The following is a 71,443-nucleotide window of genomic DNA, read 5'->3' as shown; positions in this document are numbered from 1 at the left end:
GAATATCCATATCAAACGGAGTCCAAACGGAATAAAAACTGACGGAGATTTTTTGGAATATATATGATTTTTGGGAAGAAGAATCCACGCGAGACGATGCTCGAGGGGCCCACGAGGTAGGGGGGCGCCCTGGGGAGGCAGGCGCGCCCCTGACCCTCGTGGCCACCCTGTAAGGCGGTTGATTCCCTTCTTTCGCCGCAAGAAAGCTAATTTCCGGATAGAGATCGTGTCAAAATTTCAGCCCAATCGGAGTTACGGATCTCCGGGAATATAAGAAACGGTGAAAGGGAAGAATCTGAGAATGCAGAAACAGAGAGAGACAGAGAGACAGATCCAATCTCTGAGGGGCTCTCGCCCCTCCCGTGCCATGGAGGCCATGGACCAGAGGGGAAACCCTTCTCCCATCTAGGGAGGAGGTCAAGGAAGAAGAAGAAGGAGGGGAGCTCTCTCCGCCTCGCTTCCGGTGGCACCGGAGTGCCACCGGGGGCCATCATCATCACCGCGATCTACACCAACACCTCCGCCATCTTCACCAACATCTCCATCACCTTCCCCCCTCTATCTACAGCGGTCCACTCTCCCGCAACCCGTTGTACCCTCTACTTGAACATTGTGCTTTATGCTTCATATTATTATCCAATGATGTGTTGCCATCCTATGTTGTCTGAGTAGATTTTCGTTGTCCTATCGGTGGTTGATGAATTGCTATGATTGATTTAATTTGCTTGTGGTTATGTTGCTGTCCTTTGGTGCCCATCATATGATTGCGCGCGTGGATCACACCATAGGGTTAGTTGTATGTTGATAGGACTATGTATTGGAGGGCAAGAGTGACAGAAGCTTCAACCTAGCATAGAAATTGATGCATACGGGATTGAAGGGGGCCAATATATCTTAATGCTATGGTTGGGTTTTACCTTAATGAACATTAGTAGTTGCGGATGCTTGCTAATAGTTCCAATCATAAGTGCATAGAATTCCAAGTTAGGGATGACATGCTAGCAGTGGCCTCTCCCACATAATACTTGCTATCAGTCTAGTAAAGTAGTCAATTGCTTAGGGGCAATTTCGCAACTCCTACCACCACTTTTTCACACTCGCTATATTTACTTTATTGTTTCTTTATCTAAACAGCCCCTACTTTTTATTTACATACTCTTTATTATCTTGCAAACCTATCCAACAACACCTACAAAGTACTTCTAGTTTCATACTTGTTCTAGGTAAAGTGAACGTCAAGCGTGCGTAGAGTTGTATCGGTGGTCGATAGAACTTAAGGGAATATGTGTTCTACCTTTAGCTCCTCGTTGGGTTCGACACTCTTACTTATCAAAAACTGTTGCGATCCCCTATACTTGTGGGTTATCAACCCCCCATGAATTTTGGCTGCGTCATCACTTCCCAGGAGACCCAAGCCGTTTTCCCCTCGCCATTTTTGATCCCCACCAAAATTTCCTCAAGATACCATTGATGTGTTGGCACAGGCCTCGTGGAAGCTTAAAACAGGCCATGGAATATGTTGGGATTGCTCGCGCCACGGACTTGATGAGCACCTCCTTCCCTCCAACCGAAAGTGCCTTCTCCATCCAGCCTTGTACTTGCTTCCAGATCCTGTCCTTCAAATATTTGAAAGACCCCTCCTTAGCTCTTCCCACATCGGCAGGGAGTCCAAGGTACTTTTCAGAAAGCTTCTCATTTTGAACTTGGAGAAGTTGTTTGATCTCTTGCCTCGAGGATTCAGAGCAGCCCTTGCTAAAGAAAATGGAGGATTTCTCCTTGTTGATGCGCTGCCCTGATGCCGCACAGTACTTTTGAAGAAGGGTATCCACTCTAATTGCCATATCCGGGGTAGCATTGAAAAATAGAAGACTGTCATCTGCAAAAGGCAAGTGATTTACCTGTGGTGCACCTGCCGCCACCGTGATACCATTCACACTCTCGTCAGGTCTTGTGGATTTCAAAAGACAGGAGAGCCCCTCAGCAGCCAAAAGAAATAGATATGGGGATATAGGGCAACCCTGTCTGAGACCGTGGGAGGGCCTGAACTCCTCCTGTTTGTCACTGTTGAAGATGACCGAAAAAGACACAGATGTGACGCACCTCATAACTGTCTGTGTGAAACGTGGGCTGATTCCTGGTTTGAGCATAACTCTCTCCAAGTAGTGCCACTCAAGCCTATCATAAGCCTTCATCATGTCCAGTTTTAAGGCACACTACCTATTGCCCTTCAGCTTCCTTGTTTTCATATAGTGTAGACATTCGTAGGCTGAAATGAAGTTGTATGTAATAAGACGTCCTGGTACAAATGTTGACTGTTCTTCGGAGATGACCTGGGGGAGAATAAGCTCGAGCCGATTTGCCAATGCCTTGGATGCAATCTTATAGATCACGTTGCAAAGGCTTATCGGTCAAAATTGTGCTAAATTTTTTCGGCTAGCAATCTTGGGAATTAAAACAATGAATGTTTTGTTAATCTCCTCCGGGGAATCCTCTCCGTTAAGAACTCGGAGCACCATAGCAGTAACCTCATCACCACACAACTCCCAGTGTCGTTGGAAAAAGTGTGCAAGGAAACCATCCGGCCCTGGAGCCTTGGTCGGGAATATCTGAAACAAAGCAGTTTTTACCTCGGTGTTGGTATACTGTGCATTTAGTGAGGCGTTCATGGAAGCATCCACTCTCGAGGGTATATGCGAAAGAACTTCCTCAATGCCCACCGTCGTTTCTGAGGCATACAGGTTGGTGTAAAAGGATGTGGCCATGTCCGCCATCTCTTGCTCGTCCGTGCAAGTAGAACCATCCGGCCGTTGCAGCTCGGCAATGCAGTTCTTTGCCTTTCGCACGCTCGCCTTGCGGTGAAAAAACTTGGTGTTGCTGTCTCCCTCCGCTAGCCACTGGATTCGAGCCCTTTGACGCCACATGATCTCCTCCCTTGGACAAAGTTCTATCATGCAGGTTTCCACCCACTCCTCTTCAGCCGACGGTCCGGTGCGGTTGGGTAGCGAACGCAACTCTTCAAGATTCTTGCGTAGACGGCGGAGTTCAGCCCGGACTGCTCCAAAAGTGGACTGTCCCCAGCGTTGCAGCCTTCCAGCTATCGACGCCAGCTTATCTGATAATTATATGACTGTGTGTGCTCTTCATGTGGAATTCCAGGCCTCAATAAGCATGTCGCCGAAACGTGTGTCCCGCTCCCACATACACTCATAGCGGAATTGTTTCTGTTTTGCACGCACACATGTAGCATTCAGGTCAGTCTGCAAGAAGATCGGGCAGTGATCCGACTTTGCTGCGGTAAGATGCTCAACTGAGGCAAATGGGAAAAGGTTAGACCAGCAAGGTGATGCCAAAACTCTGTCCAGCCGAACGCGGCAATAATGTCCTCCGGCTACCTTCTTCTCCCAAGTCCAGTCCAAACCGCGGTAACCCAAATCCGCTAGACCGCACACGTCCACTGCTTCCCGAAAAGCTTCGATCTGAGAGCTGTCACGCTCATTGGGGCCGAGTTGCTCTTCGGGCCGCAAAATCTCGTTAAAATCGACTATGCACATCCACGGGAGGGTGCTCTCCCCTCTCAAGCGCTTCATAGTATTCCATGCCTTGTAGCGCAAGCTCCTAGTCACTTCCCCGTAAAAGCATGTCATCCTCCATTACTCCTTCCCCGGTTCCGTGACCCAGGTGTCAACATGATACTCGGAATAATTTTTTATTTCAACATTCAAAGAGTTCTTGCAAAAGATACAAAGGCCGCCACTGCGGCCACTACTCCCTACTCCAAAACTGAAATCAAAACCTAAAGACGTCCGAAGACCTTCCACACGACTCTTTTGCAATTGAGTTTCAACTAAACATAAAATAGATGGCGAGCTAATCTCCACGAGATCGCGGAGCTCACGAACTGTCGCGTGGTCGCCTATCCCGCGGCAGTTCCAGCTTAATATTTTCATTGGGCCTGGCAGCGCCCCGCGTCGGAGCCCGCCAATGATGCCATCTTGTTGGCGTTGTGCTTCTTTGGTGAAGTTGTTGTTTTTGCCTTTTTTGCTTCTCTGGGAGATACATACTGTGGGGGTAGTGGAGGGACGATTGCCAAAGCTTGGCTCTTATCACCCAATGCTGTCATGCCCACCTCGGATTCCTGTGACTGCTCGTCTCGGCCATGTATATCATTGTTTTGGCCGAAATCCAGATTCTTGCGAGCCCCCAAAGGGTCCTCTTGCTTCTCTCCCTCAGTATAGCTCGGTTTCAGAGGACTGGTAACATCATCTTCCTCTCCCACTTCTGCGGCCGAGTCTAGACCCGCCTCCTGTGATGAGCGTTTGCGCGCCGGAGATGGTTGGCACGGTGGTACATCACCCCGTCCTGATCTGCCTCTGCCCCGGCCTCCAAACCTGCCTCCACGAGGAGCTCGGCCACCTTGCTGCTCCTGAGGTATCTCCCTGCGCTGCGCTAGCATCCAACCTCCCCATTGCTTGTCTTTTGCCTCCCATACTCCATCACCACACTCCTCGTGGTTGTGACCCATGAGACCACAAACTTGGCAGAAATATGGTATCTTCTCGTACTTAACAGGTAGGAGTTTCCTGCCCTCACCTGTCACATTCAGCGGAGTCACCCTCGTCAGGGGTTTGTTGACCAAAATCCTAGCACGGACTCGTACGCAATCACCCTCGTAAAAGAGCCTCGATGAGAGTTGTGTTTCCTTAACTCAGCTAATACGTCGAGCTAGTTGATCAACCACCTCGATCTTGCGGTACAGTTCCGGTATATTGTGGATCTGCGCCCAGACGTACAAACCATCGAAGACGAAATATGCTGGCTCTTGCTTACCATCATAATCCTCAATGAGCATACCCATCCCCCGGAATAACCAGGGTCCTCCATGGACAACTTTCTTCCAATCTCCTAAGAAGAACATCTGGAAGATATAAAGATTTTCACCCGCTTCTCTATACTTTGGCACTTGTGCTAATCCCCAGACGGATTTCATGGTCTCGAACATCGATGATGAACTAAACTGTCGGGTCGTGTTAACCTTCCTGATCGCCAACCAACGCGCATCTGCTGCGTACTTCTTGGATTCCTCCTCCCCAACAATCACATCATCCAGCTCGTCGTCTTTGAGATCCAAGTGCTGCAGCATCTCCTCCAGCTTCTTCCCCGACCAACCCGCGGAAGACGATCCTGCTTCAGCCGCCATCTAGGGTTAACCCTCGAAACAGCACGCTGAATCAAAAAACCAGGCCAAAACAGCTAGCCAATCTCTCCCTCCGTTAGCCAGCACCAGGGCGGGCTCGCGCGGAGGATCAAATCGGTGGTAGATCGGTGGATCCGAGTAAAAAACTCTAGGCGATGATGGGAGTCGCCGCCAGAGGCGAAAAAACCCTAAACTCGAGGGTACAATACATATACTAGTAAACTACATATAGATATAGATGCAGTGGTGGAGCTTGGGTTGAATTCATGGGAGGGAAAGTCAGGGCCGGCCCTAGCATCTTAGAGGCCCTTATGCGAGCTTCATATAATGGCCCCTTATAATAGACTCAATTTTTCTTTCATTAAAGGACGTAGCACCGTTTTTAGATCAATTAATTGATTTACATGTTAGCTTCTTTTACTTTTCTCACAACCAGATGATAATTGCATTTTTGAAACATTCTTACAAAAAAAGGAGAGAGCCTGAGTTCTTGAATCTTGGTTTTGGAGTAAATTAGAAGAAATTCTATGATCCATCTATCCAATAATCAAAATTCATGCAATGACACAACCTGCAGAATTTACATGACTGCAATTTGAGCAAAAAAAAAAGAGGAATTGAGCAGGTTAAACATCAGCAATGGTTCATCTCATGAATTTGGATTATTATGTCAACTGATCATAACAGAAATAAGTAGACAAAGATCAAGGAATTATGATCTAAAAATTACGTGAATCAGCAATGGGTTTGTTGCTTCGCTTCAACAGTGCCTAGACTTCACGTCTACACTGCATCGCTTGCCCTAACACACTAACCATAGCTAACTGACGATGGACAGCCATGCTGCTCTCGCGTTCTTCCCAGGGGCCCAGGACCAGAGTGTGTCCCCGGCTGGCCTCCATCCGTCGGGTTTCTTGGGGTTGTTTATAGGACGCGAGGAACCAAAGAAATTCATTGATTAGCTTTGGGAATTGGGGCCTGGCCTCTTAGGAACTTGGGACAATTAATTGGGAAAGAAGATGGAGAACGGGAGATGAACGAGGGCGTGATTCAAGGAGCCAGCGAAGGATAAAGGGCTTGTTTGGTTCCAATAAGTCACCTGACTTATAAGTCAGGTGACTTAAAACCAGTGACTTATAAGTCACGCCCGTTTGATTGTCACCTGATTTATAAGTTACCTGACCACACCTTTCCACCTTGTTTTTTTATGTAAAGGTGGTGGGACCCACGTAAAAGGGGTGACTTATAAGTTTTAAGTTGGGGTGGAGCAACTTATGACTTATAAGTTGGGGTGACTTATAAGTTGGGTCTGTTTGGCAAAATAAGTCACTTTTTACAAGTTTTGACTTATAAGTTGGTGACTTATTTGGAACCAAATAGGACCAAAGATTTGTTGTTTGTGCGTGACTTGGTTCCTTCTTTATGGGTCAGGCCTGCTTCTCTTGTTTACTAGTAGTCTATTTTTTTAGAGATACATGGGCCCCTACTGAGGCTGGGCCATAGGCCCTCGCACTCATCGCCATGGCCCAGGGCCGGCCCTGGGGCAAATGGGCTGAGGGCACAGAAGACTGCTTTGGGCTGATTTTTACTGAAAATATGAGGTCAATACTAGAGGGTATATACTACTTTTCTTATGTGTAGGAGGCGGTGGCCCAGTTTGCACTCCGCTAAGCTCCACCACTGTATAGATGTATATAGACGAGTGTATATTCATTCATATTTCTCGGTATGTAGTCTATATTAGAATATGTAAAAGGATTTATATTTAGAAACATAGAAAGTACGTCCATAAAGGGAGGCCGCTTGAAATTAAATTGGGCCAAAACCAAACCGGCCTGTCTACTGAAATGAGTTTGAATTCTATTTTTTGCTGTTTGGCAGCAGATACCAGTTAGAATTAAGGGTGTGTTCGGCTGTCCTCTAACTTCTAACCCCATAAACCCCACAGATTAAATTGACATGAAACCTAGAGTTGAGAGCAGAAACCTAGAGCGAGCTCGGCCCAGCTAAATTCTCAAAGTTCAGCCCGAAAAGCTAAATTCTCGAAGTTAAATTTTTGCTGGGCTCCGAGAAGCTAAATTCTCGAAGTTGAGCCCGAGAGCAGAGCAAAAACCTAGAGCAAGCTCGTCCCAGCTCCACCGATTGGAAAATGTAGAGTTTGCCTAATTTACATCAACTTGCCACCGCTAAACATACCGACTCGTTGCTCCCTTCAAAAAGAAAAACCTTTCCCTCATTGCATGAGCAATCCCCTCGAATCGGTACACTCCTCTCTCCTCTCGAATCGGTATCACACCTCTGTTCTCCCGAGTGCCAACCTTAGCCGCCTCCGCGGGCTTCGTCGCCACACACGCCACCAGTCCATCGTCGGCCGCCACTCCTACCCGACTGCAGAAACAGCTGATCCAATCCCATCCCCGCAAAATCACATCGACACAACCCCCAAGACGAGGACCGACCCCACAAGAAACTACACACCCAATTTTTTGAACCCCTACTCACAACATGCACTTTGTAAGCATACACACATTATGCACGTCATGTGTTGGAAACAACATGTATCACGACACAACATTTATGACTCAAAACATATCGAACACAATAAGAGTCACGCAAGAGGCGCCCCCTCGCGATGTCCACATTGGCAGCAGGTTTACTATTCGTTTTTGCCAATGAGAGCGCAGCTTCGTGTCCACATCAGCGCTTGTTTGGCCAATGCAAGCGCCGGTTCGTGTGGGTCCATCGCATCGCTCTCGCCACCTCCTCATCCGTCTCAGTCTCCTCGACCCTCGAGCCCCCACCCCTTCTCCTTTTCTCCCCAAAACTTCGCAACACCTGCAACCTGTCTGTTCTCTTCTTTCCATGATCTGGTCCTTCCCATTCTTGGCAGGAGGCAGAGCAGCTGCCAGCGGCCGTGAAGGTTGGGAGGAGGAGGAGGGGAAGCGGCTGCGAGCACGCCACCGGCCCTGGACAGTTGGGAACATTGAATGGAAAACAAAAAAAATTCTATGCACACGCAATGATCTATCCATGGAGATGCAAAGCAACGAGGGGGAGAGTGTGTCTACGTACCCTCGTAGACCGTAAGCAGAAGCGTTTCACAATGCGGTTGAGGTAGAAGAACTTTCTTCGCGCTCCAACCGATCTAGTAGTGAATGCACGACACCTCCGTGTTCTGCACATGTTCAGCTCGGTGATGTCCTCCGCCTTCTTGATCCAGCAAGACGGTGAGGTAGTAGATGAGTTCCGGCAGAACGAAGTTGTGTTAATGGTGATGTGATCTCTGCAGGGCTTCGCCTAAGGACTACGAAAATATGACCAACGGAGTAAACGGTGGACGGGGACACCGCACAAGGCTAAGACAATGTTGTATTCTTGTGTGGCGCCCCCTACCCATGTATATATAGGTGCGAGGGGAGGAGGCAGCCCCTAGGGTGCCCCAAGAGACCTGGCGGCAGTCCTAGGGCTGCTGCCTTGCCCTGCGCCCCTTTCCTTGTAAGAAGAAGGGGGGAGGAAAGAGGGGGTGGGGGAGGGAAGGAAGGGGATTCCTACTCCGCACTTACCTTTTCCTCCCCTCTTTCCTTCTCCTCCTCATAGGGCCGGCCACTATAGGGGCACATCAGCCCCTTGTGGGCTGGTGTGTTTCCTCTCTTGGCCCATAAGGCCCATATCTTTGTCGGGGTTGCCCGAAACTCCTTTCCGGTGACCCGATAAGTTCCCGGTACCCTTCGAAACACTTTCGGTGTCCGAATACCATCGTCCTATATATATATATATATATCAACCTTTACCTCTCGATCATTTAGAGACTCCTCGTCATGTCTGTGATATCATCTAGGGACTCCGAACAACATTTGGTCAAGCGGAACCTGGATGCCCATATTGGCTCCTACATATTCTATGAAGATCTTTATCGGTCAAACCGTTATGACAACATACGTAATTCCCTTTGTCCATCGGTATGTTACTTTCCCGAGATTTGATCATCAGTATCTTCATACCTATTTCAATCTCATTACAGGCAAGTCTCTTTACTCGTTCCGTAATACATCATCTTGTGACCAACTCCTTAGTCGTTTGCTTGCAAGCTTATGATGTGTATTACCGAGAGGGCCCAGAGATACCTCTCCGATACTCGGAGTGAAAAATCCTAATCTTGATCTATGCCAACTCAACAAACACCTTCGGGGATACCTGTAGAGCATCTTTATAATCATCCAGTTACGTTGTAACATTTGATAGGACACAAGGCATTCCTCCGGTATCCAGGAGTTGCATAATCTCATAGTCGAAGGAATATGTATTTGACATGAAGAAAGCAATACAAATAAAACTGAACGATCATTATGCTAAGCTAACGGATGGGTCATGTCCATCACATCATTCTCCTAATGGTGATACCGTTATGAAATGACAACTCATGTCAATGGTTAGGAAACCTTAACCATCTTTGATCAACGAGCTATTCTAGTTGAGGCTCACTAGGGACATGGTGTTTCTTTATGTATTCACACATGTATTAAGGTTTCCGATCAATACAATTCTAGCATGAATAATAAACCTTTATCATTAATATAACAACTTTATTATTGCCTCTAGAGCATATTTCCTTCAGTCTCCCACTTGCACTAGAGTCAATAATCTAGTTCACATCGCCATGTGATTAACACCAATAGTTCACATCGCCATGTGATTAACACCCATAGTTCACATCACCATGTGACCAACACCCAAAGGGTTTACTAGAGTCAATAATCTAGTTCACATCGCCATGTGATTAACACCCAAATATTACTAAGGTGTGATCATGTTTTGCTTGTGAGAGAGATTTAGTCAACGGGTCTGCCATATTCAGATCCGTATGTATTTTGCAATTTTCTATGTCTGCAATGCTCTGCACGGAGATACTTTAGCTAATTGCTCCCACTTTCAATATGTATCCAGATTGAGACTCAGAGTCATCCGGATCAGTGTCAATGCTTGCATCGACGTAATCCTTTATGACGAACTCTTTGTCACCTCCATAATCGAGAAACATTTCCTTAGTTCTCTTTAGGTACCTAAGGATAATTTTGAACGTTGTCCAGTGATCTACTCCTGGATCACTATTGTACCCCCTTGCCAAACTTATGGCAAGGTATCCCCACTGCTGCCCCACAGCTATCCAGAGCCGGTCGAGCTCGACCAACTTCTCCAGGGTGCTCCTGGTGATCCACTGATCGCGCCGGTGCAGTTGGAGCCCCTGGGAACGCCTTGCCTCGCCGGAATCGTCTCCTCCGATGAGCCTCCTCCGCCGACGCCTTTGGAGACGACCACCGCGACCAACTCTGACCACCTCTAGCCATGTTCCGGGTACATACGGGTTTGCCAGAGTCTTGCGCGTCCGTCCCCCACCTCCACGGCGGCAGCCGACCTCTGCTCGCTGGAGAATCGCCAGAGAACCACCACCCCTCCTTTGTTTCCTCTTCCCCCTCTAAAACCTTACCGCAGGGGCCCACTGTCAGCCTCTCAGCCACGGTCGAAGCGGTATGAGTGGTGGCACCCCACGAAAATATGCTTTCGATGTCACCCCCCTGGTCTTTTTCTTTTTATTTAATGTTAAGTTAGTTTGACCAGGAACTTTGACCAGCCATAATTTCTAAACCATAAGTCCAAATGAATTGATTCTTTTTGCATTATGTTTGTGTTGAAATATTCTAGCGGCACCTATTCCATCTCTATGCTATAGCATGTTTTATAATTGAAGCACCATTCTTCTATACAAGGCATGCAAGGGGAAGACGACTATGTTAGAATCTGAAGGGTTACAAACCAGGTATTTGCAAAAGATCCAAACGCCAGGAGATAATAAACCAACTCTAGTTTTTATAGATACTGCTCCAGCACACAGAAACCCAACTCCTACTGATAATAAGCAGATTCCAGTGGCCAAAGAACTAGTTCGCTCCAGTCCAGCAAAAATATGTCAACTCCATTCTAAGAAGCGTGTGCGTATCCTTGCATCATGAAATTTTATAGCATGCTGATCATATTTTCTATATGTTTCTTGGCCATCTCTCTTTTAGAAAATAAGCTTAACAGATAGAAGAATTTCTGCACTGGTATCGTTTGTGAGGAAAGATTCTTGCGGGAATTCTCTGTGCTCCAATGCAGATGTAAGTACCTGTTGTATATCACTATATTTTTACATCAGCATGTATTTTGTTAATCGGCGTGAATCCAACCTTTATCTGATCTAAATTTAGTTTTAGCAAAATGTATGATTAAAGGCCACAATGTTGATTTTTGTAAGGAAAACTGTCTGGTAGTTTTGCATCCTGAGCTGCATGAGTGTACTATCTCATATCAACGGGTTTGATCACTTTGGTTCTGTAGTGGGTTTTCAGTGTTTTTTTACTATGTTGTCCTGTCGTATGCCTAGCTCTTACATCTTACTCCCTCCGTCCGGATTACATGTTGCAGAAATAGATAAAACTGGATGTATCTAGAACTGCAATACGCCTAGACCCATCCATTTATTTCTGGATGGAGGGAATACATGTCAATATGTCATGCCTTTATATTCTTCAGTACCTATTCCATATCCGTTGTAGCATGTTTTATAATTGAAGCACCATTCTTCTATATAAGGCACGCAAGGGGAAGACGGCTATGTTAGAATCTGAAGGGTTACAAACCAAGTCTTTGCAAAAGATCCAAACGCCAGGAGATAATAAACCAACTCCATTTTTCATAGATACTGCTCCAGCATAGAGAAACAAACTCCCACTGATAATAAGCAGATTCTAGTGGCCAAAGAACTAGTCCGCTCCAGTCCAGCAAAAGAATGTCAATTCCATTCTAAGAAGCGTGTGCGTATCCTTGCATCATGAAATTTTATAGCATTCTGATCATATTTTCTACATGTTTCTTACCCATCTCTCTTTTAGAAAATAAGGTTAAATGATAGAAGACTTCCTTCATTGGGATTGTATTCGAGGAAAATATCTTGCGGGAATTCTCTATGCTCCAATGCTGATGTAAGTACCTGTTGTATATCACTATGTTTTTACATCTGCATGTATTTTGTTAATCAGCGTGAATCCAACCTTTATCTGATCTAAAATTAGTTGTAGCAAAATGTTAAAGGTGCCAATGCTGATTTTTGTAAAGAAAACTGCCTGATAGTTTTGCATACTGAGCTGCATGAGTGTACTATCTCATCTCATGCACATTACTGAATTGTAGTGCTGCTCTGGTTGCCCAATCATTCATTGTGTCAATGTTACTTTCGTATTACCTTACCTGGTTGATGATAGCTGTGCCATATTGTGTTAATTTGGTGTTGGCTAGTTGCCCAAACGTTTGTTGTGCCAATGTTGCTTTCCTATTATCTGACTTGGCCAATGATAGCAATGCTAGTGTCTTAATTTGGTGCAGGTTGCCGAAGATAAGAAGACAAACTGTGAAAACAGCAAGGCAACCCCATTGTTTCTTTCCAATAAATCTAGGCCAGGTAATATGGCAGTAACTCATGATTAATTTGTTTGGTTCCCCTCCTAATTTATGTTATGATGCAGTGGTCGAGACACTCTCCACTATCAATAATACAAGCCTGCCAAAATCGCCATCTGAATCTGTTCAGTATCCTCTGTCTCGAATGCAATGGAAAAAATGTATGTTTGTGAACCAATTAATGGCTGAAGGAATAATGGAAATGGTGGAGGAATCAGAGGTGCAGAGTCGTGCGACACAACAACTGATCAATGTTTTCAGAGATAGTGTAGCAAAGCAGCAAGAAATTGCCCACATGCTTATGGGCGTCATCTGTGCTGAGGTTGCAGATTGTGACATTGTAGATCGTTAGGTTCTGTTCATTTATTTGCACTAGCATCAATCTTTGATTTCCCAATGGATGTAATTTCCTGTAATATATGCTGGATGTGCAACGTTTTTTCCTGTATATCATACCTTTGCTTGATCGGTTTTGGTCCTATGCAAAATTGCTTGTCGTAATGGGTTCAAATTATCTAATTTGTCCTAAAGACATGTACGAAATTTAGTGGGCCCATTAAGTTAATGGGACGTTAGCAGGCCGAAAGTTAATGATCGGCCCTCTTAACTCCTGGGTCGTTAACAGGCCGACATCGAAGCGGGTAACAGGTGGGCCCAATTGATTTCACGGGCCGTTAACAGGTCGTTACTAAGTTCGGGCTACATATGGCCCAACTATACTGTGGGCCTTTAGCAGGCCAAAAGAGACAACGGGCTTGCACTGGACCATGAAGAGCATGGGCCGCTAAGAGGACGAAAGTCGGGTCGTATTGTAAATGGCCCAACTGTGTTGTGGGCCTTTAGTAGGCCGGAAGAGAAACCGGGTTGGTATCGGACCATGAAGGGCATGGGCCGTTAAAAGGCCAAAACTCAGGTCCGACTACAAATGGCCCAACAAATATATGGGCCGTCAACAGGCTCAAAGACACACCGGGACGGAAATTGGCCCAACACTTAAATGGGTCGCTAAAAGGCCGAAACTCAGGTCCGACTACAAATGGCCCAACTCATTTATGGGCCATCAACAGGCTAAAAGACACACCGGGCCGGAAATTAGCCCAACATTTAAATGGGTCGCTAAAAGGCCGAAAGATGTACATCGTGAAAATTGGCCCATCCACTGAATGGGCCGTTAACAGGCCAAAATCTCATCGGGCCGATATTGAGCCCAAATATATAGCGGGTTGTTAATAGGCTCGAACTGACGATGGGCTGCAATGGTGTCAAATCTTTAATGGGTCGTTGACAGGACGAATTGGCACATCTCGTATGGGCCGTGTGCTTGAATGGACCTGACACAAGTAGGCCTTATATGGGATAGCCTGCTAATTTTTACTGGGCCAGCCTTTTTCACCGGAATGGGCCACTATTCGGCCGTGCCACGTGTCGACATATCATAGGCGCCTCCTGTCCAATGAGTGGATGACATCTGTCCCAACGATGAGCCGACACGTGTTTCCTCCAGCCAATGATGATTTTACACGTGGAAAATCCCTATTGGTCCAGGCTGTTAATGGGTTATCGGATCCAAAACCGGACCTGATAGCTTAACCGTGTTCCGTTATAGTGGATGCCACGTGTCGGTCACCCTTGATGAAAGCACTTCTGTGACGCGCGTTTTATCGTCATGGAAGTGGACACTTTCGTGATGATAATTTTGGTAATGTCATGGAACACTTCTACGACAACACAGGTATGACTATCTTGATCCTGTCATAAAATTGTCATGGATGTACATGCATGACAGAAAACACGACCTACTGTGACAAACACGTATCATCACGGAAGTGTATTTTTTGTAGTGTAAGCTAACGGATGGGTCTTGTCCATCACATCATTCTCTAATGATGTGATCTCGTTCATCAAATGACAACACATGTCCATGGCTAGGAAACTTGACCATCTTTGATTAACGAGCTAGTCAAGTAGAGGCATACTAGGGACACTCTGTTTGTCTATGTATTCACACATGTACTAAGTTTTCAGTTAATATAATTCTAGCATGAATAATAAACATTGATCATGATATAAGGAAATATAAATAACAACTTTATTATTGCCTCTAGGGCATATTTCCTTCACTAAGAAACCCTCGACCCGAGCCTCCCAAACCTGCAATGCAGTCACCATGTCACGAAGGGGCTGAAGTTGGACCTGGACCATCTCCTCTAAATGAGAGGTGGTGAAGGCTTGCAGCCCAGCTCTCACAGCCTCTGCCTGCTCAGCTAAGAGAGGTCGCAACATCTCCAAACTTGCGAATCAGAGGACTTCCTGGGATCACCACGAATACGAAGAGGATCCTCTCTTGCTTGAGTGCAACCGGAAGGGCAGCAACCGAGGCCCAAGAGCGCTGCAACCATTATGGAGAAGCTGGGGGCGGGCGGCTCGAGAGGCGAGGAGTAGCTGGTGGCGACCGGGAGCATCGAGGATGACCTTGAGTGGCAGGAAGGTGGTCCAAACATTGACGCTCACAATGGCCGGGGAAGCCGCAGGCTAGGCAGGTGACAGGGTCGCGGCAGCCGGTGACGAAGTGGTCCTCCGCCAAGCACCGGAAGCAAAGCCCGTAAGCTCTTCGCCTGAATGTGAGGGAGCGGTCGGACTCCTTGCAGGGCGGGCCAGGCAGCTTCTCCAGCCTCGGGCGACGCCGGTCCCTGACCTCCACCCACCCCTGCTCCATTGACGCCTGCCAGACATCAGCCACTATCTGCGGCGTGAAATCCAAGGGGAGCTGAGCAGGAGGCGGTGGCAGCATGAGCTGAGGGAGGAGCCCAGGACATCCCTGGGAATGCGAGAGAGAAGCCCCGTCTCCAAATCCAACACCGGAAACCATCAGTCCTAGACATGGATCTGCAGGGGAACTAGGACCGAGGGGAGGAAGGGGGGAGGGGTCGGTCGTTAGGGAGGGGACTGCAGAGGTGAGGGTGGAGGGGGGAGGCCATGGAAAGGGTGGAGCTCAGGAGGCATAGCTAAGGCACCGCGGCGGAGTCGCATATAGCGCCACAGGAGCGGCTCATGAGCAAGGGCCTACCCAGCAGGAAATACTTGTTTCTACAATTCTTTTAGCAGAATCCATGAAATCTCCTGCATACCTACACCCTCAACGCCCCGGATTGTGTCTCGCCCGAACACTTCTCCTTGCAGCACGATGACGGCCACTGCCGCTTCCTCTCCCTTGATGCCGCCATGGCCTCGTACTCATCTTCCTATGGAAGCGTCTCCCGCTCCTCGTGTGGGACCCCATCACTGGCAACCAGCACCACATTGCCATTCCCACAAGCATTTGATACAGAGAAAACTGGAATCAGCGTTCCCCCAGGGTTCGACATGGATCGTGTGGGAAGAACTATTAAAATTGACAAGCTACTTCACTTGAAAGCAGAGGATATGAGGAGCCAAATAATATTATGGTGTGCCGAGGACAATAATGTGATTCTCATGTGGACAATTGATGGTGATGTCATGTTCCATTTTGAGTCACTATAGTTTGAGAAATTCTTGGGAACCAACATCATGGATCACTATCACCCATTCAAAAGTGTCTATACCAATGGTCTATACTACAGGTAATATCTGTTGGGGAACGTAGTATTTCAAAAAAATTCCTATGATCACGCAAGATCTATCTAGGAGAATCATAACAACGAGCGGGGAGAGTGTGTCCACGTACCCTCATAGACCAAAAGCGGAAGCGTTTAGTAACGCGGTTGATCTAGTCGAACGTCTTCGTGATCCAACCGATCCAAGTACCGAACGCACGGCACCTCCCCGATCTGCACACGTTCAACTCAGTGACGTCCCTCGAACTCTTGATCCAGTTGAGGCCGAGGGAGAGTTTCATCAGCATGACGGCGTGGTGACGGTGATGATGAAGTTACCGACGCAGGGCTTCTCCTAAGCACTACAGCAATATGACCGAGGTGGAAAACTATTGGGGGGGCACCGCACACAGCTAAGGATCAACTTGTGTGTCTATGGCGTGCCCCCTCCCCCGTATATAAAGGAAGGAAGGAGGAGGCCGGCCGGCCACAAGGGGCGCGCCCAAGGGGGGGGGGGAATCCTACTCCAAGTAGGAATCGGTCCCCCCCTTTCCTAGTCCAAGTAGGAGAAGAAGGAAGGAGAGGGAGAGGGAGAGGAAAGAGGGGTCGCGCCCCCCTCCCCAAGTCCTATTCGGACTCCCCTTGGGGGGCACCACCTCCTGGCTGCTCCCCTCTCTCTCCCCTAAGGCCCACTAAGGCCCATTACTCCCCCCCGGGGGGGTCCCGTAACCCCTCCGGCACTCCGGTTTTATCCGAAACTACCCGGAACACTTCCGGTGTCTGAATGTAACCTTCCAATATATCATTTTTTATGTCTCGGCCAGTTCGAGACTCCTCGCATCATGTCCGTGATCTCACCCGGGACTCCAAACAACCTTTGATACATCAAATCACATAAACTCATAATACGAATCGTCATCGAACGTTAAGCGTGCGGACCCTATGGGTCCGAGAACTATGTAGACATGACAGAGACACATCCCCGGTCAATAACCAATAGCGGAACCTGGATGCTCATATTGGCTCCTACATATTCTATGAAGATCTTTACCGGTCAAACCGCATAACAACATACGTTGTTCCCTTTGTCATCGGTATGTTACTTGACCGAGATTCGATCATCGGTATCATCATACCTAGTTCAATCTCGTTACCGGCAAGTCTCTTTACTCGCACTAGTGCGCATCGGTCCTAAACAAACGGTTTTTTACCCCTTTTCGCGACGGCATTTGGAACCGTCGCCAAGTGAGTGTGTGCGATAGGGTGTCCTTCCCACACGACGCAGAGATCGTCAGGGATAGGCCCTCCTGGGACCCAGGCTGAGGCCGTGTGCGATCGGGCGAGGCATCAAAACCCAATCATTTCTGTAGGTATGTACATCCCACACGGTGAATCCCAGAAATCATTTCCGTAGGCATGTACATCCCACACGGGAAATCCCAGAAATCATCTCCGTAGGTATGTACATCCCACACGGTGAATCCCAGAAAATCATTTCCGTTCATATGTATATCACACAGAGTCAATACAAGGAATACGTTTCCGTTCTTATGTACATCCCACACAGTCAATTCAGGAAAAACGTTTCCATTCAGTTGTACATCCCACACGGTTTTATGAATATGCTCGTGTGTGAAACGTGTAGCTATCACACACGCTCTGCCTTGGTTAACTGTTTGCTTTCATTAACTACATCACACACGATTTGATGTAGAAAACTGTTTGGCATTGAGCTATCCATCACAAGCGCATTTATTGCTAGAACCGTTTGCAAAGGTCCATGACCGTCTGTTCTATTTTTATTTTTGCCTGTATTTATTATTCTAATTGGAAATTTTGAAATACGAAACGTGTAATTCAAATTCTCAGCACAATGGTTCAACAATGAATCCATAAATAAAATTGTCAGTACAATATGTTTAGTAATTATAGGATTAGGCAGCAATTAACAATGATGAACCGCAGTATTTAAAGGCGGTAAAGATGAAGAGACAAGTGTAAATCATTTTGACTGCCGACAGTGTTGAAGAAGCGAAATGCCCATAATCTGCCTTCCTGGATGCCATAGGCAAGAACCACTTTTGTCCAACCCCTTGTGACGATCGCCCGCCCATCCTTCACCACCTTCAGGAAGACTTCTAAAGCATTATCATGGTAGCATGAATTATATACTTTAACCTTAGTTGCCTTCACTCCAGTCATGTAGTTTGCAAGGTAATCATCGGTAAATAGCTTCGGAAACCACTGAAAAGAGAAAAATATCAGATACTGAGGTCTAATAGAGTAACTTGTTGTGGGAAGGGGGACAAGGCAACACATTACTTACCATCCTAAAGTTCACTGTTGTCTTCGACAAAGTGTAAATAAAGAGCTTAATTCCAATCACCCATTTCTTTCACCTAACAATCTTTCTTAGTTTCCTCACTTGACGCTTGTTCATGAATATCTCATTGCCCCATACGCAAAAGGGATGAAAGCATGGATCAGTACCCCTCATATATGTACCTACAAGCAACCAGTAAATGTTAGAAGCTAGATTGAGATTGCTCAAATGATGTAAAATACAACTACCTATGTTCCTAAGTACAACTATTTTTTTGAGATTTCAATATGAACTACATACGGATGTATATAGAATTATAGATATAGTTTAGATTATAATCTAGATTCACTCATTTTGCTCCTTATGTAGTCTATATTGGAATCTCTAAAAATACTTATATTTAGGAATAGATGGTGTATAAGACATGGGATGCAGCTAACCTCAACGGCAAACAACAGCATCGCCCATTGTAGCCCTGTGTAAGTACATGGAAAGCCAATGTTAACTACAACAGGGTTAACATCCACCAAAAATAGCAAATGGTAATAAAACGGCAGCATCTATAGTGATATCTTCATTTCGAAAGAGTAGCACGGTAGCAAAGGGACGGATTAAAAAATGGATACAACTGTTAATTGCAACAGGCTTAACAACATCCTAATTCATGTTTTGTAAGTTTGTAGCTATTGAAATACAACTCTTTAAAAATGGATACAACTATTAATTGCAACAGGCTTAATGGTCACTGAAACCGGTACTGATAAAAATGCAATTGGCAGAGTTAAACATCACAGGGCAGGTGCTGCCAGAGCAGACAATGGCCCAGTTGTCTACAAAAAGGTAGGGAAAATAGCTCAAACGTGTTAGGCATGTTTACTACAAGATGCTTAATACATCAACAGTACAAAACATAGCCATTAATTGCAACTAGTATTGGTAAGATTGAACTGGTGGGTACATACTTGGTAAGTCCTAAGAGGTAGTTGCTCGGGCACTTCATCTTGGCCAGCGCCCGCCCAAAGTCAGCGGCAGCGGAGGTGAGATGTTCCTCCGGGTCGAAGCGTGGATCAGTGCCACTGACATGTTTACCTACAGGCAACCAGTAAATGGTAGAAATTAAACTGCAATTGTACAAATGATGTGAAATACTGTAAAACATGGGATGCAGCTAACCTTGACGGCAAACAACAACATCGGCCATTATGACCCTGCGTAAGTACATGGACAAACATGTTAAGTACAACAGGGTTAGCATCCACCAAAAAAAGAAAATGGGGCAGCATCTCTAGTATATCTTCATTGCGGAGAGTATCATGGTAGCAAATGGACAGATTAAAAAATGGATACAACTGTAATTGCAACAGGCTTAACAACATCCTAAGTCATGTTTTGTAAGTTTGTAGCCATTGAAATGCAACAGTTTAAAATTGGATTCAACTGTTAATTGCAACAGGCTCAATAGACATTGAAACCGATAAAAATGCAATTGGCATAGTTAAACATCACAAGGCAGGTGCTGTCAGAGCAGAGAATGGCCCAAATGTCTATACAAAGGTAGGGAAAGTAGCAAAAGCGTGTTAGGCATGTTTACTAGAACATGCTTAATACATCGACAGTACAGAACATGGCCATTAATTACAACCGGTATTGGTAAGAGTGAACTGGTGAGTACATACTTGGTAAGTCCTGAGAGATAGTTGCTGGGGAACTTCATCTTGGCCAGAGCTCGCCAAAGTCAGCGACGGCGGCGGCGAGCTATTCCTCCGGGTCGAAGTGTGGATCAATGCCACTGACATGTGTACCTACAGGCAACCAGTAAATGGGTAGAAGTTAAACTGCAATTGCACAAATTATGTGAAATACTGTAAGACATGGGATGCAGCTCACCTCGACGGCAAACAAAAGCATCGGCCGTTATGACCCTGCGTAAGTACATGGACAGGCATGTTAAGTGCAACAGGGTTAGCATCCACTAAAAATAGCAAATGGCAGCATCTCTAGTGATATCCTGAGTCATGTATTGTAAGTTTGTTGTTGGTATTGGTCAAATTGAGCTGGACACGGTAATATTTGAACATCACACAGTGTGTAGTAGTGAAATAAACAAGGCACGAACATGCTTAATACATCAACCGTACAAATCATAGTCGTTGCAAGTGGTATTGGTAAGATTCAGTTGGTCAGATCTTACCTGTTAAGTCTGGGGGTAGTCGTTGGGGGACTTCATCTGGGCCAGAGCCTGCACCATGTCGGCGGCGGCGGTGGAGGCGAGGTGTTCCTCCGGGTCAACACGCACAGCGGCCATCGCGCCATGGACCGCCATCAGCTCCTGACGGGGGGAATTTGGAGGCATGAGGATGTTTCGCAGGCGCCATTTAAGCAATCAGGCCGGGGACGTGATAGAGATCGGTGGGTTACCTGACTAGATCCGAGCAAAACGTAGATGTGGTTGAAGTTGTGGTTGCGGCGGCGGCGGTTTGAGATGCCGGTAGGGGAGGCGCGAGGGAGGGGGATACTGAGGGGAAGGGGATGTGGTTGGAGAAATAAATTCTAAAATCGTGCGCCTAATGAAAACTTTGGGGCGAAATTTGAAACTTGGGCGGGGGAAACACACAACGCAGACGAAGCATGTAAAATACTCGTGTGCGAGAAAAAAGAAAGTTGGCAGATCCCGTCTCCAAAAAAATGTACACGTGTACTTGATTTTTTTTCGGTCAATGGTACGCCTGGTTTATTAGGAAATATCGCACAGGTAACTAACTTATGAGTCATTAACGCAAAAAACGCAGACGGGTACGGCATAGAAACTGTGTGTTTTGTGATCTTCTAATGATTAACGCAAAAAAAACGCACACGGGCACACATGCTAATCAACGCTCAAAGCCCTCAAAGGATGCTCTTACCGACATTGTACATTAATACTACAAACTTAAAGTACTACTGGTAATTTGCTCTAATACTACAAACTTAAACTACTTCTCACATGTTGCCATCAGGGCATGCTGGCCAGACGTCGGCGTTCTCCTTCCCGGCCTTGTAGGCGGCAGCCCATCGTGCTTCGATCTCCGCCAAGCTCTCCTCACCACGGCATGCGGCCTCTTTTTTCTTGCGGCGGCGGGACTCTCTTTTGTTGACTGCTTTCTTCCTTTTCCGCTCCTTCTGTGTGGCTTTGGCCGCCTCTAGATCCACCACCCATTCGGCCATGGCAGCCTCAAAGTCAGCCCATGTAACTGTGTGGCCACTGGCGGCGATGAATGATATGTCTCCGTCGTATCTACTTTTCCAAACACGTTTGCCCTTGTTTTGGACTCTAACTTGCATGATTTGAATGGAACTAATCCGGACTGACGCTGTTTTCAGCAGAATTGCCATGGTGTTATTTATGTGCAGAAACAAAAGTTCTCGGAATGACCTGAAACTCCACGGAGCGTATTTTTGGAAATAATAAAAAATACTGGCAAAAGATCAAGGTCAGGGGGCCCACACCCTAGCCATGAGGGTGGGGGCGCGCCCCCTACCTCGTGGGCCCCCTGGAGCTCCTCCGACCTCAACTCCAACTCTATATATTCACTTTCGGGGAGAAAAAAATAAGGGAGAAAGATTCATCGCGTTTTACGATACGGAGCCGCCCCAAGCCCTAAAACCTCTCGGGAGGGCTGATCTGGAGTCCGTTTGGGGCTCCGGAGAGGGGAATCCATCGCCGTCGTCATCATCAACCATCCTCCATCACCAATTTCATGATGCTCACCGCCGTGCGTGAGTAATTCCATCATAGGCTTGCTGCACGGTGATGGGTTGGATGAGATTTATCATGTAATCGAGTTAGTTTTGTTAGGGTTTGATCCCTAGTATCCACTATGTTCTGAGATTGATGTTTCTATGACTTTGCTATGCTTAATGCTTGTCATTAGGGCCCGAGTGCCATGATTTCAGATCTGAACCTATTATGTTTTCATGAATATATGTGAGTTCTTGATCCTATCTTGCAAGTCTATAGTCACCTACTATGTGTTATGATCCGGCAACCCCGAAGTGACAATAATCGGGACCACTCCTGGTGATGATCGTAGTTTGAGGAGTTCATGTATTCACTATGTGTTAATGCTTTGGTCCGGTACTCTATTAAAAGGAGGCCTTAATATCCCTCAGTTTCCACTAGGACCCCGCTGCCACGGGAGGGTAGGACAAAAGATGTCATGCAAGTTCTTTTCCATAAGCACATATGACTATATTTGGAATACATGCCTACATTACATTGATGAATTGGAGCTAGTTCTGTGTCACCCTATATTATGACTGTTACATGATAAACCACATCCGGCATAATTATCTATCACCGATCCATTGCCTACGAGCTTTCCATATATTGTTTTCGCTTATTTACTTTTCTGTTGCTATTGTTACAATCACTACAAAATACCAAAAACATTACTTTTTTTATCATTACCTTTTGCTACCGTTACCACTACTATCATATTACTTTGCTACTAAATACTTTGTTGCAGATATTAAATTTCCAGGTGTGGTTGAATTGACAACTCAGCTGCTAATACTTGAGAATATTCTTTGGTTCCCCTTGTGTCGAATCAATAAATTTGGGTTGAATACTTTACCCTCGAAAACTGTTGCGATCCCCTATACTTGTGGGTTATCAAGACTATTTTCTGACGCCGTTGCCGGGGAGCATAGCTCTATTCTTTAAGTCACTTGGGATTTATATCTGCTTATCATTATGAAGAACTTGAAAGATCCAAGAACCAAAATTTATCTCTCAACTATGAGGGGAGGTAAAGAACTGCCATCTAGCTCTGCACTTGATTCACCCTCTGTTTTGAGTAAGCTTGCGACACCTAAACCTGCTTCTGGCATTCATTCTGATATGTCGCATGTTATTGATGATGCCACTTCTGCTATGCATGATACTTATGATGAAACTACTTCTATGCTTGATACAATAATGTAGACATTTAACTTCTACCTATATGCTGCAATTGTGAAAAATTATCTACAAGATGTGTCCCTATCTGCATTAAAGAAGTTCCGAAAGAAGATATGAACCGCCAAATTATTGAGTATAGTAATATAGAGATTTAAATTCTACCTATTACAGTTTTTGTTGCGTGTATACGTGTCACATCCCGACTTAGAGTACAATAAGAATGATAAACTACCCATATCAACAAGGTGAGCCTTTTTTTCAGGAACCCATCCGAAAGGAACCTTAAAGTCAAGCAATTTTAGGATGGGCGATCGACCCAGGAGTTGATCCTAGGTCCGCCCGAGTAAGGACAAAATGCACAGAAACTACTAATGTTGGTCTGTGGGGCCAATCTAGATTCTAGATGGTAGCCGGGTGCAACGGTCAGGAAATGATGGGTTTGGCCGGGGTGTTACAATATGGATTATCGAACATCCACGGTTAGTTAGCACCCGACACATGTGGTTGGTCCACCCCCATGGTCCATTTTGTATCCCAGTTCGTTTGGTTCTTGATCAATAAAACCTAGCTTTACCGGTAAAAAAAAGGAGAATGTGCCAACGCTGGTGGAAATCGGAGACCAGCAGAGGTCGTTCGTCCTCATGCCATTCTCTGAACATTTTTAAGAAAGCCCTGAAGATGATGATTCTACTAAGCTTGTCTCTGAGGCCTTGAAGATCGCCTCTGATCTGTATGCGTGTAACGGTATGAGGTTTTAGTTTTGACCCCATTGAATTTTTTTTTCTAATGGATGAATTGATGGTTTGTGGTGTAAACGGATGATCCGCCTTATAACTCCATCCAATCCATAATAATCGGAGTCGGAGGTAGTACATTGCAAAGTAGTACCAGCCAGGTTGTGATTCAAACAGCTTAAGAAGCAGAAGCAGACAGGGTAGTACGAGTAAATTCTTGGAATATAAAATATTAGATCTAGATACGCCCAGAATAGGTCCTATTCTTCTACCTTTTCCAGGTAGTCGATGGCTATTCACAGCTACCGCCTGGCGGAATATTAGGGGTAAAATGGAAAATAAGGTGAATGATATAGCATGTTCCAACACAGGCAAGGCAGCGTAGCCAGCAGAGATAGAGAATCAGAAACAGAAGTCCAGCACATATGAACCAATCATACAAACTAATCAAACGACTACCTTATGTATATGCCAAACTGATCAATCCAATGGTGCCAGCAGTATGTATCTTTGCCAACACAAGAAAGAATGTCCATCCATCCAGTGGCACCAGCAGAGTATGCGCCAACAGAAGAAAGAAACTGCTTCATTAGTTCATTCATTCATAGGTAGGCAGCAGCCCAACTCAACATTATTAACCTAGCAAAATCTGTTGCATGGGAGATCTATTAGTATATACCAGCCAACAATTAGCAACAAGTTCAATGTGATCACACAAGATTCACTGTATACCAGCCAACAGAAGAAGAATGCACAAGTGTATATGCTATGCCTACCCCAACTTCGTCGGTGCGTCTACTCTACCACTAAACTCAGCAACACCCTCCTCCATAGGCAGCAGCCCAACTCAACTTTGATCCAGCGGAATCTATTCACTTGAACTCTCATCGCCAGGATGTTCTCTCTGGGAAGTCTGTTGGCTTGAACCCTCATCAGTAGCATGTTCTATCTGGGAAGCCTGATGACTTGAACTCTCAGCTGGAGGAACACGCGGGTAGATGATTTCGTAATGGTTTGCCGAGTACAGCAGGGTCACTCTCGGACGGGGAACTCCGGGGACAGTGTAGATATCTGGATCATATCCTCCTCGGACTCGCTCCACTCTGAGGGGTATCTCAAGCGCTCTGGCCAAGGCCACCATCATGACATGATCCGTGAACCGACGAGCTGGAGTGACGCGCTGAAAGCACCACTGTTCGTACAACAACAACAGGAGGTTAGGTAAGTTGAGTGTCATGTATCCAGGAATGGATGCATTGGAAATCAGCATGAGGTAATGTACGGGAGGATATGCATCACTCACATCTTGAAGATTGTAATTTCCACTGAGCCCTGGTATAAGCGGTTCATACACCTCGTCGTGCCAGCATATCTCGACAGCTACTACTAATCTGAGGAAAATAAAAACTATCCAAGAAAATGAGTCAGAAACATGAATTGCATGAGAACAAAAGGAAATATGACTTCAAGGGTGTTTTTCTCACTGTCTTGCGTCGTATCGTACTCGCTGAAGAACTCGAGAAGTTCCTCTTTACGGTAGCTAAAAATGGCACATATTATGTCAGTGAGATGGAATGCATTCGGCCACAATACTAATGATGGAATTGCAGAAAACCAAGCGAGTCAAAAACCTGCTAGTTGATTCCATGCCCTTCCACCTGCCATGACTCTTCCATCTCATTACTTTCTCGATCAGATTCTTAAATGCCTGAAAGAACCAGCGACGCAATAATTCACAGTTGATAATCACATATCATAGGTTACAATGATACATACAGATACTGATCAAATGATCAATAGCAAGATATAAAAGAACACAGCTAAGACAACTCGCCTGAGAAGCTTCAGTCATTAAGCATATACTATAGCATAGTAACAGAACAGTGTGATGCCTATACAATAACAATCAGTAGGTGCGCACTGTTACAGTGCTCAAACAAGCATAAAATTATGTTATTTCCTCATTATATTGCCGGTGTTCCTTTGCAAGTAAATTTTCTTAAGCCCGTTGGTACCATCGGGCTGTTAACTTTACAATAAACTTCAATTCAGTTATTGCCAACAGTGTGTAAAACTGTGACGGCATCCAACTACTGCAAAGCAATTGTGCATCTCCTGCAAGTGACAAAGATAGTGAGATGCCAGATGCAGAGATGCTGCTTGAAGTGTACAGTAACCTGAATAGAATCATTATCCCTTGCAAGCATGTTTATCCAAGAAATAACAGTTATGGACAAGGCGAGAACTTACTCTGCTGCTCCTGGAAAACTCAGACTCGTTCCATCGAAACTCAGACTCGTTCCATCGAAGAGCTGCAAAGTGCAGATTCGCCATATCAACAGCCTGAAGGAGACGGTGTTCCTCATGTGTGTCCTGCCTATCAATAACTTGCTCCTGTTGTACATTCGCGAAAACAGAGAAAGTTAAATAACTAAACCTACATCCTATGATAAGGAAAAGAGGGGAAACTTACAAGGTACGAAAATATGAAACTCCTGTAGAAACACTCCCCATCTCCAATCACCGATCTACATTCCGAATAGGCATCAAGATGGTTCGCCTCATCAGAAGCAAGCTTATGATGCCTTCTGACTTCAGTGATGGGATGTGTCTGCAACGAACACACAAATATGAGAATTCAAATTACGCTGAGTTGAACATGGAAACAACATATCTAAAAATGTGATGGAAATTTTGTTTTCATTCAAATATTCAGGTTTCCATGTTCTCTGGAAATGTTTGAAACCACTAGTATATAATCCCATCATTGATACTGATCGGTTGTTGTTCGGTAACAAAACAAGAAGATATCTATTAACACATGATAAACTCAACAACAGTAAAAGTACGATTCAGGTCCCATCAGACTATCACAACCAAGAGTGAACATACAATTTAGTATTTATAAAAGAGAACATAATCTTTCTGAACAGTTGATTGTACATGAACCACTCATCACAGTATCTTGTGATATAGGGCTTTGATCCTGATTTTTTGCACTTCCATTTTGAACATTACATTAGACAAAATGGAGACAAACCTGGTGCTTCACATGTTCCGAACATATTTCCCTTCCTTTTCTACGAATCTATTTGACAGGAAATGAAGAAAACAAAGTTAAAGACCATACATCCTGCCAGTCTTACAATTAAACAGAATCAACAAGAAGATCGGGTATTTCGAAACAAGAAAAAAAAACAATGATACATAGCAAGACCACAAAACGTGTGTCCAAAGCTTCTTTATTTTTTGCAACTATTTACATGAAATTATTCTGAGGCTTCTGAATCAGTTCCAGGCACCAATCGCCCAAATGGCGAAACTTCTCGACTAAATCCTAAAGTGGTTGCCGATTTTGCATGTAAATGGCAACTGATTTACAGGAATTATTATATTCATTTACGCAGTCTTGAACTAATGTCTAGATTAAAGTTTCTGATAACAGCATCCGTTTACAAAGGAAGCTCATACATTCGACTTCAGGCTCTGTTACCAAAATATTGTAGTAATCAGGACATGACCTCATGATTTCCCCGCATTTTACAGATAACAGTTTCAACAAGATCATAGCCGTTTGCTTCAGAATAAGATGACAGATTGTGGAAAGACCCACGAGCGACAAGGACCTGTGTACTGCTGCCAACATATGCCCAAGATTCCCCCTATATTCTAAGGATGCCACATGACGCTCTAACCAAGATTCAGATAATGTACGTCAAGTTAAGTAATCCCAAGCAAACCTTCAGGTTAACTTCCCCTATAACGCTATTCATCTACACTGGAAACTGATACATTTTGGCATCAAGATTTATTGCCAAAATATGACAGTCAGCAACCACTGCCAAGACATGATCCCCACATTTTTCACTTGCAGCAAAAGTGCAAAACATGCTATCATACCAAATAGAAGAATCAATTAGCACTGAACAAGAACAAGAAAATTAAGTAGCAAGCCTGGGAACCTAAATCTTGAGCAGTTTCGAATAATCACAACAAGATCCTCGCCTGTCTCTAAATCTCATAACGCGCCGGCCGCAAGAGGAACTCGTGTAACAATCAGAAAATACCTAATCCTCAAACTGTCCCCAAGATTCCATTTCTACTACTCTAAACTAAATCATCCCCAAGATTTCAGCAGGCTTAGAGATCACAGTTCCAATTCCACATCCCGAACAGAAAGATCGGCACACGGAAGCTAAGAAGTGCCAGATTCATGCCATGCCTGTTCCTTCCGCTCGAGCGCCTCCTCCGCGCGCCACGACCTGAACATCGCAGGAGAATCCAATGAAGCGCCACGAGCACGTCGCAGCATCGCAATGGTCACCACCTGCCGTGTCCACAGCGCGTTCGCCACGTCGGCGGCCGCCTGCTCGATCGCCAGCCGCTGGTCGAACGCCAGCCCGGAGCCGGACGGCCCCGCCGCCGCCGCGTCGGGGTCCTCCCTCGCCGGCGACACCACGGGGTCGTCGCTCCACGTCAGCCACGGTCCGAAGGAGTCGTAGTCGAGAGAGGGGGCGGAGGAGCCTCCGGCCTGGTCGAGGGGCGTCGCGGCGGGAGGTGGCGGCGCGGCGGCGCTCGGGGCCCCATCCCCATTGGAGGAGGCGCTGGAGCTGGAGTTGGAGCCCCCATGGGCCGGTTCTTGGTGGTGGTCGTCCTCGGCCGGTTCTGCTGCTCCTGGACCGGAACCGGACGGTTCCATCGCGTCGCGGCGGGAGAAACTCGGAAGACTCGCGTGGCAATTCCGCGGACTCGCGAGGGTGTGGAGAGGAAACGTGTGGAGGGTGCGGGATGGAAAAAGGGGGGAGGAGGACTATTTATTTGCAAACTGTGAGGGCGGTTTGGTCCCTGTTTTGCAAAAAAAAAAAAAAAAAAACTCCACGGTAAACCACATTAGTACAGGAAAGGCACAGCTCCATTTGCAGATACAGCCCACAGGAAAGAATTTTTTTTACAAGAAAGGCAATCGGGAATACGCGACCAATCCACCGCCAAAGGGTAGGATACATGTCAAGTCGCACAAAACATACAGTAGATTGCATCCGCGTCCTACATGAGTGCCGGCATAGCCATCGGACGACGCATCCGTTGAACAAAATCCAATCTGTCACTAGCAAGTCGTGCTCTTGTGTTGCCAGCGCGAAGAGCAGAGATTGACAATAACAAAGGCTACCAAAAAATGCAAGACCCAAGAAAAACAAGAAATGAGATTATAAAATCGTGGTTTGCCGAAAGCAGAAACAGAGCTGTCAAGGATGCACGTGGTGAATAAAGCATCATCTTGGAAACTCGAACCGGATGCGAATAATCCTTGGAAGACAATAGATGATAAGATAATGACTCAATCGCACCAAGATCCCAATCGTTCCACCCAAGCCAAGTACCCAAGAGAGGGCCTCCAAAACCGGAGGTAGAAGAGGCTAACAGAAGAAGAGCAATGCATCCAACACTAGAGAGTAGCCTTATAGTCACGCATGAAAAATATATAAGGAAGAGTGTCACTAGGGTGAGGCGGGACAAGTGCCAAGGACATTACCTGATCACGTGGACCTCACTCACCTCTAGCGCTAGGACAAACATAGTGCAGTTCACGCCTTGTTCGGCGGCGGTGACTTAAATCTACGGAAGCGGCGAAGGCGGTGACTTCAATCTTCGGTAGTATAACCTGCTTCTCGCCTTCAAATGTGTTTAGTTAGAGGGACATGCTAGGGTGGTTATGTGTATCCCAACTAGTTGGCTTGGGATAACCCTTTTTCTGTTTGGCTGATGTATGAGATTAGCCGATGTTTTGTTTTGTTCGAAGGATGAATTATGGTTGGGGATAGTCATACTACTCCAATAAGTGTTTGGTTTGAGGGATGAGTAGTGGATTGGGGTTGTGATGGCCCTTTTTAATTGAGGTGGTCATACTACCCCTTAATTTGTAAAATTTTAATATGAGGCAATCGAATATGATATGTAAAATAATAATCTTGAAAATTTAACAAAACTTTGACACCATATCCGAAGAAACTCATCAATAGTACAAATTAAACTTGAACTTCAATACATGGCATAGTTCAACATTTTCATATATAACACAAGTGCATAGAACTCATAGTTCATCATTCCGGGAGGGGGGGGGGTGCTAGATTTTGTGCCATGCCTCCCCGATCGATTTCCGTATCTCGCTATCTCTGTGCTGATTTCTCCTGCACCGCTGCATACGTTGTGCCCCACTTTTGCGCTAAACTCAGCCTAGCTCGCTAGAAACGGGCGATTCGAGCGTTCCTAGCAAGCCATACTCTGGACTGCTTTAAGGTTCATGCATGCGAGTTAGGCCTCCTTGTATGCTACCAAACATATTTTCCTTGCACCCAGTGAGCATGTTTTGGCGATGATGCAGGATTTCAAACGCGTCATTAACACATGAGCACTGCTTTGCTGATGCATCATGGGCATATTTGGTTACCAGCACATCATTTGCCTACTTGCATCTCTCATTCAGTTGGGCCTAGTTGAGCACATGCATGGTAAAATCCTATTGTTCATATTGTTTGGTAGCTTGCATGTAGGCTGACTGCATTAGGGCAACATTTTTTGTCTGCATTTGGTGGCCTGCGTTGGCTCTGGGTTGATGCAACCCCATGGTGTTTGGTTCCATACATTGGACTTGATTAAGACTTAACGACTACACATGACATATAGAGTTACATTAGAGTGCCTTGGCGACTACAGTGGTCGATGGTCCCGGTGTTGCATCCGATGTGATGAGTACGAAGTCGCGGACGAGCGACCTCGTCAGCGGCACGACAAACTGTTTCCTAGCATCATCGCAGCATGGAGGCTCTAATTAAGGCAGACGGCATGGAGGAGAAGTGCAGTGTGCATGCGATGACGGCGTCAGTGTAGTAGGTCGCGAGCGAGGAGGCCAAGAGGAATGACGCCGACAGCGGTGCCAGGCACGGCATCGCATCCATGCGGCAAGGTTGACGATGATCAGTGAGAACAAAAGGAAATCACTTTGAATTTCATGTAAACCATCACATGAACACCTTAATACATTACAATATGCAGATACACATAGTATACAGCTGTTGTAACAGAAAACATACAACACGAAAGTCATTTGAAACAATGAGATGAAGGTACAGGCCAAAGGAAAATACAAACGACCGACTGTGTGCAACTAGTTTGATAAAATTCGTCCAAAATAGCTCCAAACATGAACATGGAGTTGAACATTTACGGTCAACGAAACTACACAACTGGCTGCATGAATGGAACCACAACGTCGATGTGCATCTTTTTCATGTAGAGCTTATCTCAAATTGAAGCACCGTTGTGTAGATTAGAACGTATTAGCTCAAGGAGATTAATGAGTGTCATTAAAAGTAATGTTTAGTATATCACTTATTGTTAGCCTTTTGGTCGGGTGGGATTAGATATTAATCGGAAATTGATCATTGATTGATTTAATTGATTGACTATTAATTGGCCAAATTTTGCTTGGAACTGCCAGGTTTAAGCAACTAAAATGGAAACAACCACCAGTGTTCTCGATGCCTTTAAATAGGACAACACTACATCAATACATAACTACATATTACATGTTAAACAGTGTGTCAATGACAACTAAAGTTGGACAACACTATAACACATGTCCTATATGTAGTGTGATGTGCGGGAGGCGACTGAAGGGGAGGCCATGGTTTGAGGTTTCTGACCACAGGTGCCCAACTTTATTAATCGGTCGATTCCTGATTAATCGCTCTTAGTGGCCACCCACCGCTAAGCGATAAATCGACTGATAAATCAGTGAATTAAATGCTATTTTGGACACTGATTAAAATAGATAACATATATGCATTTGTATAGTCCACTATGTAGATGAAGATATACTCGTCAACGACCATCAAAACAGAGAACTTCCAACACGGAAGTTGGGTGAATCATCGAGATGAAACTACCGTTAAAAGGAAAATTCAAACGGTCGACCATACCCGATGAACTTTTCAAAATTCTTCCAAATAGCTCCAAACATCAACACAAAGTTGAGCATTTATGATCGACGAAACTGCAAACTGATTTCCTGATTATGAACCATAGCATCATTGAACATCTTTTTCATGTAGAGCTTATCTTGAATCAAAATACATTTGTGAAGATTTCATGGGACCGAGAAAAGGAGAATGGGGAAGGAAATTAAGTGGTAAGAGAACAACCCAAGTACATGTTGCCTACTCGCTCACATCCTCTCGCGCCCTTCCGTGCAATCGGACCCACCACGTGCGCTCGATATGGCTTGACTTAGACTGCCTCGCTAGAAACGGTAGTTTCGGTCATTCCTGGCAGGTCTGGCTCAGGAGTGGTTTAAGTTTCATGTGAGGCAAGATTCCGGTGCACGCTAGCCTATCAAACGCTCAATTTTTGCACCGCACAGATCTGGTTGGGCCTCGGGCATGTTACCAAGCACGCCACATCAAACTGGACACAAACACTTTACAAATCTGAAACTACCATAATATTACTACTAGTAGTAATCTTTTTGGTATGAAGGCACATGTAAACTTTCAGCAGCAGCCATCACCAACGCTAGTTATCGCTAAGAATTTCGTATCCAGTTCGTCTTCGTGCTTCTTCTCACATACAATGAATTAATCTCATGCATAAAATTCTTTAGTTAGTCTCCTCTCGCGACATGGGGGGGGGGGGGGGAACCATAGCCGCCCCACCAGGCCTCCCCTCCCCTTACCTGCTTTGCCCGTTGCCGAAGGGGACATAGGCAAAGCCATGTGTGCCCGAGGGAAGGTGGCGGCGGGGCATCCTCGTTGGTCAACCGGTGTCCTGCGCGGGTCTCAGGATGGCCGGTGGCGCGCGTCGGTCTAGTGGTCCTGCTGCTCTTGGGGTGGCGTCTCTACATGGCGGTAGGGCCTTCCCTAAGCGGTGCTTGGTGGTGGTTGCTCGACGACATGGGGAGTGCATGTTCTGGGCCTGGGACCTGTGTACTAGTCGTGTCGACGTCTGGCATTCCTCATCCATGGGGCGCGACGCCGGACGCGCCTAGCTCCAGCGGTGCCGCCCAGGACGCGTGTTGGCAACGCCCTGCTTCATCTCACGATCTAAGTATGGCGAGCGAGGCAGTGGAGATGTGGTGAGGTGGGACTCCGGAGAAGGTCTCTAATGCGGTGTGATGGTGGCAGGGGGTGGTGGCCAGCCGGTCTCGGATCTAAACAGTGTGGTTGCCGCGAAAGCCTCGCTTGATCTTGGTCGACCCGATGATGGTGACCCTCGCTAGCGGCATAACCTTCCTGAAGGTGTCGTCAAGGGCAATGTCATGTTCCTTCTTGAATGTTCCAGGTGGTACCCTCGATCCGACTGTTTTTGGATCGAACAATGGCAGCACTATGTGTCATGCACTTCTTGAGGCCTCCGTCTTGGAGCAGGATTCCAATTTTGGGGACTAGCGGGTTGGAGGTGCGTTCTACTGAGTGTGCTCATTGGTCTTATTGATTTGAGTTTGTGGAAGAGTCGGATGCTCTCATCTTAAGTCGGGTTAGCGAGTCTGTGATCCATCTTGGATCCCCTCATTCCCTATCAACACTCCTCCTTCTTGAGGGTGTTGCCGGGTGGCGACCAAACGACCAAGCTCAAACCTCTGCTTTCTTGGTTAGATGAAGATGAAAGCCGAAGTCCTCCTGTTGGCCGTGTCAACGAGATCGGTGATTGCAAGTGGCGACTCTTTCCCTATATCTCTTATGTCTTTTTCTTTCTTTTTGGCGGGTCTTGTTCATCTCATCATGTTTCACATTGTAACTTCCTGGCTTGGACGGTCTATGAAATGTAGCGTCCACCGTTGTTCGTAAAAAAGAAAATCTCATGGACGAATGACTACGCGTACGCTGCAAGAAACAGAGGACCGATGATGGATGAATTGAATGTTTCAAATAATAAAACAGGAAGGCAAATGGGCTCCAGTTTCTCCAAAATTAGTGTCTGTACGACACTTACGCATACGATTTTGGTACGATCCCTAATCCAAATTTTCTGAGCTCCCGCCCGCCTCACCGAACGAAATTTGAGAGCCCACGTCAGCGATCCGCGCCATCTCTTTCCCGGATCGAGATCTTGACCGTCCATTCCATCCGGATCGAACGGCAGGCCGACCCTCCTCCCCTGTTAAATCCCCTTCTCCCGAGACCACTCCAGCAGACGCAGCCACCACCAGTTCATCCATCCGATCCCATCTGCCCGCTCGCAGCTCCAAGGAAGGAAGGAAGCCTTCAGCCATGTCTGGCCGCGGCAAGGGCGGGAAGGGGCTGGGCAAGGGCGGAGCCAAGCGACACCGGAAGGTGCTGCGGGACAACATCCAGGGCATCACCAAGCCGGCGATCCGGCGCCTGGCGCGGCGGGGCGGCGTGAAGCGCATCTCGGGGCTCATCTACGAGGAGACCCGCGGCGTGCTCAAGATCTTCCTTGAGAACGTCATCCGCGACGCCGTCACCTACACCGAGCACGCCCGCCGCAAGACCGTCACCGCCATGGACGTCGTCTACGCGCTCAAGCGACAGGGACGCACCCTCTACGGATTCGGAGGCTGATTGACCTGCTCCGTCTGGTCTCTGCCCCCGCTGTTCCATCTGTCCGAGTGCGTGTGTTGTTGTTCCGTCATTGGGTTTGGTCTGTGTAGTTAGTGCAAGGCGGTGTGTATGAATGCAATGGAACCAGCGTTGGTATTATCTTAACTGCATCTCTCGATATGTTATAGTTTTATATCCTACTCTGCTTGTGTGATTCAGTGACGCTGTGTTCGCTTAATTCAGTTTTTAGCTGAATGAGCACCAAAATTTGGGTATGCAGAAACATTCTCTGAATTTAAATGTGTTTCTTTATCAGTCATGCTGATCTGCGTTCTGAAACTCTGGAACTGGTCTGAATGTTTGTTTCATCGGTTGGTTTTCTCTGCTTAGTGGAAGGCGATGATTATGAATGCAATGGAATCAGGGTCCTCGTGCAGCATCCTAGTACTTCGCTGCAGCTTTGTTCGCTGGATTCACTGACACGAAATTTCGTTGCGTTCCTTTTCTATTTGGTTATGTGCAAATGTTCGCTGGAGTTAGGTGTGTTCATCATCAGTCATACTGATTTTTGTTCTGAAACTCTGGAGATGTCAGATTGAAGCAGAGGCTATACAATTGCCCATTGTGCAATTTGACGATTTCAGTTTACTGGTTATACGATTGCCCATTGCACAACAAAAAAGTTGTTTGCTATGTTTGTGTGATCTGCCATCCTTGACCCAGAGAGTAGAGAGAGATTCAGACCAACAGAGTTGCAGCCTTGCTGGCAATTTTGCCCTACTTTGTCAGCTGCTAGTTTGCTACTGGGACATGTTTTTCGAGTAATCATTGCATTTGGTACCGCTCCCCAATATTACACTAGGCTTCAGACTGAAACCAGAGAACCTTCATTCTAGATGACACCATTATCATCCTTGGAGCGACATCACTGCAACACAAAAGCTACTACACAAGGTGAGAGTGGAGGATCCCTCCACTCCACCTAACCGTGCCGAGGTGGTGGTCCGAGGCAGAGCTAGCCAAACAAACTGGCCTGGCACGGCACCGCTGACACGCCGGCCCTCCAGGCACGGTAGGCCAATGTGTTGTTCGGCCTACTAGGCTGTTTTTCGGCCACCCCCCCCCCCCCCCCCCCTCCCCCCCCCGCACGCGCTCCCCCACGTTCCCTCATTAGGTATGGAACATTTTTTTAGAAATAATTCACAAATTTGAAAAGTTCCAAATTTTGAAAAATAAACAATTTCAAAAAATATTTCTGAAATTCAAAAAACAATTGATATTTTAAAAAATGTTTACGAACTTGAATCATGTTCAAGATTTCAATTTTTTCATGAATTTAAAAAATGGTTATAATTTCAGAAACTGTTCATGAATTAAAAAATCTTCATGATTATAAAAATTGTTCGTGAAATCAAAAAATGTTCATGATTTAAAAAATGTTCAGAAATTGTAAAAAAATCGCAATTTGAAAAGTATGTAATTTTTTTAATTCGATGAATTAATCTTTAGTTCAATTTTTTTACACCGTTTAAAACATATCAGGTACATTAGAAATTCCTTTTACTTCTTTTATCTGTGAATGCTCTTGTTCGGGTGGATTTCAGTCTGCAAAGGACCTACTAGCAGCTAGCATTGTTGTGCTAGTTGTGGAACAAGCTTCATCTAACAAAGACGTTATTCAAGGCATACCCAGGCTACAAAATCGGCAACAACTTCAAGTTATTTCTCTCAGAAGACTAACTAGACATCTCTCAGAAGAACTATGATATTCACATCTAGAAGTAACAGCAGTACAGCTCCCGGAAGAACTATAATATTCATTCTTAAATTTTATCCAACACATGAAGTTGTTGTTCTGCACCAACATACGCATTGGATATGAACCAAAATCCCAAGTACACACTGAGATGAACCAAAATCCGAGGATATTCTTGTGTGCTCAACCTTAACAACAACAAGAAAAAATACTGATTATATTACAAAAGATACAATTCAGAGCAGACATTGTGCATAAACCAGTGAAAACTTACAAATCTTTCACAAGATAAATAACTATTTGTGTCTCTCTAGAAGGGAAAATTGAATTTCTCTAAAGGTAAACAAAAGAAAGTATCCAAAGACAATATTTGCCATCTTGCATATGCTTGACAGTTATCATGCATGGCCTCACAAGCACATCTAGTTAACTTTCTTGCATGTTTTCTTCGCTTCTCTCCCTTCAAGTCCTTGTGTTCCTCCTCATTTGTTCGGAAACCAACTTTGCCACAAAGAAATCGCCTCAGACCACCACATTATCTACAACCCTTTTTTGTTCAATTCTGATTGAAAACCCAACATTGTGTGCATATGCCTTGTAAAACTTCTCGACATCTTCCATAGTCTCGAATGCCATACCTACAAACACCCAGTAGTCATATAAGTCAATGATTATTAGAGAGATTTGAGTGAAATTATGGTGATAATGGTACTCACATAAAATAGGCCACTTGTAGCTCTCTTTTTTCATGTACCAAAGTTTCCAAATTGATCGGAGGAGGGTCCCTCCATTGTCGACATGCTCAGGTTCATGCTCCATCTATAATGCAACATCGCATGATTAGTTCTTATCAATTGAGGAACAACAACAATCGCCAAATATCCATGTTCCGTATAGTAAATATACATGCTCTGTACACTGGTTGACCTATGACTTTCTATTGCGTAGCTTGTGATCTTTTTTCTAAAAAAGAATTTCTATGCTTGACAAAAACGGTGAAAATAATGTCTGTCTTTTGTAGCAGCCAAAGCTTTCTCATGATGCTGAAGATAGTGACAACCAATTTGCGTACAAAAACACTGTCTTATCAGTGTATCCTACTCGTCATTCTAGGTAAGCATCTAGTGAATTACGATGCTTGTCCGTTTCATGTACTGGATTACCTGTATATGACTATGAAGAGGCAGCGGCACGTCAGGGTTCAAAATTGTGAGGGGCAGCGGTGACAAGTACTCCTAAGGATGAGTCCCGGCTACAAGAGGGTGAGCCAAGTCCAATGGAGGGCGACACGCAGCCGATGAAAGCCCCATCACTGTCGATGGAAGGGCAGCCATGGCACGAGGCGCGGTTGGCAGAGGGAGAATTGCGGTGGATGGAAGGCCCATCCCGACGGTCGGAGGGCCAGCCGCGGCCGGCTGAGGGCAGTGGTTACGCGCCGGCGGCGCTCAAGACGATCGAAGAAACAGATCTCAGGATCTCATGAAGGGTCGAGCCCTATTCACCTCAAGATTTATATAGAGGGGGGTTATCTGCTAATGTGCGTTTAAGTGGATTGTTAGGACTCCCACCTGTGATCCATGACACGTCCGCTCCTGATCCAACAGTTCACGATAGAAATTTCCGGATTTTCACCGAATAGTCATTTTCACCTGATACTTCGCCAAACATGTTTGTATAACGTACATAAACGGATTAACACCGGTTACCTTTTGTCGGGGGGTTTGGCTGTCCCTCGAGCACCTATGGGACCACGGCGGAGCGGAGCCCCTTTTTGGTCCGGCGGGGGCGATGGTTGCACAAAGAGCAGATCGAGGCGAGACACGCGAGCGATTTTACCCAGGTTCGGGCTGCACGGATGCGTAAAACCCTACTCCTGCTTGTCTGGATTGTATTGAGTTCTTGCTCGAGAGCGCGGAGTGCTACAGTACACTCCAGCGACTGGTGAGGGCGAGCGTGGGAATGGCCGTCCCCCCTCTCTGTTGCGCATGGGCCTCCTTTTATATGCCTAAGGGGTCACCGACACGTGGCAACAGAGCTGAGGGTAAAAAGGTAAAAGGGGTGGTAGTTGGCTCCACCGCCTACATGTCGCATCCTACCTAACTCTGACGGCAGGGGACAAGGGCATTAAATGCCCGTCTGTGTCACCTAGACGGCCCAGAGATGGACCGCTAGGAACGCCACCGTTTGCCACGATGGCTGCTTGTCAGCGCCTGCTTGCCACCGCATGCCCCACGTACGCCAGGAATGGTCCCAGGGCGACACGTTGGTGGGTGAGCTGGAGCGCGGGCTGCGGGGTAGTAGCTTGCCGCGGGAAGCGCCTGCCGCGGATGTAGTCTTGTCGCGTCCGGGAGCTTGTCGCTCACCGGGTCTTGTCGGGGCGCGCGGTGCGCCGCAACGAGCTTCTTGAGATGCTTTGGTTGGTCTTCCCGGCAAGCTCCTCTTGCCGGGGTCTTGTATGCCTCGGCAGGCCTTCCCGGCAAGCTCCTCTTGCCAGGGTCCGGCTTTCTTCCCGGCAAGCTCCTCTTGTCGGGGCCTTGGTCTAGGCTTGAATGGCTCTAAAGTAGCCATGGAGGGTCTTGGCGGTTACCCGGCAGGCCTTGCCGCGGGTTGCTGCGACTGCCCGTGCACAAGTTCGGGGTACTAAGGTACCCCTACTTTAGTACACCGACAGGAGCCCCCGGGCCTGGGCCATACACGGTGCCGAGCGCTGTTGGGCCAGGCCCAAAACAGTGCACGGGCACGCGTGGCCTAGGTCACGCCGTAAATCTCTCCGCTCCCACCGCGCACGCCCCGGACAGCAAGCGCCGAACGAGGCGTCGTGGGTGAGATCGTGGGTGGTATGCGCGGGGCTAAGCCCCGCGTGCGTGCGTTGCGTCATGATGAAGGAGACGGTTCACGCCTTCCCCCATAAACGGAGGTAGGCGTGAGGGCGCGGTGCATTTACTGGGCGGAGCCGATGCGCGGTCTTCGAGGCGCCCACTCCCCACGATCACGGGGTGGGGTGAGGTCGCCTCATCCATCGCTTCGGCTCTGCACGCCCGCCACGCGGCCTCCATGCGCTTGGGGTCGCGGACGGTGGAGGCGGGAAACCGGGCCGTCACAGGTCGCGGCAGCGGGGTCGGCCCCATTTCCCTGCTCTCCCCGTGACTTGATTCGCCGAGCGGGGCGGCCGGGCCCCCCATCTTGCCCCTTTAAAAGGAGCGGGAGGGGAGCACGGAAGCCCGCATTCTCCCATCTCCTCCTTCCTTTAGCTTCTGTTCCCCTTCCCCCCATTCGCCATGGAGAAAGGGAACCCTGGTCCTTCATCGGTGGCGGCGAGGGTCGCCGCCAGAGAGCGCATCCCTCCCTCTTCCGCACTCGTGGCGGCAGAGCCGGCCGGAGTGGGAAGAGGGAGGGGCGAGGTCGAGGACGAGGTCGAGGCACGCGCGGAAGAGGTGGACGGGGCGACGCGCCGGCTCCGCCTCCGCCAGCGGTCCCCCCTCGCGTGGCGGTCCATATTGGGGACGACCCTTGCGAGTTCCTCGTCAGGCTGCGCCGAGCGCCTCGTCGCCGCCTCCGACTCCCAGCTCCGTTCGCGGGTGTGATGGAGTTGGACCCGCCTGAGACGCTGAGATTGCACATGAGGGGCTGTGGAATCAATGGCACACGAGTCCGCGTTGAATTCCCAGCCCCTAATGTGATGTATCTTGTCCGAGGGTGGAAGACGTTCGCCCGTATCCACAGCTTGATGGAGGGGTTCACCCTCCATTTCAAGTTGATGGAGGGCGACCTTCTCTCCGTCAAGGTCTTCGGGCGCTTCGGCGCTCGGGCGAAGTGCTGCGAGGACAGCTCCTCCGACAGCGATGGCTCCTCCTCGAGCGAGAGTGACGAGGAGGAGAGCGCCAGCGACGACGAAGGAGGCGGGCGGCGGGACGACGGGTCCGACTAGGTGTCGGGCGTCGCGCCGCGTGGCACCGGCGACCCCATCATCCGTGTCGCCGGCTCCTTGAACTCCCCGGGGCCGTCTCCTTGGGCGGCTGGCGTAGGGAGGCTGCGGAAGAGGAAGAGGGCTGGCGGCAAGGCCGTCAAGTCGGAGTACGAGGGCGTGGTGCCCTCGACAGCATGCTGACGTCCTGCCGCCTCGTCGAGCCCTGTTTCCGGCGCCGCCATCACCGTCCAGCCTCCGGACGGGCCCCGGGGTGTTCTCTTGGTGTCTTCTGGCGCCCGTAGCTTGCCTTGGCGTCCCTTTTGTCCTTTTCGCCTCCTTGCCCTACCTCCTGAAGAGAGGGACAGGAAAAGGATTACGGGCACCTTATCTTTTTAATCTGTAAGCCTTCGGGCCTTAGCTATATTTAAAGCTTGTAATCCTCTCTTTCATGCTTTTCATTCTCTATGGACTGTACCTGAGTGGAATGTTTTTAATGAAAAGGGGATGCTTGCCGGGTCATTTGTCTCGCGGGTAGAACCCACGCCAAGGAGCAAATCCTTGGTATCTTTCAGATAGACACTCCCCTCCCGGCAACATGCCCTGCCGTCTTCTCACGCCGCTCGACCCTTCTCGCGCTCTTGACGGAGGCGGGGGCGAGGCGGGTGCGGCCCCTCGTTTCATCCCTTTCCTGCCGCGACTACGGCCAAAACTTGGCCCTGGGGCCCCAGGGACCAGAGCTAAGGGAGCACGGTGACTTTCGGGAAGAAACGAGGTTTCGTATTCCCAGTCCAAAAGAGAATGCATGAAGAGGGATGGAAAACTTATCTGCGACTGCAGCCCCCCGGCAACTCTGGCTTGCCGTGGGGTGAGCCTTGGTACTTGCAGCCCCCGGCAATACTGGCTTGCCGGGGCCTAGATGCCGGCACGTCCTTCTTCTCCTTTTCGTCTTCATGCGGTCCGGCAAGGATATGCAAGCCCTGCGAACCAAAGGAAACGAAAGAGAAGCAAAGGGACGCACACTCGACCTCTAAGTTAGGGGTTAGCCGCTGTTAGGGACTATCAACCCTAACCAAGGACGAGACTCGACCTAGCATGCATGCTATAACCCCGGGGTATGGCAGCGCTTCATATCTGGTGCTAGGGTCTGCGCCTGGCTCTGTACAGAGGTTTACATGCAACAGCGGCAAGACTCGTACAGAAAGGTGGTTGCCGGACGGGGTCCGACAACCGCGCCTTACGGGCAAAACTTGCGAAGATGCTTGATGTTCCAGGAGTTGCTCACTGGAATGCCATCTTCGGTCTTCAGGCGGACAGCGCCAGGCCTGGTGACTCGTTTCACCCGGTAAGGGCCTTCCCGCTTCGGCGTCAACTTGCTGGAATTCTTGGCCGACTGAACGCGCCGAAGAACAAGGTCGCCTCCCGCGGGGGTAACTGTTTCTGCGCCTACAAAGGATTACATGCAGCAGCGGCAAGACTTGTACAGAGAGGTGGTTGCCGGACGGGGTCCGGCAACCGCGCCTTACGGGTAAAACTTGCGAAGATGCTCGATGTTCCAGGAGTTGCTCACTGGAATGCCATCTTCGGTCTCCAGGCGGACAGCGCCAGGCCTGGTGACTGGTTTCACCCGGTAAGGGCCTTCCCGCTTCGGCATCAACTTGCTGGAATTCTTGGCCGACTGAACGCGCCGAAGAACAAGGTCGCCTCCCGCGGGGGTAACTGTTTCTGCGCCAGGGTCTGCGCCTGGCTCTGTACAAAGGATTACATGCAGCAGTGGCAAGACTTGTACAGAGAGGTGGTTGCCGGACGGGGTCCGACAACCGCGCCTTACGGGTAAAACTTGCGAAGATGCTCGATGTTCCAGGAGTTGCTCACTGGAATGCCATCTTCGGTCTCCAGGCGGACAGCGCCAGGCCTGGTGACTCGTCTCACCCGGTAAGGGCCTTCCCACTTTGGCGTCAACTTGTTGGAATTCTTGGCCGACTGAACGCGCCGAAGAACAAGGTCGCGTTCCTCGAAGCTTCTGGCATTAACTTTGCGGCTATGGTAGCGGCGCAAAGCTTGCTGGTAGTGAGTGGCTCGCACAGCAGCCTGAAGACGATCTTCCTCGAGGAGCAGCGCGTCATCTTGCCGCAGCCGCTCTTGCTCTAGCTCATCGTAAGCGAGCACTCGAGGTGACCCGTATACGAGTTCCGTGGAGGTAACTGCTTCTGCTCCATAGACTAGAGCAAAAGGTGTCTGGCCAGTGGCTCGATTTGGCGTCGTCCTGATCGACCAAAGAGCCACCGGTAGCTCCTCGATCCAGTTTCTCCCGCACTTGTGCAGCCTGTCGAAAGTTCTGGTCCTGAGCCCGCGCAGCACTTCAGCATTTGCCCTTTCCGCTTGACCGTTGCTCCTCGGGTGAGCGACAGAAGCGAAGCAGACCTTGGCGCCAATAGCTTGTGCGTACTGCATGAAGGTGCGGCTCGTAAACTGCGTGCCGTTGTCGGTGATGATCCGGTTGGGAACACCAAAGCGGCAAACAATCGACCTGAAGAACTTGACTGCTGACTGTGCGGTCACCTTCCTCACTGGTTCCACTTCCGGCCACTTTGTGAACTTGTCGATTGCAACGAACAAGTACTCAAAGCCCCCGATTGCTCGGGGGAAGGGGCCGAGGATGTCAAGCCCCCAGACCGAAAATGGCCAGGATAAAGGGATCGTCTGGAGAGCTTGAGCTGGCTGGTGTATCTGCTTGGAATGGAACTGGCACGCTTCACACTTGGTTACTTGTGCAGTTGCATCCTGGAGGGCTGTCGGCCAGAAGAAGCCTTGCCGGAACGCTTTGCCGACGAGTGCTCTTGCGCCAATGTGGTGACCACATATGCCTCCGTGTATCTCTGCCAACAGCTTCTGTCCATCTTCCCGGGGAATGCACTTCAATTTCACACCATTGAGTCTTCTTCTGTACAGTGTCTGATCGACAAACTGGTACATACTTGACTGCCGGGCTACTCTTTCCGCTTCTTCTTGCTCTTCGGGAAGCTCTCCTGTCTGAAGGAAACGGACGATCGGCTGTGCCCATGTTGGAGCCTGTGGCTCGACAACAAGGACTAAAGGCATATCAGTTGCTGCGGGAACATCCGCTTCTACGGCGAGCGCCTGCGGCTCAGCCGGAGCTTGATGTTCCCCGACAAGCTTGCCGGAGCAAGACTTGTCGGGAGCCTCTGCTCGAACAGAACAAGGCCTGGTGCTTGCCGGAGCAGAACGTTCCCCGGGAAGTTTGCCGGAGCAAAACTTGCCGGGAGCCTCTGCTCGAACGGAACAAGTTCTGGGGCTTGCCGGAGTAGGACGTTCCCCGGGGAGTTTGCCGGAGCAAAACTCGGCGGGAGCCTCTGCTCGAACGGAACAAGGCCTAGGGCCTGCCGGAGCAGACGCTCCTCAGCGCTCTTGGCGTTGATCTTGGGGACCTTCTTGGCGGCAGCTTCAGGAAGCTCTGCCGGAAGATAGTCGCCAGAAACCAACTTCCTTTTCTTGCTCTGCCCAGTTGATGGAGTCACGGACGGTTGAGTCAGCTTAAGCACAAAGACCCCTGGTTCCACAGGTAACCTAAGTGCGGCGCACTTTGACAGGCCATCGGCAACGTCGTTCTCGGTTCTCGGAACATGTTCCATTTGCAGGCCGTCAAAGTGCTCTTCTAGCTTTCTCACTTCGTCGACGTAGGCTTCCATCAACGGACTCTGATAATCCTTGTTCACTTGGCGGACGACAAGCTGTGAGTCACCCCTGACAATGAGCTTCTTGATCCCAAGGTCTGCTGCGATCCTGAGACCGGCAAGCAAGCCCTCATACTCTGCAGTATTGTTCGTTGCTTGCTCCCTGGGAAAGTGCATCTGGACTGCGTACTTGAGGTGCTCTCCGGTGGGTGCGACAAGCAGCACACCAGCGCCGGCGCCTTGCAGCGAAAAGGCACCATCAAAGTACAACAGCCACTCCCTGCCCGCCTCCTTGGCGGGGATGCTCATCTCTGGGGTTTCCTCGTCTGGTGTTGGCGTCCACTCTGCTATGAACTCTGCCAATGCTCTGCTCTGGATAGTTGAAGTGCTTTCAAACTTGAGGCCAAAGCTTGACAGTTCCAGTGCCCACTCGACAATCCTGCCGGTTGCTTCGGGATTCTGCAGTATCCTCTTCAGCGGAAAGCGAGTGACAACTGTGATCTCGTGTACTTGGAAGTAATGGCGCAGCTTTCTCGAGGCCATGAGGAGGCCGAAAAGCAATTTCTGCACACCAGAGTACCTTGATCTAGCCCTCTGTAGAAGGGAGCTGACAAAGTAAACTGGGCGCTGCACCATTTTCTTCCGTACACCTTCGTGCATCTGCGCGGGTTCATCTTTGTCGGGGCCAGAGCTTGTCGGGGGAGCCCCCTGCTTGTCGCCGGACGGGCTGGCCGGGGTTGCTGGCTCATCGTCCGCCTCCCTCTCCGCAACTAACGCAGCACTAACCACTTGATTGGTTGCTGCTATGTACAGCAGCAACTTCTCTTGTGGCTTAGGCGCGACAAGTGTTGGAGCGGAGGACAGGTATTTCTTCAGGTCCTGGAGCGCAGCCTCCGCTTCCGGAGTCCACTGCATCGGACCTGCCTTTTTCAATATCTTGAAAAATGGCAGGGCGCGCTCGGCAGACCTAGAAATGAACCTGCTGAGAGCAGCCACGCAACCGGCAAGTCTTCGAACATCCTTGACGCGCCTTGGTGCTTCAATCTGCTCGATGGCCCTGATCTTGTCGGGGTTGGCTTCGATTCCCCGCTGAGACACAAAGAACCCGAGAAGCTTGCCGGAAGGAACTCCAAACACACACTTCTCAGGGTTCAGCTTGAGGTTGATCTTGCGCAGATTCACAAAGGTCTCATCTAAATCTTGAATCAGAGTTGCCCTGTCCTTGCTCTTGACCACTATATCATCCATATAGGCTTCCACATTTCTGTGTATCTGAGGCTCAAAAGCAATATGGACAACTCTTGCAAATGTTGAACCAACATTCTTTAGACCGAAAGGCATCCGCACGAAGCAGTACGTGCAACATGGTGTAATGAATGCGGTCTTCTCTTCATCTTCTTCTGCCATGAAGATCTGATGGTATCCTGAGTACGCATCAAGAAATGAAAGCAAATCACATCCGGCTGTGGAGTCAACAATCCGGTCGATGCGCGGCAAGGGAAATGGGTCCTTGGGACAAGCTTTATTGACATCGGTAAAGTCAATACAAAGCCTCCATTTCCCGTTTGCCTTGCGCACAACTACCGGATTGGCCAACCACGTAGGATGGAGCACTCCTCTGACGAGGCCTGCTGCTTCCAACTTCTTGATCTCTTCTGCTATGAATTCTTGGCGCTCCACCGCCTGTTTCCTGACCTTCTGCTTGACGGGCCGCGCGCGAGGACAAACGGCAAGGTGGTGCTCAATTACTTTCCTGGGAACACCAGGGATGTCAGACGGTTGCCATGCAAACACGTCGACATTCGCCCGCAGGAAAGCAACGAGCGCGCTTTCCTATTTAGGGTCAAGCGTGGCACTGATGGTGAAGGTACCACCAGTGCCGTCCTCCTTGGCGTACATCTTCTTAGTTTCTGGCGGAGCTGCCATCGTCTTCTTGTACTTGCCGGCGGAGCTCGATGGTGCGTCCTCGACGGAAGCGTAGCACTCCGAAGAGGTGCGCTTCCCGGAGTGGGCACCAGAGCACTTGCAGGGCTTGGTCTTGTGCTTGCCGGCGGAGCTCGATGGCGCGTCCTCGACGGCAGCGCAGCACTCCGGAGAGGTGCGCTTGCCAGAGTGGGCGCCAGAGCACTTGCCGGACTCGGTCTTGCGCTTGCCGGTGGAGCTCGATGGCGCGTCCTCGACAGCAGCGCAGCACTCCGAAAAGGTGCGCTTGCCGGAGTGGGCGCCAGAGCACTTGCCGGGCTTGGCCTTCTCCTTTCCCCCGGGAGCTTCAGCGGCAAGCGGTTCTGCTGCGACTGCTGCCTCCCGGTAGATCTTGTCGGCACAGATAAGAGCATCTCGCTTGTCGCCAGGGACAGAGATGATACTTATCGGGCCGGGCATCTTGAGCATGTTGTAGGCGTAATGAGAGGCCGCCATGAACTTGGCGAGTGCCGGACGGCCAAGTATCCCATTGTAAGGTAATGGGAGATCGGCAACGTCGAAGGTCACCCTCTCAGTCCTGAAGTTTAGCTCGCTGCCAAATGTCACCGGCAGCGCGATCTTCCCCTTCGGCTTGCTCCTTCCCGGACTGATTCCTTGGAATGTGCCGGTCTCTTCGAGCTCGCTGTCAGGGATTTGGAGTCTCTGGAGTACAGCGGAGGAGATCAGGTTCAAGCCGGCCCCGCCGTCAACTAACATCTTAGTGACCTTGAGGTTGCGGATGGTTGGCGAAACCAACATCGGCAAGCACCCAACCGCAGTTGTGCGATCAGGGTGGTCCTCAACATCAAAGATGATAGGCGTGCTGGACCATTTCAGGAGTCTACGCGACTCGACGGGTGGTTCTGCTGCATTGACTTCTCGCGCCCATTGTTTGAGTTGGCGGCGTGAAGCATGCAGAGAAGCACCACCGTCAACGCACAAAACCTCCGTGGCTTTCTGAAACTCCTGCTCACTGTTCTCGACATCATCCATGTCTTCGTCGCTGTCGCCGTCGTCTTCATCCTTGTCGCGACCGCGGGGCGGCCTGTCTCCTTGCCGCTGCTTGACCTTGTCGCGGCGCCCTTCCGGGCTGGAGTGCTTCTGGCCGGATCCCCCAGCACCTGCCTGGGCCCTTTCCTTGTCGCGCCGCTCGTACTCAGCTCTCTGTTGCTGGACGAGCTGCTCGACCTTCTTGCAGCTCTGGAGGTCATGGCCCCTGGTGCGGTGAATCTTGCAGTATTGCTTGCCGGAGCTGCCCTGCTTGTCGGCGGCGGCCACAGCCTGGCAGTTGGCGCATGCGGCAATCTCCTTGCCGGAGCAGCCAACTTTGGCTTGCTTGGCGCCGCCGTCGCTGCTGGACTGCTCAACGACTAGCACCTCCTTGCTCTGCTTCTTCCTGTTATTGCGCCGCCGGTTCTTCTTCGCCGGGGCAGCGTCATCGCTGTCAGATCCTCCTGCTCCAGTACTTTCTCCAGGAAACTTCCTTCCTTCCTCAGCGCGTGCATACTTGTCCGCCAGGGCATATAGCTCGCTGACGTCCCGGATCTTGCACATCGCCATCTCCTCCCGCATCCTGCGGTTACGCACGTTCTGATGGAACGCGCTGATCACCGCGGCAGGGTGGATATTTGGGATGTTGTGCTGTACGCGGCTGAACCTCTGGATGTACTGGCGCAGGGGCTCCCCTTCCTTCTGGACGAGCAGGTGAAGGTCACTCTCTTGGCCGTGCGGTTTGTGGCCGCCTGTGAAGGCGCCCACAAACTGATGGCACAGGTCCGCCCAGGAGGATACGGAGTTGTCCGGCAAGTGCATGAGCCAGGATCTGACGTTGGGCTTGAGCACCAGCGGGAAGTAGTTGGCAAGGATCTTGTCATCCCGTCCTCCAGCAGCCTGCACCGCGATGGTGTAGATGCTGAGGAACTCCGATGGATGCGACTTGCCGTCGTACTTCTCCGGCACGTCTGGCTTGAAATTTTTCGTGTTGGGCCACTGGACTTGCCGCAGCTCAGGAGTAAACGCAGGGCAACCCACCGCGTACGGCAAGTTGTCCGGTTTCTCCGGCGCGTGCATGTCAACAGAGGGCCCAGCACGCAGGTCTGACTGACGCCGCGCTTCTCTTCGACGCTCGATACGAGTGCGAGCGTCTTCTTGTTGCCGTTCATGAAGAACTTGGCATTGATCGCGACGAGCTCGCGGATCTGACGACGCGGTGGAGCCGCTGTCGATGTGGATCCGGCGGGCCGGCGATCTCGGCCTTCGGGGTGGGGAGTGCATGGTGGTCGCACCCTCCCCAGTCTGGTTGCCACCGGCTCGCGTCTGGCTGACTTGCCGCGGCTGCGATGTGCTCGGCTACCGTAGGTTGTCGCCGTTGGCGAAGCCGATGAGGCTCTGAATGGTGGCCCTCCAGTCGTCGACCTTGTCTGCCGCTGGAGGGAAATCGAGGAGCAGTTGAGCTCGCGCCAGAGCTTCTGTTGGGTTAGGAGCTTCTGTTGGGTTAGCAGGCGGCTGTGGCAAACGGTGCGAAGAACGGGATATGCTCGGACTTCTAACTAGGTTAGAAGGAGCAGTATCTCGTCTAAGCGACCGCGCCTCGCTCGGGCCAGCGTGCTGGTGTGCATGATGGTCTTGAGCCCTCCGAGATCCGCCAGCTTGATCTTGGCCCAGCAGGCGTATGGTACCGTGGGTACCATGACGCTGCTGGTCTCGCGCCTCCTGGGACGGGCGCGGTGCGTGTACGGACACCGAAGTCTTGGAGTGCGCCCGGTCGTTGCGGGAGTCGGCCACGCCGCCGGTGGGCAGCGCGGCCTTGTCCTTGGACCTGGCGACACCGTGAGTTCCGCCGTCGACGCCCGTTCCTCCGCCAGCGTCTCCCCCACTGGCCGTCTGCTCCGGCGGCGGCGGCGGGTTCGGCGCGGACAGAGCGGCCGCCTCCGAAGCCTTCTTCTTCGGCGGCATGTCGGTGAAGACGATGAAGATCTGGCTCGCGAGAACGCCGGATCAGGTTCGCACAACCTCGACGCCCCTTACCTGGCGCGCCAAAGATGTCGGGGGGTTTGGCTGTCCCTCGAGCACCTATGGGACCACGGCGGACCGGAGCCCCTTTTTGGTTCGGCGGGGGCGATGGTTGCACAAAGAGCAGATCGAGGCGAGACACGCGAGCGATTTTACCCAGGTTCGGGCCGCACGGATGCGTAAAACCCTACTCCTGCTTGTCTGGATTGTATTGAGTTCTTGCTCGAGAGCGCGGAGTGCTACAGTACACTCCAGCGACTGGTGAGGGCGAGCGTGGGAATGGCCGTCCCCCCCTCTCTGTTGCGCATGGGCCTCTTTTTATATGCCTAAGGGGTCACCGACACGTGGCAACAGAGCTGAGGGTAAAAAGGTAAAAGGGGTGGTAGTTGGCTCCACCGCCTACATGTCGCATCCTACCTAACTCTGACGGCAGGGGACAAGGTCATTAAATGCCCGTCTGTGTCACCTAGACGGCCCAGAGATGGACCGCTAGGAACGCCACCGTTTGCCACGATGGCTGCTTGTCAGCGCCTGCTTGCCACCGCATGCCCCCGGCTGCACAGCCTCCCGCCACGTACGCCAGGAATGGTCCCAGGGCGACACATTGGTGGGTGAGCTGGAGCGCGGGCTGCGGGGTAGTAGCTTGCCGCGGGAAGCGCCTGCCGCGGATGTAGTCTTGTCGCGTCCGGAAGCTTGTCGCTCACCGGGTCTTGTCGGGGCGCGCGATGCGCCGCAGCGAGCTTCTTGAGATGCTTTGGTTGGTCTTCCCGGCAAGCTCCTCTTGCCGGGGTCTTGTATGCCTCGACAGGCCTTCCCGGCAAGCTCCTCTTGCCAGGGTCCGGCTTTCTTCCCAGCAAGCTCCTCTTGCCGGGGCCTTGGTCTAGGCTTGAATGGCTCTAAAGTAGCCATGGAGGGTCTTGGCGGTTACCCGGCAGGCCTTGCCGCGGGTTGCTGCGACTGCCCGTGCACAAGTTCGGGGTACTAAGGTACCCCTACTTTAGTACACCGACACCTTTCCAGTGAGAGTGCAGGCACAAATGGTTAGGCTAGTGGTAGGGACAAAAAAGAAAGGAATAATCAGTTGATAGACACTGTGATTAAGTAAAACTGAGCAGAGCTCTGGTTTTACTATTATTCTTTGGATGTCCACAGGTGACGATGTTGGTGAACACAAATGATTATCACCAGTACCTCTTTTCTTTGAGAGGCGATTATCAATTGGTAAAATTATCACTGCCATTTTTAGCATCCCATTATCAGTTGTGAGTCATATAAGCCAAACCCTTTTACTGAGGATACATTGACAGTTGCTTAACATGCTAATTCACTAGTCCAGAAAAGGCCCTAGATCTGTTTTGTAAAGGAAATGGATTCTTCAAATTTGAGATTATCCGTGACACCAGTTGCCTCTGCAATAGAAGCGTGAGAACAAAATGTAGTGGCACAACCTTCTATGTTGATGCGGCTCACTGACATGCTTATACACGAGTGATGCCGGTTATAAGATGATCATCAATTGCCTCTTTTTATGGCCAGAACACAAATTATCTCTTTTTAGATTAAGGTTGTCACTTTATCAGTAGAGTACTGGGAGAACTTGTGTCTGTAATCCTTTTTTTTTTGCCAGGAACTTGTGTTTGTAATCTGACAGTGCTATCACTGTAGGAAAAAAAGTCTATCACGGTACATGGATGATCAACTACCCATGCATGATCAATTCCACGCTGGGGAATAACATGGTTGTGCATTTGTCTGACTCACAACGCGACTCCTCTAGGAAGAAAAGGAGAATACGACAGCATTGGAATTATAAAGGAATTGCAGTAACCATGTAAGTACTCTTCAGTGGGGTTATAGGACCATTACTTGAAGGTGACAAGTGGAGATCCCGCGGTCCTGAAGTAGACAGCAAGATCAATATTCAGGTCGTCATACATGCTCAGGAATGGATGAGCCTGGGTGTCAGAGGCAACAGATAGAAGAAATGGGTAAAGATCAGTGAGCTTGCTGTGTCAAATGACGCTTTCGGACGAACATACAAATTGTGAAGCAGACAGAAATTTCCTTACTGATAGGATGTGAGCAGATGACCTATTTGTAGCCTCTTTTTGCATACTGAAAAATTCAGAAAGAAATTAAGAAAAAGATATTAGCCTTTTTTGGACACTGACTTCCAGTAAATAAAATAAGGAAATCAATTGATCTGTCCACAAATGAAGGTGACTAGGTGAGTGTAAAAAAAAGAAACATATGATGATGTTGGCATGCATATTCCAGAGCAGGAATTTCGGCGTGAGAATCACTACTTGACAGGCAAAAGGTAGAAAACCCACTATGGTAACTAAGCTCACAGTTTAAATCTCAGCAAAAATTGCAAATATTGCTCAAGTGTTATTGATTAACCAGGGGGGGGGGGGGGGGGAGGGGGGAGGAGGGGGGAGGCAATGGAGAAGCACAAATACCACGCAGAAATGAATGAACAGAACTCTGGTGAAAACTGGTCTGATGGTGCAGAAGGTGATGGTTGGTCGACAACAGCTTCAAGAAGTTCATAGAAGCTATCACGAGGAGGATATGGGAAATTGCCAGTGGCACATTCCAGCATGTTTCTGCCCGCTGATTCTTTCTGGCTGTCAAGAGTATATATGCATTTTAGATTTGGTAGCTGAAACAAAAAATGGTGGCCGTCTTTTCATGCCACACTGGAAGACATGCTTATATAAGTCAAACAAACTTTCACCCACCGCCATGTAGTTAAATGTGCCAGTAAATGTATCTCGCTTTGCAGAAGAACTAGAAATGATGGCACTAACACCAAAATTTGATATCTTTACTTCACCCCTATGATTTATTAATATATTCGATGGTTTCAGATCTCGGTGTATAACGCGCTTCTCATGATGCAAGTACATCAGTCCTTTCAACACCTGCTCGAGGAAGTAAAAATTATCGATTGAAAAGGTCTATTTGATCTTAAGGTGAAAAAAAACATTCTGATAACAAGAAAAACCTATGTAGTTACTTATGTGTCATTTTACTGGCCTGCTTACAAATTGCAGCAAGGTAGGCCTCTGGAACGGTTCTAGCAGTCATCAGGAAATCAGCCAGAGAGCCTCCATCCATATACTCCAAAGCAATAGAAATAACACCATTGACATAGAAACACTGATAGCATGTGACAACATATTGGCACTGTGTTGACAAACTTAATTTCAACTCCTAGGCAAGTTGCTTGCGTATGCTTTCCTGAATATTGAGTTGTATAACCTGCAAACATGACAGTACATGAATGGGGGTAAAGACCCTAGGCAAAATATCAGAGATTATAACTACCACTATAGTTTCTACTTTCTACAGAAAGAAATAGAAGGAACCAAAATTATAAATCATCAAATAATTTATTTTTTGGGCAATACCTTGAGAGCAAGAAACTGGCCAGTCCATTTCTGGCGCACCAATTGCACGGTTCCACTACTACCTTTCCCAATCACTTTGATTGCTTCCAGATCATGTATGCTCAACTGATGGTTATCTAACGGCTCTATAGGAGGAGCCTAGAGAAGTCGAGTATGGCAACGGAAAGAAGGCGAGACACAAGTTAGATGAATGAAGAACACAACAAGTTAAGAACAACAATGTAATTAGACAATTCCCACAAGAAATGGTGTTAGAAAGCAATCTTCCACTATAAGCAAGTGAGCATCAGCATTCTGGATACATCATAAATTATTTCTGTAACAACTGCATTTGCGGATATCCCACATGAAAATCACCTATGTATTCCCTCCGCACGGAATTAGTTGATGCTCAAACGGATGTATCTAGCATTGAAATACGTCTAGATAGATCCATTTGAGCGACAACTAATCCCGGACGAAGGAAGTACATAGTATCATTTGTCCTCAATTGTTGTTCTGAAAAAGAACACGAAACCCTGCTCCGTACCTGCTAATCCAACCACACATCCTAATATCTAAATCTGTTCATGTCATCAATGAAATTACGAAAACCAATACAACTACCAATATGCCGAGCGCAGCCCTACGTTCTTTTCCTATGAACGGCTAAGACCAGACGCGTGGAGGAATTTTTCATCTTGGGTGCCCGGTCATGTTTTAGTGGCTTACCTCGCCTTCCTCGGTCTGCGGGGTGATGCGGAGGCCGTCCTTGTTGACGAGCAGGTTGCCGTCGCCGTCCTTGAACATCCCGATCTGCATCCTGTCCCTGTCCCGCGCTGGAGCCCAGCTGACCACAACCGCTGTGAAATCAAATCAATCAGCACGACTGCAAGAGCAATACGTCCAAGGAAAACAAAAATGCGAAAGAAGAGGGGTGAGGGTTTGAGGTTACAGGAACCTGCCCATGGTGGACTCGTGGGAGGGGAGAGCGATCTTGCCCGGCTTCTTCAACAGCAGCGGCGGTGTAGGGCTCCCTCGCCGGGGTGAGTGGATGGATGAGTCTTCGTCCGCCTCATCTTTGCTCTGCTTTTTCTGGAATTAAGCATTACAGTACCAGTATAAATGGCTGGCAAAATTGGCAGTTTGGCATAATTGGTCAACGGCTTGGAAAAATATACACAGTGCACAATAAGACAGTATGTACATACTACATACATACATAGGATATGTAGACGAAAATAAACATACAATTGCAATCTTACTTAATCAAACAAACCTCATAGTAAGATTCTTAGGAATTACAGTCCTCTACAATACTTCAAATTTTATTTGAATCAAAAAGACCTTGGCATCGTCTGTTGTTGTTGCAACTACAGATTTTGTTTTCAAGAGGATTCTACTGGGACTGCAAAAGTGGTATTCTATCCCAAGAGCAAAGCTTTTGATACTAACGACATGATCCATTTTGGGAGGCGCAAGACGGCGCTGAATCCACCCACATATCCACTACTGATTCAGCTAGATGAAAATACTGCAGAAAATGCAAGTCCCGGCTCCTCTCTGCTATGTTAAGGAAGCTATCATCTTAAAAAAGTTAAAACCGGCTATAGCCACCAAAAAGACGTGGTGTGCTACATGAAAAGCTTGTCTATATGACAAGTGTAGTGAGAAGAGAAGCTCACTTTGGAAAAGCCACAATATTTGTGATGTCTTATTTTCTCGTCCGGATAAGTAAAATTTCTATACTCTGATCATTTTTAACAATGGATAAAAAAAGCGTTATTCTAGGCCCTATGTGAAAAGCTTGTTTGTTTACCATAGCAAGGCTAGTAAGAATAAAAGCACCCCGCAAAAATAAAAGGTGAGAAGAAAAGCTCGTAAAGAGGTTTTGAACTTCCTAAAAAAAGTTCTAGAAACCAAAAGATTGCAATTTCGCATAGTAAACACCTCATTAGAAACTCCAGCATCCTAGACGGGATAAGCTGGAGACAACGATGATGTTAGAGACAGCTGCAAATTCAGCCGGAGATAAAGATGAAAAAGATCAATAATACATTCGTGACCCGATGGCTAACCAACATGATGTGATTTCTCTGCAAACTGAACCACACTGTTTGTCTCCGGGGAAGCTCTGACGGAAACCGCCTTGACAGTGACACGAACGCTTAGGACAGGCAGTTCTCACTGTCAACCTCTCTTTCATCCCCAAGGGCCCAGATTCCACAGCAAAAATCAACGGCTAGTCCAGCAAACCTGGCGTGTTGCGGTTCCTGTCCCCACGTTGACAGCTCTGGAATCTGGTGGCTGTACAAGGTCCGGCTATAAGATGCCACGCTACAGAATCACTAGCTGCAGGCCCAGGACATGAGCCTGATTGTACTAGTACTACTGCCCCTGGAGTTAGTAAAGATTGGAACAGTTTTATGCATATCATTTCCAACATATTCGCTTGCAAAAACCAGGGACGCGGGGGGGGGGGGGGGGGGGGGGGGGTTGTTCCTGGTTACCGGAAAGCATGATGTTCTTAATGAAATTTGAGTCCGCACAAAATTCATTCAAAATTTTCTAGGATTTTTGCCCGGAAAGTCCATTTACCCAGTTGGGGGGTGGGGGGGAGGCAAGATACGCGATTACAGGCCAGGCGGTAACTGAATTTACCGCCCGGTAACCAAAACCCAGGTTGTAGGTAATTTCCACAAACTCATAGTGGTAACGCCGTATCGAGAGCGTGGGACTTGTCTCCCTCCTTTTCCGTCCAAATTTAATTCTCAGTAATACAAGGAAAAGCCAATTGTGGCTGAGATACTCCTGGAAAATGCCGTTGATGGCTGAGATAAAAATGATTGAAACTCAACATGTGCTTTTAATATGGGTATATCTATTCAGTTTTACCTTTCCAGCCCCTTTTGATAATATTGTACTTAGTTAAAATACTATTCCCACAAGCATTTCTTGAAGCAAGAAAGTGCTCTAAGAAGCATTTCTTGAAGCATCAAAATTGTTTTTTCATACACACGCAACAAAAGTTTTTTTTTTTCTCATGAAAATTTACATGTACACAAAGGACACGAAAAAATAGACATCCATTTATTTTTTCATTTTTTGGACATCCGAAAAATTAGTTCTTGCAGCCAGAAGCACGTGCTCTTGGGAGCCATTTTGAATTATCGCTTCTATACCTCTACTACCTCCAACAAAAGCACCTTTACCATTAACAGAAGTCCTCTTCTGCTCCCGAGCTCGAATAAGCTCGGGATGAACAGTAAAATCGAAAAATAAAAATAAAAATTGTGACAAACTTTGGCAAGTGTTTGGTATGCTTGACAAATTTCATCATGAAATAACATTCGTGGAAGTCATGGCAAAAAAAATTCAGTACTCCAAAATGCTTTCGAAAATAGCATTTTGGGAGCATCGATTTTGTTTTTTCGCCACGACTTCCACGAATGTCCTGTCATGATAAATATGCAAGCACACGAAATATTTGTCAAAGTTTACCTGATTGTTTTTCAGAATTTGTTGAATTTGTTTACTCTTTTTTTCTTCTAATTTACTGTTCACCATGGAGCATTTGAGCCCGGGAGCAGATACTCCACGTCCTACCATTTAGGTCTACTTGAAGAAGCTAAACTTCTAACACAATATCTAATATTTTCTAAATCAACCTCATACTCATCTGCGAGTAGATCCTGGATAGCCTTAGAGTTAAAATAAAAAATTGTTTTGATTACCCACTCAAAGGCACATTGTTAGACTTCTCTTTGTGAGCTATAAAATCACTACCCCTGTAGCAATTTAATTTAGAAGAAACAATCTAGGTACACACCCTGCAGAACCGAAGGCTCGAAGGCGGATCTACCACCTTCCATACTAGTCACTTAAATATATTTATTTACCTCAAGAATATTACTTCCTAACTTCACCCCAATCCAAGTAGCTACGTCCCTAAGAAGGATCAGAAGAATTCAAAACAGTTGGAATGTGTAAATTACCTGTGTGCTATCTTCCATCTGATGATCCTCTAAACCTGCCACTCTTTCCATCTCCTTTACAGAACTTTCCAAGTTAGTGCTCAGATAATTTTCCCTAGCAAATGCTTCGAGATTGACCGACAACATCGTGTTATCATTAGTAGTTGGTGCCGCAGGGATTTCCGCATCAGGCTCCCTTCCCATCTCAGAAGCACCAACTGGTACTGCTTAATAAAAAAAAATGTCATGTGCCTGCATGAAGAGAGAGTATATATATAACCCAACACGCCCCCAAGAATTAACCAAAGTAGCAACTAAGAAAGGAGACTGCTCTCCATGGTCGACTGAGCGATGAAACACGACGCGATTGAAAAGAAGCAGCAAAGAACCACCCCAGATGTCCCAAGGTCTTTTTGTCAGGAAAGTGATACGGTGGCTTCGCTTACGCATACCCCTGCTATCGTTACTGATGTTGTGTGAAGAGATATGCAACTCAATTACGAAGAAAAAGAGGAATTAGTTTGTATAACAATAAAGCATGCTATTTTTTAATCTGATAAAGCATGCTATTTTAGCACATAACTAAGGTGCATAAGTGAAAAGAGATAAGACCGGAAATTAGGCATGTTTTCATGGTGTGCATGCTGCAGTCCAAGCCGTGAATGTGATTGGTTGGGGGCAAGAAAATAGGGGAAGATGCATCTCGCTTGAGCAAGCAATGAAACAAGAAAGTGCAAGACAAAATAGGAGGTTGAAATCCAGGCTACGTGCAATCAGGGATTCTTTTCTGATTCGGCTGGCACAGGATCAAAGTCTTATTTGTAACTAGAGGCCAACGTCATGGACGGACGGATGCAACTAAACTAGATGGGTTGACTACGGTCACCGGTTTCCGCTCAAGCCTCTATCTCTAACAAGTCAGCGGTTGGAGAAATTAATCATTTCCGAATTGGTAGTCCGGGACAAATTTTTTTATCACATAGAACAAGCTGCTTAGTTTTCTCTTGAAGTGACTTTATTAACTTGATGGCGAAACATTTATATTACCACCAGTTGACAGAAAATATACCTGGAACATGTAGACGCGAAGATGGATCTGATGACCTTGAAATCCTGATTGATTACAATAACCATTAGCTTCGTTAGAACATATAAGAATTATATCAGGTTAACTGAAGAATCGACGTTGATGTTTTTCTTTAAAAGAAAGATTTTATTGATTGAGGCGTCCGCACCAAGTGGGTGCACCCAGCCTCATAGAAGTTGAAGTAAAGGAGGGCATATTTCGTTGTGCTTACAAGGAACATTTGTAGTACCTTTTATCAGCCTGTCGCCTCTCTAATCTCTCATCGTATTCATCTGGCTCTTGTTCCTCCAGAATTTCATCCGATTCTTGCTCCAGATTCCCATATGGATCTTCCTTCAGAATCTCATCTAATTCTTGCTCCAGATTCCTATGTGGTTGTTCTCCCCCCAGAGTCTTATTTGATGGCATGTTAATTATAGGATTGGTCGGATGATTACTAACCAATGTCCTCAAGGCATACTCTAGATCAGGAGCTTCACCCCCAAAATTTGTGGAGATCTCTTTAAGGCCTGGCATATGCTCGATGCTGATGAGTGCAGTACCATCTTTTTCAAAAGAGGGGATGGCATTGAAAACTAGCTTGAGCTTCCAGAGATTAGGCATTGCACCTTTCTCAAATTTTATCCAAGCTATGTCACTCGTGAACCTCAACTTGAAGTACTTGAGAATTGAGAACCCAGCCTTGTCAAAGATGATCTTGTCGTAGGGCGCCTTCTCCACATACAGAGAGAGAGAGCAGTGAGGGTAGGCGATCCTCTGAGGATATCAACACAACTCATCTGGAGTTCCCTCACTGCAATCTTCAAAATTCTTAGGTTGCCATGTTTCTCAATCCACAGAGGAATTCGTGAGAACATGATATGGCTATGTGGCGAGAACTCAAATCTCTGGAGAAGTGGGGGTGCCAGGAGATCCCATGACAGGGTGACGTCTGAAGCGCCACGAGCATTTTTAGCCGATGAGCCATGAGCCACTACTAAAGTTTTCAGGTTGCCATGTCCTCCAAGTAAAGATATAATAGAACTCATGCTTCTATTCAGATGGTCAGAAGAAAGTGCAGAAGATCTGGTCAGGTGAAGATCCTGCAGCTTGCATACTCTCTCCACACTGAGAGACATCCTGCTGTTAATCCAATCCAGCAGATTTTTATCAACAGGAAGACCAAGGTCTAACAAGTTTGGTAAATGGATATCTCGTGGAACACAAGCAACTCTTGCATCCGGAATATCCAGTATTTCCAAACATTGCAGCACATGGTTTGGCAGTTTTATGCAGACATTACCTGCAATCTTCAAATATCTCAGTTGAAACATTTCTGAAATTCCAGTGAGGTCTACAGGGCCAACGTCATCGCCAGCATGACCGAACAGTTGAAGGTTCAGGACACGAAGAAGCTTGAACTCTGTAATACAAGGCATAGACTCGAGTAATCCAAAAAATCCAAGTGACCGAACTTGTGCCTTTGTGATGTTTGCTGGTGTCTTGGCATATTTTGCATTACCAAAGAGCAGAGATAGTCGACGGACCTTTTGAGAGAGTGACACCTTCTTTCGGCTGTAGTCTATTGCCATAATGAAATTCTCTTCTGCAGATTTGTGTGCAATAAGATCATGTACCATGCCATGCACTGCACAGGATAACACCTCATTGTTGTAATTGACACATATCAGTTGGATGAATCTTCTACCAATAAGTTGATCGAGATAGCTTTCTGCAACTTTCCCGATGTCTTGCCCTTCTGTCGTATAGATCAAACCTTCAGCCACCCATTGCTTCACCAAATCATCCTTCAAGATTGTGTAGTCCTCTGGATACATACTAAGATAAAGCAAACATGTCTTCAAATATTGAGGAAGACTGTTAAAGCTCAGATTCAGTGCTTGTCTAGTTCTTTCTGATGCCGAGAAACAAGAGCTTAAGGACCGATGGATGTATGTCAAAAGATCAGTTGACATGACAGGCTGGCTTGCTAAAACACTTGCTATGCTGGCTGTGGCTAACGGCAAACCATCACATGTTTCAACTATTTCATTTAGAACATCTTTGAACTGTTCAGGACAATCTCTTCCAGAGCAAAAAAGTCTGTTAAAGAAAAGCTTTCTAGAATGATCATCATCTAGGTGTTTCATCTCAAAAACATACTCTGACTGATAGCAGCAACATGTTAATGCAACATCTTCGATCTGTGTAGCTGTTATTATTCTGCTGCCATGATTACCCTTTGGAAAAACATGATTAATAGTATCCCATACTGATGCAGCCCATACATCATCAATAATAATTAAATACCTGCATACAGATAATCAACTCTAGAGTTTAGGGAACATGGGAATTTTGATATATCTTGAAAGAAGAAAAAAGGCACTACCTTTTATCTTGTAGATATTGCTTGATATCGTGAATGAGATCAATTTCCCTACAATGTTGCGGAGGATGTTGCCGCTGTAGTTGCGAGAGCATGTCACAGAAAATTTTCTTCATATCAGGTTTCTTGGATACTCGAACGAAAGCTCGGCAATTGTATTGCTTCCTAAATCGGTTGTACAACACTCTAGCAAGTGTGGTTTTAGCAAGACAAGCAGATCCAAGAACAGAAAGCACCTTGAGCTGCTGGTCCCCATCGGTAGCCAGTGAGTTGATAAATTCATTCATCCGGCCATCGATTACTATGTCTGCAGTTTCTTCATATGGCCTTGGAAGAACCATAGGGCCATGGGACACAAACCTACGCCTCAAGGTTCTGCAAGAATGGAGATTATACCTCTGGTGCCGTTGAATGGCCTCCTGGACATACCTCCTGAATTCTGATAACGTTTCTGCACTAATAACCTGAGTCTGGGAAGTCTTGACACGACTGAACCATTTGCGGAGGGATCTGGTGGCCTTGATGTTGTTGGCAAAAAGGGAGGGATCTTCAGGCGGCACAAATAATAAGCTGTCGACGTAATCCTCCATGTCATAAGACAGGTCGCGTGCCTCATTCATCCAGCACATGGCCATTGGCGGAGGGTCTTCCACTTCTAATAGTTCATCAAGGTAGGAACTTATCTTTTGAACGTCATCCTTGAGGAGGCGCATCCTGTCCTTGATCCTCTTGGAGCAGCATTTCTGAGGAGCATCCCTAAGGAGAAGCATGTCCAACTTCCCAATAAGGGGTCTCATGGCGCCCAAAACATCTAAACACAGGCACATAAACAAAGGTAAAATTAATTAATGGATATTGCGTACACATGTGCCCTGTATACTATAGAAAGGCAACCATCAACTGTGTGACAAAGCAAAATGCACAATGTTTAAATCGGGCACCCGCGAGAATTTAACAAGGAACAAGCAATCAAAACAAGACGACAATCTCGTGGTCACAATGCGACATGGCATGACAATTATCCATTCTTATGCCCATCGAAAGAAAACAAGTTAAGTAGTCCTGCGTGCGATTACTTGGTGAAAGGGCCTCACCACTGTTAGGAGGAGTTAGATCTGAGAGGACGACGTTCTTGTGCACCTCAGGAGATTCCTTCTCTTGCATGATCTCCACCACTATAATTACCAGGTGCCCCTCTACTCAATTACCACTATAATTTCTCGGTCTTCTCACCCCCCCCCCCCCCCCCCCTATCCCTCTTCGATAGGCAGCCTGCATCAGATGAGGCCATGTTGAGCTCCCAAAGAAGCTGGGGTCCCATGGCACCAAGCGATATGACTATTGGGACCCTCAAACATCTCTCAGCTTCTGCCTTTGATCGTAGCGTCTAAACGGACAGATGCTGAGGGGACAGCATGGCAAAGAAAACTGTTGCAAAAGATGTGGTCGAAAATATGCAGAGAAAAATGAGCTGCCGTGAGGATAAACAATCTAATGCCACAGGGTTTGGATGGCCATGGTTGCGACTTGACTCATGTATGTAAAATTAATTGTAAGTAAGATAAACCTGCTATCCAGGCGCCTTATTTCTTCTATTAATTTATGTGGGTGCAATGTCTTACCTAAAAAAATCTCTGTCTCCAATATCTTCCCTAAGAAAATTCTGTGTGTCTGATATCTTACCCAACAAAGTTCTATGTGGCTGATGTCCTCCCTATGAAAAAGAAAATCTGTGTCTGATGTGATATCCAAGAAAATTCTATGTGGCTGATTTCTTCCCTGAAAAAATCTGTGTCTGGTGTAACGTGATGTGACGGAGTAACATTACTGATAATAAAATTGTTGATAATCTCCTGGATTTATGTGGCCATAGCTGTTGTTGAGTTGCTGAACGATCCATTTTCTCTGGTATCCAGGCGAGGGAGGGAAACGAAGGCAAAATTCAGTATCAGTAATGGTCTGATCAATCAAGAGGCAGGAGGTAGTGTGGAGATGGCGGAATTAGTCGTGGCTGCCAACCTGGCTGGCAGTGTGGCCGGCAGGAATGCCCCTAAGCTCTGGGATTACTTGGTACAAAATCACAAGCTGCGGGCAGAGCTGAAGCATGACATCAGTTACATCAGAAGTGAGTCCTTGATGATTTCTGCTGCTATTCAACAAGATGGAGATCGTCCACCGTGGAGCGACAACCCCGTGCATAAGGTCTGGATCACTATGGTGCGTGACTTGGCGTACGATATCGAAGACTGCATCGACCGCTTCACGCACCGCGTGACACTCAAGCCTGATGTGTCATGGATCGGTAAGAAATTTCACCGGATGAAGACGAGGAATGCCCGTAACAAGTTTGCTGCAGCGATCCGTCATCTCAGGAAGAAATCCGAGGACGCACCAAGCTGAGAACAAGCTACAGCACCAGTGAGTATGGCGGCGGATCCAACACTTTGGAGTCAGAGGCACCATCTGATGAAACGGACACCTCGGTGGCCGCAGTGGGTATGGATGCGCCCCACGACAAGCTCATGGAGCTGATAAGGGAAACGCCGCAAGGCCAGCAACCCATGGATCTCAAAGTGATCTCCCTTGTTGGGTTTGGTAGCATAAGGAAGACTCTCCTCGCCAAGCATGTGTACAACACAACTGAGAGAGAATACGAAGCACGGGCTTGGGTTTGTGCTGCAGAGAAAGGCTCAACAGATGTTCTCAAGGAGATACTCTGCAACTTGGAATGTATTCCACCATTAGTAGTAGTAGTGGAAGTGCAGGCAGCCCCTGCCGTCTCAGCAATAACATGCTCTGTGCAAGCCTCAGAGAGTGCCTTGGGACCAAGAGGTATACAATATATTTTCTACCCTAGCTTTTTATGCCGTTTCTGTTGGTTTTTCTACTCATTTTTCTCTTGGAGTCCACAACATATATACAGCCCATTACTGGCCTCCACACTACATAGCTAATAAAATGCATCTTTTACTTTAGCACATTCAACTTGATTCTCCCAGCCATTAAGGTTTTGGTTACTGAATTAAAAAACATATGCATGGTTAAAGATACCTATGCCGGCCATTGGCGTACATGCAGACAATTAGGCCATATTGGCATGCATGCCTTCAGAATTCAGATTACACAAGCTCATGTAAATGAGACAGTACTAAGCCATATGCTTGGTTAAGAGTACCAAGTTACCAATTTCTTCTTCTATTTTCCTCCATCCGCATGTGTTCCCTTCATAATGGAAAACAAAGTACACAAGCCGGAGGTATAATAGCCGGATTAGTAGAACAACGACTTTATGCACAGCAACAAAACTCACGACACAATTCCTGATAAGATCGATTGCAAATCAAGGACTTCAAACACGGACTAGGATTCACAAGCCTTGTGCTACAAGAAACCCTACTAAAAAAGAAGTCCTACCGCAGGAATCCAATCAAAAGAAAGGTACAATCATGAAGGGAATAGAAAGTAATCCTTCTTCAACTCTAGGTTCATGTGGAGACTAACGGTTCGAGGATCCTATTGATTTGAGACTGTTAGAAGAGTGTCAGAATCCCTTGGGCGACCGATTTCCTTGTTTGAATGCATGCTATCTGAAACATGATTTGTGTGAAGAGGGAATGTGTTCTATTCTGACTTCTTTTATCTATTATAGGTTTTTCATTGTAATCGATGACATGCGGAGAGACTTTTGGGTCAATATAAAAGATGCTTTCCCTGTGGTTCCCGGGGTCGACAGTAGAGTTATTGTCACAACAGCCACTCAGACCATAGCAATCAAAAGCAGCTGTCGTGATGGTCATGTCATGTGTACATAATGAGAACTCTTGCTGAGCAACACTCGAAACAGTTGTTCTGTGAGAAAGCTTCCTTGGTGTATCCACCAACAGTCCATGATACCGAGCTAAGTCAGAAGTAATAAGGAAATGTGATGGTCTGCCCCTTGCTCTTATTACCACAGCACGGTTGTTGCACGGCGATCATAGACGGCGACAATGGGCAGATCTGGGAAATAACCTTGGCAGCCATCTGGAGACACATCATATGTCAGCAAATATGAAGCGTGTGCTCGTCCGTAGCTACACCAGCCTAAGCAAGCAAGATATCAAGATCTGCTTGCTTTATCTCGGTATTTACCCAAGTGGTCGCCCAATCAGGAGAGGAAGCCTCATAAGGCACTGGTCAGCCGAAGGTTTCATCACAGCAGAGCCTAAATGCAGTGCCCTTGAGGTTGCTGTTGCCAGTTTCAATGAGCTGGTCGACCAGAGCATCATCCAGCCTATTGATGCCAGCAGCAGCAGCAGCGCAGAGGTGAAGACATGCAAAACTGGTATAATGCATGAGTTCATTCTGCACAGATCCATGTCCGAGAACTTTGTTACCTTGTTATATGATAAGGATCCCCCACCTGGGAGTAAAATTCGTTGGATTTCTCTGCAGCATAAAACTGATGCAAGATCCAAAATGGATCCAAAGGATCTAAGTCTTGTCCGTTCTCTGACAATCTTTGGTGAAGCGCACAATTCAATGTTGGACTTTTCCAAGTACAAACTGATTAGAGTTTTGGATTTAGAAGAGTGCGATGAACACTTGGGAGACAAACATCTCAAGGAAATATGCAGCAACATGTCACTGCTAAGGTACCTAAGCCTCAGGGGTGCTTCTGGAGTTACAGTTCTTCCAAAACAGATCAAGAAGCTTCAACTTTTGGAAACACTAGATTTAAGAGGAACCAGTATAGAGATTCTGGCCATAGAAGTCATGGAATTGCCATATTTAATTCATCTGTTTGGAAAGTTCAAACTCCAACAAGATGTAGGAAGCCGGAGAATGAGTAAGCTACAGACTTGGCTGTCAGAGAGAAGTAAATTGGAAACTCTAGCCGGATTTGTTGTGGACAACAATAGCCAAGGATTCACACAGATCATGGAGCATATGAAACACTTGACCAAGGTGAAAATATGGTGCGAGTTCACCGCACATGACAGCATGTGACACCCCGAGACCGATGTGCCAGGTGTCGTCCAGTTATTCGCTGTTGTTGCCTCGTCATTTGCTTGCGTGTCATGCATTTCATATCTTTGCCAACTCGGGGACGCTTCGTATGTCATGTGCACTGCCTTATACATGATGGTGCTGTACGATTGAGCCCGTGTAGGCCCCACCACGAAAACTTCGGACGAAATCTCTATCATATGTTTGTTCCAGCTTATTCTGCAAGCCAATTCTTGTTTTGTTTTGAGTGTGGTATTCGAGTTGCTTCGAAGTCAAATGTTGATTCCATACCTTCTCTAAATGGTGTTCTCATGTTCTTATGTGAATACAAATCCTTTGTGATCATCGAGATTGTCATCTAAATTTCTTCTCTACCGGCAAGTGGATCCGCTCATTTTCAACATCCGCAAGATTCAATCTCAGCTTTCTCAACGGTGTTCTTTTCATCCGTTCTATGTCATCTTTGTTTTCCCACCCACCCACCCTTTTTCTTCAAGGACTAAGATTTCTCAATCAAGTATCATTTTATTGATGGAAGTTTCTCCATTCTTTTCCTTCATGTTCTTACCCGGCGATTCTCATGAAGATTCTAACGAAGCTTCAAGTTCATCATTATTCATTATTTTTCTTCTCCGGTGGAACCAAGTCTAGCTTTGTTGACCATATATTTTTCCTTGTTTCAAATGTTTCTCCATACCGGTGCACCTCATAATAATTCATTTCTCGCTATTCTATTGTTCCGGAGAGCTAAAGATATCTCGAAGACTCATGTTTCCACTCTGCATTCGTTCAAGATCTTTCGAGGATGTTCTCTCATTCAAGTCTTTTAATTCAACCGGTGCAATCTATCTTCCAAGCGACCTTTTCAACGGTGTTTCTTTCAGTGGGCCCTAACCCACAGGTCTTTTTCCAGGATCTTACCTGACTCTTCTCATTTTTCCCGGAGTATTCTCCAAGTTTGACGTAAGAATGACTCATCATCAGTCATATGTATTTCTCCAAGATCTTTCAAATTCTTTTCATCGCTGGTTCAACTTTTCTATTCTTCTTATTCCGGAGTATCTCAACGATTCATGGTATTGTTTCTCGTCATCATTCTCGGATTTTAAGACCGAAGAAGAGTTTTCCTCCATACCTTGCTCCATTTCTCTTCAAGATTCGTGATTCTAGCTTGTTGCCATCCTCTCGTAATTGTTTTTGATGTGAGAATTCTTTTCACCCATCCGGAGCATCTCATGAGTTGTTTTTTTCCATTTCTTTTCCCCGAAGGCCATCTTTTCAAATATTATTCATTTCTCAGCTTTCAGCTCTCTTTCTCTAAATTTTACCCGTGCATCGATCAAATATCCTCTAATTAGTGCATGATCTCTTCGTTCTCTCATATATAATTTCTCTCAAGCATCTTCATTCATTTGCTATTTTTTTCCCGGTGTTTCTTAATCTTCTCTTCGTTCATTTTCAATTCTTACGGTGGTTCGTTCAAATGTTCCTCTTCCTTCATTTATCATATTAATTCATTCGTCGTTTCAATCCTACCGGTGGTTCGTTGAAGACTTTCTCAAGTTGACGCTATATCTATCTTAATCCTTTTCAAAGAGAATAAGTAGTATGCCAAACCCGTTGTTTATCATCAATTTAATTGGTGAAGGATAAGCATAATGTAATTCTTATTCTTTGTTTCATCGTGTAAATTCAATTCGTTATTCCGGAGGCGCATCAAATTCTCGGTTTCACTTGTTTCATCTTTTCTTTTCCGGAGTTCCAAGCTCTCTCAATTTATTTCATCGTGAGGGTCCATCTAATCATTACAAGGTTTCACCTTGTGTTTTTCAATTTCTCTTTCCTTTTGTTTGATCATCCTTTTATTACCGGAGGTTCTACATGATGGTTTCATCAAGGATTTAATTTCCTTCTCGAAGTGTTCATCAACATTCTTTTCTAAGGAACTCAAGTATTCTTCTTCGTGTAATCCGGAGTGCAATTCTTTCTACCATATTATTGGAGGTGATATTATGTCATTCTTGATAACGTGAGCTCATGTTTCATGATTCAGATGTTGTTAAGAATGAGGTATTTTAAATCCATCAACCTTTTCGTTGGAGTTATCTTGTTTCATGTTTCACCTAAAGCCTTTCCTAAGGACTGTTGCTATTTATGGTGCTCATAAATGACCCAAGTTCTTCATCTATCCTCCCGGTGTAATAGCTTTCTCGTCTCCTTGTTCATACCAATCCAATTCTTTTTCCGTGAGTGGCGGGTTGTCACCTCATAATTTGAGATGTATTCCATAAGACAATATCAAGCTTATTCTTTTCGTTGTTGATTTTTTAACAACTCCGTTCAAGCCTTATTCGTAAGGATGTTTTATTTCAAATTCATCTGTGGGAAGAATTATCATTTTCTTCTCCATAATTTAATTCCAATGATCTACCTTCGATTCCTTCATCTGGAGGCATTGTGATGTTTCTCTTTTCTCTCATCATCTCCAATTGTGAGGATCGTGTTCTTTCGTGCTTATCCATTTAACCGGAGTGTCGTGCCCTCTTTCCAAGTTCTTATTCAATTCCTTTTCTTTTCAATCGGAGTGCTGCCCGAAGTTGTTCTCCCTTGTTCCTCTTTTCTAACAGAGTGTTTTCAGCTTCGTCATCTCCGTTGTATTCTTTTCTCGAAATGGCTTAACCTTTTCAAGGTTCTTTGGTCTCACTCGTTTGTCAAAGAAGCAACTTAGTTTTACCTTTTCTCTTCCTCTTCCGTTTTTCTCCAGTGCCATCCTAAATCTTGGGACGAGATCCTCTCGTAGTGGTGGAGTGTTGTGACACCCCGAGACCGATGTGCCAGGTGTCGTCCAGTTATTCGCTGTTGTTGCCTCGTCATTTGCTTGCGTGTCATGCATTTCATATCTTTGCATCATGTGCATTGCATCATGTCATAAATCTTTTGCATCTCAACTAAATAATTTGTGTGGATCTTTGATCCATTTAAATCGAGGGAAGAGTGACTTCTCTTTATAACTTTATCCTCCTAATATTTAGGGAGTTATTATAAATATTCCATTAATTTGGAATCATCGTAACACACGTGCAAAATAATTCCCATGTCTATTCCTCTTCGATTTTGACCTTCAAACCTTGCCAATATCTCTCATCTCTTTTCTCGAGGCTCCTCCTAAAACCTCAACATTTTTGGATACCTCTAATTCCTAGCCCGTGTTCAAACCATTTGAATTAAATTCAAATGATTTTGAATTAAATCCTTGCGATCATGCCTCTCCTATTTTTCTTGGAACCAGCGCATTTTTGCGAGTCCGGGAATATTATTTGCGTGCGCTAATTCTTTCCCTATCCCTCTCTTTCTTTTCGTCTCTCCAATTCTTTTCTGTTAAAGGAAATATGAGGGAGAGAGAGAGAAGAGAGATAGCACAGGCCGGCCCAACCTCCAGCGCAGGCCCATTTGCCCCTCCAAGGCCCAGCCATCCCACCTACACCAAACCCTAGCCCACACCCTCTGGACGATCCTCTCTCCCCCTTCGTTTCCTGCTTGCACCGCCAGGAGAGGATCGCTCGCACCCGACTCCCTCTCCCTCTCCATTCGCTCGATCTCCCCACCTCTCGCTCTCGTGTCCGAACCACCTGCGCCTCCCTCTCTCTCGCTCACGCCGAGCCCCTCCACTCCTTCCAGCAAGGCCCCGCACCACTCATCCCAATTTTGGCCGGAGCTCGCCGAAGCCACAACACCGGCCGTCACCGAACCTCCTCCTCGGCTCCACCGCCGCCAAGCGCCGCCTCCAGCAGCCTCCTCCCCTCGCGTTCCTGCCTTGCCCCGCCATGGACGCCGCAAGACCTCGTCGCTGCCTCCCCGTCTCCGGCCATGGCGCCCGCGCCGGCGACCCGACCTGCCAGTGCCGCCGCCCTCCTTCATCGCGCCCTCGCCTCCCTCTTCCTCCGTTCAGGCCAACGCCGCCGCCACCGGATCAGGTTGCGCTTCGCCGGGTCCTCCCCTGCCGCCGGACCGGCCCTGCAGGAGCTTCGTGTCCCTCGCCGTCCGATGCTGCCCCGCCCTGTCGCCTCTTGCCGAGCTACCTGTCACCTGCGTCGTCTACATGCCGCTTCCCTGCTGCCTTTTTGTTGTCATTGCCAAGGCCACTGAATCCAGGGATGCAAGACCGCCGCCGTGGAATTTCGCCAAGTACACCACCGACAAGACCAAACGGATGCTTGAACGAGTACCGAACGAAACGCCAAGACCTACGAGAACGACTTCGTGGACCGACGAGTACCACGACGACCGTTGTTCGCCAAGTACACCTTCGGATGGCCAAGTTCCTCTTCAAATGTATGACTACACGGTGTTGTGCCAAGTACCACGATGCCCGGAGCCCTCAGACCGTCAAGTTTCACTACCGCCGACTAGCATGACTACCGTCGCAAAAACGAGACCGTCAAGGCCCAACCGACAAGTACCCCAACGACCCTGAACATCTACGATTGTGTACGACTACCGCCACCGTGGTTTTCGACAAGACGTCGTGAGCCTCTACTTCCACTACCGCTCCGATGATCGCCGATGAACGATAGGACGACTACTTCGACTACCGTCGCGTGATCCACTACTTCCCTCGAAGACCCATGAACGACTACTTCCACTACGAACTCGTTCCGCCCGAAACGCATGCTTCGAAGGTATAACCCCGAGACGACCGCCCGTGGACCGAATGCTTGCAATGTATGAGTTGAACCGTGTGTTGCTCCGTGTCCGAGTTGTTCTTTGCGAGTTCCTCGTTGCCATGCCGTCCACCCGTGGGAACCCGGCAACCGGGATCACCCCATCATCTTGCATGACACACTCACTCCCACTTCCTTTTGCACCGGTATCCCTGTGAGCTACCGGAACCGATATGTTGTCATGGCATCATTTTCGGATTCATCACCGTGGCACCCTTTCTTTCCACCACGATGACAAAATGCCCCATATATTATAACATGCCAACATTTTCATAAATTCTACATAAAAACTTGCTCATGTCATTCGCATCATGATAATAACATCGAAAATGTTTAAAATTGTTGTTGCACCAAATTGCTAAATGCATATGGGGATTTACCGGATTCGTTATTTGTTATATCCAGCCCCATTTAAATTGTTTAGAGGGTGTAGTTTTGTTATGCCTCATCTCTTGCCATGTTTAACAACATTTAATATTGTTGGGTACCTAAACGAGAGAGAACTAAATAATTGATGTGGTGTTCCGTCAATATGCAACTCGTTGCATATTGAGCTCCACTTAATTTGTAGGATTGCTTGTGCACTTTGACATGTCATGCTTCATTAAACCGGACATGCATCATACTTGTTTGCGCATCGTGCCATGCTTATGTGATGTTTGTTCACTATGTTGTTTGCTTCTTTCCGGTGTTGCTTCTTCGGGTTAGTTCCGATAACGTCGTGTTGTGAGGATCTGTTCGACTACGTCCGTCTGTCTTCTTCATGGACTCGTTCTTTTTCCTTGCGGGATCTCAGGCAAGATGACCATACCCTCGAAATCACTTCTATCTTTGCTTGCTAGTTGCTCGCTCTTTTGCTATGCCTATGCTGCGATACCTACCACTTGCTTATCATGCCTCCCATATTGTTGAACCAAGCCTCTAATTACCCACCTGGTCCTAGCAAACCGTTGATTGGCTATGTTACCGCTTTGCTCAACCCCTCTTATAGCGTTGTTAGTTGCAGGTGAAGATGAAATTTGTTCCTTGTTGAAACATGGAGATGTTGTTCCTTGTTGGAACATGTTTACTTGTTGGGATATCACAATATCTCTTATTTAATTAATGCATCTATATACTTGGTAAAGGGTGGAAGGCTCGGCCTTATGCCTGGTGTTTTGTTCCACTCTTGCTGCCCTAGTTTCCGTCATATCAGTGTTATGTTCCCGGATTTTGCGTTCCTTACGTGGTTGGGTGATAATGGGAACCCCTTGACAGTTCGCCTTAAATAAAACTCTTCCAGCAATGCCCAACTTTGGCTTTACCATTTGCCACCTAGCCTTTTTCCCTTGGGTTTCGCGGACTCAAGGGTCATCTTTATTTTAACCCCCCCGGGCCAGTGCTTCTCTGAGTGTTGGTCCAACCGAGCGATGTCCGGGGCTACCAGGGGCAACTCTGGGCTGGCCTACCCGACGTCTTGCTCATCCGGTGTGCCCTGAGAACGAGATATGTGCAGCTCCTACCGGGATTTGTCGGCACATCTGGGTGGTGTTGCTGGATTTGTTTTAACTTGTCGAAATGTCTTGTAGAACCGGGATACCGAGTCTGATCGGAATGTCTCGAGAGAAGGTATATCCTTCGTTGACCGTGAGAGCTTGTCATGGGCTAAGTTGGGACACCCCTTCAGGGATTTGAACTTTCGAAAGCCGTGCCCGCGGTTATGGGCAGATGGGAATTTGTTAACGTTCGGTTGTAGAAAACCTGAAGTTGACCTTAATTAAAATACATC

At 47.3% G+C, this 71,443-nt stretch overlaps 3 protein-coding genes and 2 pseudogenes across 4 annotated transcripts; 3 read left to right on the top strand and 2 right to left on the bottom strand.

Moving 5' to 3' along the window:
- Window positions 1-24,848: 24,848 nt before the first annotated feature.
- Window positions 24,849-28,998, bottom strand: LOC125516516 (uncharacterized). Its single transcript, XM_048681937.2, has 8 exons — window positions 28,482-28,998; window positions 27,300-27,347; window positions 26,733-26,870; window positions 26,510-26,653; window positions 25,891-25,967; window positions 25,744-25,799; window positions 25,563-25,666; window positions 24,849-25,451 (listed from the first exon to the last, which is right to left on the bottom strand). The coding sequence occupies exons 1-8, from the start codon at window positions 28,956-28,958 to the stop codon at window positions 25,128-25,130; spliced, it is 1,368 nt and encodes a 455-aa protein (XP_048537894.1). The 5' UTR covers window positions 28,959-28,998; the 3' UTR covers window positions 24,849-25,127.
- A 5,436-nt stretch (window positions 28,999-34,434) lies between these two features.
- LOC125516188 (histone H4) lies at window positions 34,435-34,980 on the top strand. Its single transcript, XM_048681670.2, has one exon. The coding sequence runs from the start codon at window positions 34,525-34,527 to the stop codon at window positions 34,834-34,836; it is 312 nt and encodes a 103-aa protein (XP_048537627.1). The 5' UTR covers window positions 34,435-34,524; the 3' UTR covers window positions 34,837-34,980.
- A 16,026-nt stretch (window positions 34,981-51,006) lies between these two features.
- Window positions 51,007-61,187, bottom strand: LOC125516515 (disease resistance protein RGA5-like; annotated as a pseudogene). Its single transcript, XR_015609524.1, has 13 exons — window positions 61,060-61,187; window positions 59,969-60,776; window positions 57,830-59,889; window positions 57,583-57,626; window positions 56,535-56,737; window positions 53,495-53,634; window positions 53,272-53,362; window positions 52,561-52,698; window positions 52,187-52,411; window positions 51,889-52,071; window positions 51,607-51,774; window positions 51,214-51,259; window positions 51,007-51,099 (listed from the first exon to the last, which is right to left on the bottom strand). The product of XR_015609524.1 is annotated as a disease resistance protein RGA5-like (transcript).
- A 770-nt stretch (window positions 61,188-61,957) lies between these two features.
- On the top strand, window positions 61,958-62,365 carry LOC147963868 (disease resistance protein Pik-2-like). The gene has a single exon (XM_087529739.1). The coding sequence runs from the start codon at window positions 61,958-61,960 to the stop codon at window positions 62,363-62,365; it is 408 nt and encodes a 135-aa protein (XP_087385865.1).
- A 1,278-nt stretch (window positions 62,366-63,643) lies between these two features.
- LOC147963867 (disease resistance protein RGA4 pseudogene) lies at window positions 63,644-65,045 on the top strand (annotated as a pseudogene).
- The last annotated feature ends 6,398 nt before the right edge of the window (window positions 65,046-71,443 follow it).

Source organism: Triticum urartu, chromosome 6A (assembly GCF_056163025.1).
Source record: "Triticum urartu cultivar PI428250 chromosome 6A, HENAU_Tu73, whole genome shotgun sequence".
Classification (NCBI taxonomy): Eukaryota; Viridiplantae; Streptophyta; class Magnoliopsida; order Poales; family Poaceae; genus Triticum; species Triticum urartu.
This window is presented reverse-complemented; position numbering and strand designations above follow the sequence as displayed.

What these genes read in the sequence shown, in the direction of transcription:
- LOC125516516 (XM_048681937.2), bottom strand. Translation starts at nt 28,958, where the DNA reads ATGGAACCGTCCGGTTCCGGTCCAGGAGCAGCAGAACCGGCCGAGGAC. An exon ending in CGGAACATGTGAAGCACCAG is followed by an intron (nt 26,871 to 27,299) that starts GTTTGTCTCCAT and finishes TGTTCGTTGCAG; the next exon opens with ACACATCCCATCACTGAAGT. An exon ending in GAAATTACAATCTTCAAGAT is followed by an intron (nt 25,452 to 25,562) that starts GTGAGTGATGCA and finishes TTGTACGAACAG; the next exon opens with TGGTGCTTTCAGCGCGTCAC.
- LOC125516188 (XM_048681670.2), top strand. Translation starts at nt 34,525, where the DNA reads ATGTCTGGCCGCGGCAAGGGCGGGAAGGGGCTGGGCAAGGGCGGAGCC.
- LOC147963868 (XM_087529739.1), top strand. Translation starts at nt 61,958, where the DNA reads ATGGCGGAATTAGTCGTGGCTGCCAACCTGGCTGGCAGTGTGGCCGGC.